This window comes from Pseudophryne corroboree, chromosome 6 (assembly GCF_028390025.1).
Source record: "Pseudophryne corroboree isolate aPseCor3 chromosome 6, aPseCor3.hap2, whole genome shotgun sequence".
NCBI classification, from domain to species: Eukaryota; Metazoa; Chordata; class Amphibia; order Anura; family Myobatrachidae; genus Pseudophryne; species Pseudophryne corroboree.
In genome coordinates this window covers 829,561,268-829,633,356 of record NC_086449.1, presented here as the reverse complement: position 1 = coordinate 829,633,356, position 72,089 = coordinate 829,561,268, and the positions used below count along the sequence as shown (strand labels likewise).

At 48.0% G+C, this 72,089-nt stretch overlaps 2 protein-coding genes across 2 annotated transcripts; both read right to left on the bottom strand.

Annotated features, from left to right (window-relative positions):
• Nucleotides 1-19,331: 19,331 nt before the first annotated feature.
• LOC134933844 (E3 ubiquitin/ISG15 ligase TRIM25-like) lies at nt 19,332-25,832 on the bottom strand. The gene has a single exon (XM_063929353.1). The coding sequence runs from the start codon at nt 25,827-25,829 to the stop codon at nt 24,243-24,245; it is 1,587 nt and encodes a 528-aa protein (XP_063785423.1). The 5' UTR covers nt 25,830-25,832; the 3' UTR covers nt 19,332-24,242.
• Nucleotides 25,833-54,545: 28,713 nt separating this feature from the next.
• Nucleotides 54,546-56,249, bottom strand: LOC134933842 (E3 ubiquitin-protein ligase TRIM39-like). The gene has a single exon (XM_063929352.1). The coding sequence runs from the start codon at nt 56,220-56,222 to the stop codon at nt 54,546-54,548; it is 1,677 nt and encodes a 558-aa protein (XP_063785422.1). The 5' UTR covers nt 56,223-56,249.
• Between the last annotated feature and the right edge of the window lie 15,840 nt (nt 56,250-72,089).

The following is a 72,089-nucleotide window of genomic DNA, read 5'->3' as shown; positions in this document are numbered from 1 at the left end:
GAAAGTGATAGGGGTACCCATTTTACAGGTGAAATCTTTCAGGTTATGTGCAAACTGATGGGAATTAATAGCAAGCTACACACTCTGTACCGACCACAGGTGAGTGTGAAGGTAGAGAGAATGAACAGCACTATTAAGAACAAGCTGAGCAAAGTGATGGCTGAGACTGGATTACTGTGGCCAGAAGCTTTGCCACTAGTGTTGTACAGCATCAGAACCACTCCCAGGTCTCCACTTAACTTATCACCCTTTGAAATTCTTTTTGGTCGACAACCTCATGTAATGATAGACCCCCAGGATGATTTGAAATGCAATAATGAAGTGACTGTGAAATATTTGGTTGGGATGAGCCAGCAGCTGAGAAATCAACAAAGGAATCTAAAGCTGGTGATTCCTGACCTACCGAACAGTAATTGTCATGACATTGAGCCTGGGGATTATGTGATGATTAAAAATTTTCTACGCTCAGGTTGCCTCATAGACAGGTGGGAAGGACCGTACCAAGTCTTGTTAACCAGCACGACAGCACTAAAGGTCACCGAAAGAGAGACTTGGGTCCACTCGTCCCACTGCAAGAAGGTCGCTGACCCGGAGAGAACTCGTGACAAAGTAGTTTGGTAACTGTGTGTTCCAAGTGAACTGTGTGTTCCAAGTGAACTGTGTGTTCAAAGAGCAAGGCAAAGAGAACCTTGTATCACTAGAGTGTTTGTTCCGGGAAAGTTGAGAGGCAGGACTGTTGAAGGGCACCTGAGCACGGAGAGCAACAAGATCAAGGGCGGTTGTTGTACCATTTTCTTTTTTCACCCCCCCTGCATTTTCCTTCCTTTTCTCCTCCTTATTTTTCTTCTTTCCCTAATGAAATGGATCTATCACAAGAGACTGCGTTTCGGGTTCTGCTAGTAATTCTGTTTTTGATCAGGACAATTTGTCTTGGTGAGGGTCCCAGAGAGGTCGAGCAGGGATCTGGAATGGGTTCTGATGGCAAGTATGAATTTGTAGGATCTCAGGAGCAGCACATCACTCTAGTAAAGGCTGGTATCAGTAAGCGCTCTGGTAGTCATGGATCTCGGAGGCAATGTGAGGGGTTATTGTCTGATGAATATTGTATTTGTAGGAATTGTGAGAATATAGTCGAGGATGGGTGCATCCAGAGATGTCAGTCCAACCTTAATATCGACATGGACCGCCATCCGTTGAGTGATTACCACTCACTAGTGGGTAAGGTCTTAAACCAGACAGAATCGGGCGTGGCCTGGAGGCTGAACTGTGAGGAAGCACGGACAGGGAGCTCCTCTGTACTTGTGGAAATTAAACCCCTGTATTCGCTTCCCTGCCCCTTAAGTGCTCTCTAAAGTCAGCCCCTGTGACGGTGGGAACCCCCCATTGCGGTGGTCTAGAGCTGCGGAATCGGGGAGCCGGTATACTGGCTCCCGCGGATTGCGGCCTAGCCACCACTCTGAAGCCGGGGCCTCAATTTTAAACATCACGCTGCGGGCCGTGCGGCGCACCGATTCCCGAAGCGTACCCAGGAGCCCCTGCTTGGATCCCCTGGTACTGGACCCCCTCTCCGGGCTGCAGAGATCTGCTGCGCTGCGGGGGAAAGGGACAACGGATGGAGCGCGAACACTGAACGCCTGGAGCTCCCGGGGCGGCGGCCATCTTAGGTCTCGGGACCCACGGAGCAGCGCGCAGGACGTGAAGCCCGGCGACGTCTGACTAGGTGAGCGGCTTCCCTGGCCTGATCCCCTCCACCGCAGCCCGCATTCACCATCGGCGGACGGCCGCAACAGGTGGCCCTAAGTGAGACGCCGGGGGGGACACAATACTACCACATTAGCAGCCTTACCCTGGGGCTGGCGTCTGGAGCTGCACTATATTTACTAACCCAGATTACTTGCCTGAGTCTCCCTGTGCCAACCCGGAGGCAGCGTGGGGGCCCTGAAGCCCTGAAACCACGGCTCTCTGTAGCCCATTGCTGTGAATCTGCTGACTGGGCCATTCGTAGCCGTGCTCCTAGGGATAGCTCCGCATTACAATACATATCTGCACACCTGAGACTAAGGAGCTGATCTTTACGGCTGATAACTCCCGGATAGGGGCGAAAATTGCTGCTTGATCTAGTGCAATTGCCCTGCCCGTGCGGCGCTGAGATGTGATTTTTTCGCTCATAATGTCCTCCTAATACCTCCCCGCAACCATTTTAGCTAATACATACCTACACCGGGTCATTATACTGCTGGATTGAAGAAAGCTGTACCCCCCCCTATACCGCATTCGTCAATTCTCTGTGAAAACTGAAGCCATGCCTCCAAAGAAGCATAAAGCCTCCAAACAGGTCAATCAAGTCGCCTTTTTTAAACCCTCTCCTTTCCGTAACAAACCCCCAGAAGCTGGAACCCCTGTGGTGGGCCCCTCTCCTCAGACCAAGCGGTCCTCTCTTTTGTCCTCTGAGCCCCCTTCCAGTGACGCATCCTCTTCAACGCGCCTCGAGGACGGTGAAGCCTTAACAGTCGGCAGTATGAAGCTTTTGCTACATCAGTTTAAGGACGACGTGACATCTGAGTTCAGAGCCATGTTGAAATCCTGCCAGAGCTCCATTGATGACCTGGGTGAGAGGACAGACCAGTTGGAAACTAAGATGAGCGAGGCAGTCGGCTCACATAATTCGCTGATAGACTCCCATGATACCCTGGAGGGTGAAGTGAATTTCTTGCGCGATAAAGTGGCGGATTTGGAAGATCGCTCGCGCAGGAACAATCTGAAACTCAGAGGGGTCCCCGACTCGATCTCTAATAGCAGTCTCCACGATTATACTATGGAGATCTTCAAAAAACTGTTGCCTACCGCCAGCTCCTCAGATCTTTTATTGGATCGAATTCATCGAATCCCTAAGGCCAGAGGTGCCCCAGAGGGATCGTCTAGAGATGTTCTGATGCGGGTTCACTTCTTTCATATTAAAGATTCTTTGCTTAAGGCGGCTAGACCACCCTCTGATACGGCAGAAGCCTTGGGAAATCTTCAACTATATGGAGACTTGTCGCAGTACACTCTCAATAAACCAGACAGAATGCTGGGTGTGCTCACAGGTACCTCAAGGTCAGAGCAAGTCAGGATTAGTACCGTACCCTTTAGCAATAGATGAGGTACTCGAATTACAGGGTGGGAGACCGGTGGACAAGAAATTCAATATCTCTAGGCCCCCTAGCTTGAAGCTCCACCAGTATCATGTAGACAGGTCCTTATTGTGTTTTAATATTTCCAATTACCGAAAACCAGGAAATTGGGAAGTGACGTGGAATAACCAGACAATTACCTTTTCACACAGAGCTGATAAGATACCTATTGACTCTGAACTTGTACGCCAGATAGCCAACAGTGGGAGGTATTTTCGGTATAGGTATATACGTGGAAGCAAGACCATGTGGGTTGGAAAAGTATCGTCAGGGTATTGTGCCCATATCATCCAGCCCGATACTTGTACTGAGCAAATGAGAGAACTAGGGATCGGTTTCTTTACATGGAAAGTTTGCAATATGGTGATGTTACATTTTGTCCCCTATGTTCTCCCAGATGATGCCTATTTTATATGTGGGAGGAAAGCGTACAAGTGGCTTGCCCCGAGCTCTGAGGGATTGTGTTATACTGGGAGAGTACTACCAGAGGTCATGACCATAACCCACGATAGAATGAAAGACGTTCACTGCAGCGCTCAGACTCCTTATACTCATACTCACTATGAACACATCATCAAGAGACACCTCATAGATAGGACAGAGCACGCAGCCTCTGATTTGATCCACGAATCCACCGGGATTCAGTTCCTTCTCGCATTAGACATCACCCGTACTGCCAGAGGAACTATAAATTATAGGTATATCCATGCGCTAGCGAACTTGATTGATAATATCATGTAATGTATGATGACACCTTCAGGTATACGGGAAGGTAGTTACAAGCCTACAAGAAGGAACTGATCCAGCACAGGATGGTCCTTAATTATGTTACAGCTGTGACAGGTGGGTACTGTGTTACTCTGGCAACTCAATATGGTGTGAAGTGCTGTACATATATTCCGAACAACACTGACGACCCCACGGAGATCATCGGTCAGAAGATGGACGAGATCTTACAGTTGAAGTGGGAGTTCAGAGGAAGCACAACCTTACCTTAGCGACTGTGGGTAATGAACTGACCGGCTGGGTCTCATGGTTGAACCCACGCTAATGGTTCTCAGGATTAGGAGAGTGGGCACAGAGTGTCATTATGAGTGTGGGAAAGTTTCTCCTTTGTATCCTGGGAGTCATCATAATTATTGGTTTGATATTTAGGTGTGTTCAAATTCTAACGCGGCGCAAGCGCAGCACAAATTTGATGAGTGTAAGGAGCGAGGGCGCTGTTATAGCAGCAGATTTAATTTATGATTCCTCAATAGAGACAGCGTTATGATAAGGATTGCAAGTGAATTTCATGGCCTGTTTCTTTCACCCATTTTTCTTTGTCTCCCCCTCTGCCCAGATACACCCAACCGAAAAAGACATCAGCCCTACCCAAAGTGTTTATGTGAATGTATTTTTTATTTTATTTTTTCAAATAACTTTTTATTGAGTCATCATGTAAGTCACAAAAAGCACATAAATCATAAGGTTATAATACACAAACATTAAGATCAAGTAGTATACATCAACAGTGTCTACATTAATCATCGGTTAAGACATTATTCTTCCAAAAAGAGAGGTTTACAGTAATCATGCTAGTGTTATCATACATGATATAAGCAACCCAGAAGGAGGCCGCCACAGCCATCCACTCCTAGACCAGGGATACCGGTTGTTCCTGTGTGGCCAGTCTAGTTAGGTACCACGTGGTGTTTTTGAGGCTGTTATGAATGTTTAGGCGTGTGGTAAGGGGCAGGGTGGGGATGTAGGATTCCCACAGGTGAAAGAATCGTTCCACTTGTTTACCCCTGTCTACAATGGCCTCCACCCAGTCCATCCTAAATATATGATGTAACTTGTTTAGGAATAGTGGTATCTGTGGCGGTGTACTATCTATCCAACCCTGTAGTATAGTCTTTTTCCCCGCAGCGCTTAGGGCTATCAGTAGTTTTTTACATTCCGATGGCATGCGGAGGGCAGGATCAATAATGCCCAAGACTGCCCATTCAGGGGTGAAGGGCACGTGGGTAATTAGATTTGCCTCCGCATATCTCCTAACCAGGTGCCAGAAGTATTGCACAATCGGGCATGTCCACAAACAGTGAAAAGTGTCTGCTTCACTCTGATGACATTTTGGACAAGAGTGCGAGTCAGTTGCTCCCATGTGGAAGCGCCGTAGTGGGGATAAGTAGGTGTTATGATATACATTAAGAAACAACTCAGTGTACATGCTTGCCGGGAGGACCTTTCTGGAGTAAAGTAGCGATTTTTCCATAGTTGGTATGGTCAGATCAGGAAAGTGAGCCAACCAAGAGGACATGCCACCCCTCACAGTAGCATGATCTAATATTTTTCTTAAGAAAGTGTAGTGGATAGAAATGGCCTTATATCTCGGTACCGGATGTGTTAAGAGGCTATCCAGGGAGTTGGTCCAGTCCCCATCCGCAAAATGTGCGAGGACATGTCTGACATAGAATTGTGTCTGTAGATATGGAAGGGAAGATGAGACAATCACCTCATGCCTCGCTGAGACCTCTGAGAGGGTGAGCGGGCGGCGGTCTCCCACTGCCACTAGTGAGCGAATTGATGTTATGCCCTCCTCCCTCCAAGTCTGGAAGGGGTGAGCAGCCATGCCGTCTAAGAAGTCTGGGTTTTTAATAAGGGGTAGATGTAAGGAGTAGTATGGATTTAGTTTTGCATTGTGTCGCAGTATGTGCCACATCTTCCTGGTAGACCATAGAAGAGGGTTAGACCGAATGTGTTCAGGTATTTCCCAGTCATGCTGATGGAGGAAACATGTCAAGGCTACAGTCGGAAGGAAGCTTTGTTCGAGGGATGTATTTGTGTAAATAGAGCTGTTTTGCAACCAGTCCCTCAAGTGTCTTAAAAGAGCAGCGTGGTTATAAACCACCACATCTGGGAAATTAATACCCCCATTGGATTTAGGCTGAGTAAGCTTACGTAGCGCGATACGAGCTCGGCCCCCCTTCCATATGAAGGTTCTAATAAGTTTATTAATCTGCTGTGAGTCCTGCTTCGTTAACAGTATGGGAAGTGTTTGCAAGGGGTATAGTAGGCGAGGTATTGCCACCATTTTCAGAAGATTGGCCCTACCAAGGTATGACAGTGGAAGGCGTTCCCATCTCTTGACATCATCGGTCAAGGTGTGTAATACCTTATGTACGTTGATTTTATAGAGTTCTGAAATATAACGTGGGACACTAATACCCAAGTATGTGATATATGTGGACACCCAATGAAAGGGGAAACGTGTGGCCCAAGTTGGACATGTTACAGCGCCGCACAACAGCAGGGCCTTCGATTTGTCCATATTAATGCTAAAACCCGATATGCGGCCAAATGAAGTAATCCTGTCCATGATCTGAGCTAGGGAACATTCGGGGTCCGAAATATAAAGGAGGATGTCGTCAGCGAAGGCTGATAGTTTAATTTCCTGACTACCCACTTTTATCCCTCTAAAAACAGACCAGTCCTGCAATGTTCTAAGCAGTGGGTCAAGGGCCAAGTTAAATAGGAGGGGCGATAAAGGGCATCCCTGACGGGTTCCCCTTTCCAAGAAAAAACGTTGTCCTCTGATCCCGTTAATTAGGAGCGAGGCGGATGGAGTGCTGTAGATATATCGTATATAGTTAATAAAACTCACATCAAACCCCCTTTTCTCCAACACAGTAAATAAGTGTGGCCATAGTACCATGTCGAAAGCCTTATTGGCGTCGAGGCTAAGAAGCATGTTAGAGTCTGTGCAGGGAGACTGGGATGCCGCCACCGCCGCCAGTGCCGTGCGGATCGCCTTAACCGCATGTCTGCCAGTCACAAAACCCATTTGTGTCTTGGTGAGAATATCAGGAAGGATGGATTGGAGTCTCGTTGCCATAATCTTAGGCTAAAAGTTTGTAATCTACATTTAGGAGACTAATTGGTCTGTAGGAGGAGAGGAAATTTGGGTCCCTGTCAGGTTTAGGGATAAGTGTAATAAAAGCTTCATTAAAAAGCGGGGACGGGGAACTCCGTTCGTGTATTGCATGAAACAGTTCCAATAAAGAGGGGACAATTTGGGCCTGTAACATGCGGTAATAATCACCCGACAAACCATCTGGGCCCGGGGACTTACCATGGGGCAAATTAGTGATGGCGGCGTTAACTTCATCCGCCGTTATTGGACCCATAAGGACTTCTCTCTGGTCTCTGGTCAGAGGGGGCAGCACGTCATTCGTGAGCAACTGTGTTTGTGTTGCAGTGTCTATTTGTGTCGATTGGAACAAGGACTGAAAGTAGGAATGGAATTGCTCTACTATTTCCTGCGACTTTGTGATAACCCGACCGGTCCTGGGGTGATGTATGGTAGTTATAACATGACGTTTTTGGGGAGGTCTAGAGATGACCGCCAATAATCTACCAGCCTTATTGCCCCATCTGTAGAATTTCTTTTTGGTGTAGTCTAAGGAATGTTTCGCTTGGGTGGCTAAGTAGGTTTCAAGTAGGCGCCTGGCCTGTTTGTATTCGTTAAGAGTAGCCTCTGTAGGGTTAGCAGTATATGTTTGGAAGGTCCTGGACATAGTAGCTTTTAACGTTGTGTATTCCAATTTAGAGTCTCTTTTCTTCCGAGAGACATAACTAATAATATGACCCCTCATCACTGCCTTTGAGGCATTCCAGAAAATCTCGGGCTTGTCCCAATATTCTATGTTGTCATCAACGTAATTGGTCCAATGATAGGTTAGGTATGATTTAAAATCCTCTGAATTTGCCAAATATTGCGGGAACCGCCAAGTACGATTTGTCGGGTGCATATGGGGATGGGCCAGCGCTAACGTGACGGGGGCATGATCAGAGATCAATATATCGAATATGTCTACCAGTGGCGCACGCAGGGGGGGTTTCCGAGTACCTGGAAACCCCCCTGGCCGCCGATCTAACGTGCAGCTGACCGATTTTTATTATTATTATCGTGGGTCCTGGAGAGTAGAGACCCACCTGCAGTCCTGAGGACCAGTGATCGCAGCACGCACAGAAGAAGTAGGCCACCGGGAGTGTGAGATCGGGAGCCGGATGAGCTGAGCCTGCAGAGTCAAAAGGACCAGCGACCACAGAAAGGACCCCTTTCCGGAGGATAGTTGCCCGCAGCACTGCCTGACTGGACGGAGCACCTGGAAGAGCCGCCGCTGGTAGAGGGATGTCAGCACCGTGGCGGAGGGACAGCAGCCGCATAACAGACTTAGGGGAAGACGGCTATCCTGACACGGAAAGTGGAGGAGCAGTGCTGGCCAGTGACTGAAATCACAGGCACCGCAGAAGACACCCCACCTACCCGGAGAAGGACCCTAGAAGGACATCCTGCTGCTGCTGTGCGGAGGACGGCGCTGACACGAGCCCAGAGCGTAGAGGAAGACCCCGGCAGGGGACAGACTTAGGGGAAGACGGCTATCCTGACATGGAAAGTGGAGGAGCAGTGCTGGCCGGTGACTGAAATCACAGGCACCGCAGAAGACACCCCACCTACCCGGAGAAGGACCCTAGAAGGACATCCTGCTGCTGCTGTGCGGAGGACGGCGCTGACACGAGCCCAGAGCGTAGAGGAAGACCCCGGCAGAGGACCAAGAGACGACACCTGTATGCGGAGCACAGAATCGGACCTTTGTCGGCGAGACCTGTGACAAAGTGCACAGCTTGGTGCGGTGCTCAGCATCCCGGGCAGTGCTGAAGACCAACAGCCGGTCCTAGGTGGCAGAAGAGCCCCAGCTTGGGGTGAGCCCTTCCGCTGCCAATATTGCCCTTTTAACCCCTTCCGCTGCAATACTCTGCCTGAGTAAAGTAATGGGGTAGGCTCACCTGTGTTGTTTTTCCTCGCTGCCTCAGTGTAGTTAATGAGGGGGTAGGAACAAAGTGCTTTGCATTGTGCTAAAGTTTAAAGGGGTAGGATCCCCTGTTGTTATCCTCTTCCCATTATTTAATTTATAAAGGGGGAATGTTCCCCTTATCCTGGTGAGTGCAGGGAACAACGGCTCCTCGGGTCCTCCCGCTTTAGGTAAGGTATCTGTCCAGCCGTGCAGTGGTGCTTTTCCTTTCTCCGGGAACCCCCTTTTCCGCATTTTTGTCTCTCTTTTAAGGATCCTCAGTCACTTTGGGACCTCCTCTGCTCCCTCGGCTTCTCACTACCACTGGCTACAGGGTCCTCAGCGACAGGCCGCCCTCTGGTCACTCTGCACTACAACATGGGTACGGATGATAATGATGGTGTCTGTGCTTTCTGTTTACGAGGGGGGGGGGGGGGGGGTGGGGGTCAGTAACTGTGCTCTTTTTCTTTGGTTCTGTAAACAATTATTTGGAAACCCCTATTTCAAAATCCTGCGTTGTCTACCCCCGCGATCTGGGATACTAAGTCATCAGCTATTAAAAACCTGTCAATACGAGACAAGGTTCCATGTGCTAGCGACAAATGGGTATGTGTCCTGTCAGTCGGGTGCAGCAATCTCCATGGGTCAGAGAGGTCTAGTGAGTCTCGAAAGGCCAATAGATGCCTGCTCTGGGAGTCAGTAGTTCTCGGCACACTTGGTGATCTGTCAACTGTGGGGTCGTCCACCATGTTATAGTCCCCCCCCACTATCAAGGAGTAGTTAGTTCTGCTTAAAAGAATGTGGGCAATGTCCTGAATAAATGTATGTGTATTGACATTGGGGACGTATAAATTGACAAGTGTGTATTTGGTATGAAAAAGCTCTATGTCCATAATGATATACCTGCCTTCGGGATCTATGATTTCTGACAGGATAGTAACAGGTAGGTTTTTCTGAAAAAGTATCGCTACCCCTCTGGACTTTGTTCGAAAGGGGGCAGTTATACAGGGGCCAAGCCATGGTGCCTTCAGGACATTTTCCTCCCCCACCAGCCAGTGGGTCTCCTGTAAGAAAATAACATCTGGGTGGAAACGTTTGAGGTGTGCGGTCACACGTCGTCGCTTGATTGGGGAGTTGAGTCCCCCTACATTCCAGGAAATTAATTGTATCGGTTTCGGGGGTAGTACCTCATCTGAGGAAGGGACTACAGATGGCATGGCTACCCAATCCCCTCAGGGCAATGTGAAACTTGACTGGTAATCAATAAATTCAGGCGGACAGCGGCGGCCCCCCTCCCACACCAAGGTCGCCAGAACATCAGCAATTTCAACCATACAAACACCAGCATGACATAAAATCTATAAAACAGTCTTAATGTGTGAAACAACAATATTGAACCATGATGACTCGTAACTCCTTTTTCCAGCATTTTCTCAACTTCCAAAACCGTAGTGGGCACCAACTGGGTCCAGTGGTGCGCACACAAAAATTCAACAAAATAAGTATTAAATTATTAAGGTGAACACTTATAGAATAGTACTATATTATCTATAAACTGAATACTACACCAATCAATGGCTAGCACATATCCGTCCGAGGCGGGAGTTCCCGATACAATCGACCCGTTGTTCCCTCCCGACCAACACCCTATCCATTAGGCGATTTTGATGGGGATTTATGAGTCAGAAAACGAGATCTCGCCACTTCCGGGTCCGTGTAAAACATCTGATTACCGTTCTCTGTGACCCGTAATTTAGCTGGATACAACAGAGCAAACCTGATGTTTTTACTGTGTAAATAGGAACAAACTTCAGAGAATTCCTTTAGTTTCTGAGCCACTGCAACTGAGAAGTCTTGGAATATCAAGATTTTATGACCTTTGACCAACAGTTCTCTAGTTTTACGGTAGGCCGAGAGAACCTGTTCTTTGGCTCTATAATCAAGGTAGCGAGCAATGACCGGGCGCGAGCGCTGCCGCGCTCCGTCCTGCATCGCACCCAACCTATGGACTCTTTCGAGATGTGGGATTTCCATATCGTCTATAATTCCCAACGAGTTTGGGAGGTCTACAGAGAGATATGAGGAGAGGGCCTGGCCCATCAAGGACTCCGGAACACCTATAAATCTGAGGTTATACCTACGAGATCTATTCTCCAGGTCCTCGACTTTATCCTGCAGTTGCTGTATATGGGTATGCTGGGAAGCTATCCCCGCCTGACAGGATTGGACCAGGTCCTCAGTGTCTCCCAGTCTCGTTTCCAACGCGGTAAGACGCGTTGCATGAGAGTCTATGCGAGCCAGGCCCGATTCTAAGCGGGCCTGAAGGTCGTCAAATCGCCTATCAAGTAAGGGCATGAGAAAATCAGAGATCTCTTTAGCCGTTAGAGGAGGGGTTTTGTCACTGGGCAAATTAGGTGGTTCCGACCCGTGTCCAACCGGGGAGGGTGGACCTGATTTAGGGAGGGGCTCTTTCCCCTTTCCCCCCTTATAGGAAGTGTTGGACTGTTTCGGGGGCATGGTCTTGTCGAGGTATTTGTCCATACCCCAGAGGGTGAAAAATGGGGCAATCAACGTCACCTCTAAGTACTGTTTCCCCTAATATGGACAGTGGAAAAGATACAGAAGCAGTTACATATAGAGCTCGGGCGGAGGTGCTAGGCCAAGCCTATTATCTAAAGCAAACCGCAACCCGCATGGAAGACCCCGACTTGGGTGCAAACCTATATCTTGAAAACAATTTGAGATGTCAAGCTATACAGAATGGAAATATTGAATAAAAATAACAAACGTCACATTTGGGCCACAGCGGGCAAAGAGGAGAAGAAAACTATCTCACACAGAATACTTTGAAGCAGAAAAATAACAAACGTCATATAGAAGTTCCCATATGGGAAGAACAGAGAAATAACGCATAGAATTCCTGGTATGTGCAAGCTAACAAACGTCACATTAAGCTCTCCGCAGGAGGAGGAAGGAGAATATATCACGCAGAATCCTCAGCGTGAGAAAAAACAATAAACATTACATAAAAATTCCCAGCAGGAGAAAAACAAAAAATATCACATTCAATAGTGTAAGAAATTCAACTAAAAGCAATATTCTATATATCCATAAACCATATGTTATGTCAAGCAATACAGAATAGAGAATCTAGCAAAATAACAAGCGTCACAGAAGATTCTCCGCAGAGGGGAAAAAAAAAAAAATAAGATAAAATACGACATTCAATAAAATATGAAAAATAACAAACAGCACAAATAAATTCCAAAAGGAACCAGTGGACAGCGGGGTAAAATTAGGATGCGTAATGAGTCAAAGACTGCAAATAAGGTCTGTGGCCGGCAGTCAAGTTGGCCAAATGGAAAGTTCTCTTCTGAGAGTAGGATTTGACGGAGCAGTACCAGCCGATACCACGTAGTGTCCCATGATACGGGAGGCCTCCCAGCAGGAGTAAATAGAGGCAATGTTCCCAGCCTAATACCGGTATTGAGGTCACCGGAGGTGTATGAAGGACGGGGTAGGGAAAGAAAAAAGAAAAAATAAAAATAAATAAATAAATAAAAAAGAAAAAGAAAAAAGAAAAAAAAGAAAGGGGGAGGGGGGAGTGGGTAGAGAAGGTCTGAGGGAAAGGGCAGAACACAAGGTGGGAAGGGAAAAGGGTGTTAGTAGGGGCAAAAACAAATACCGGGTGAGTAGGAGATGATGTCTAGAGAGAGCATGGCAGACAGCCCACAACGACCAGAAGGGAGTATCCAAATTTCCTCTAGGGATGCTGCCGGCCGGGATCACTTCTTATGGCAGCCACCCACATCGATTTTGCACGAGCACTCCCGCCCAGAAGGCTACAAACGTCCAGTGAATTGTCCAGGACAGGTCTCAGATGGTGATTCCCGCTGCAGCCGCAAAGGGTCTCTTTAGCTCCACGTCAGGCCACAGGATCGGCAGCTGGGACACCTGGATCCGACGATGAATGGGTGCCCCGTCAGTCTGTCCACTTCAGGTCCGCCTCGGCAGCAGTGTGAGGCAGCAGGGCATCAGGCATATCAGCCGGGTCGTGTCTGCAATACTTGACAGAGATCACCTGTTCAGTAGGAGAGTCAGGCGTCTGCAGGCGGCCGCGGCAACTGAGGGCACACTCAGACAGCCAGACAGCTTGGCGGCACGTCCAGGGAGGTCAGTGTTCCGTCTTCACTTGCCAGAACCACCCCGGCTTAACCCACGGGAAACAGAGGAGATGACCAGCCCGAAGCAGCGATATACCGCCGGAGTTAGCAACGCGCCTATGCGCCGGCCACTGTGTCCCCGGTGGGAGAGGGACTTGCTGTTAGCGCGGCTGGATGAAAGCACAGCAGGGAGATTGCGGGTGCCGGGATCCCCACGTTGCACTGTCCCCGCCCTTCTCCACTCCCGCAGCCCGCAGCCAGGAACTCGTCAGGGGAAGCCAGGTAAGAGTAACAATCAAAGAAAAGGTATCGCCTGCACTCCACAGAGGGTGAGTTGGGAATGGCGTCTTAGGCTGTCACACAGGCCATCCATTTCGAAGGCCTGACCCCGGTGTAGGAAGATCGCTCCTGGGCAAAAGTGGCATCTATCTCCTCCTCTCAGCGTGATCTTTCCCATTAATCAACTATCCAAACTGGAAAGTGAAATTAGGAGGAGGATGAGGGTAGATTGGAAAGTTGCCACTGGGAGCTCAATTAAAATGCGGCCATGCTGGATGCCCCGCCCACCGGAAGTCTCTGAATGTATTTTTATAAATGTGTCTTCTATTCATCTCTGCAACCTCCAGTTAATGGCACACATAGTCGACAGGTGTTATACACATATAGTAGCATTCACATATGTTCCCCCTCCATGTATCATCAACTAAATGTGCTCCCCATTTGTTGGAATAAGAAGCCGAAAAGAGCTCGGTAGTGTTTGTTTGCCCATTTACAGACCCTTAGGGGGGTCATTCCGAGTTGTTCGCTCGCAAGCTGCTTTTAGCAGCTTTGCACACGCTAAGCCGCCGCCTACTGGGAGTGAATCTTAGCTTATCAAAATTGCGAACGAAAGATTAGCAGAATTGCGAATAGACACTTCTTAGCAGTTTCTGAGTAGCTCCAGACTTAATCGGCATCTGCGATCAGTTCAGTCAGTTTCGTCCCAGGTTTGACGTCACAAACACACCCAGCGTTCGCCCAGACACTCCTCCGTTTCTCCAGCCACTCCCGCATTTTTCCCACAAACGGTAGCGTTTTTTCGCACACACCCATAAAACGGCCAGTTTCCGCCCAGAAACACCCACTTCCTGTCAATCACATTACGATCACCAGAACGAAGAAAAAACCTTGTAAATGCCATGAGTAAAATACCTAACTGCATAGCAAATTTACTTGGCGCAGTCGCACTGCGGACATTGCGCATGCGCATTAGCGACTAATCGCTCCGTTGCGAGAAAAAAATAACGAGCGAACAACTCGGAATGACCCCCTTAATACGGGATGAGAAGGATTTAATGTATACTTCGCAATACCTCGAAGCTTATTTAGAACATATACGGCACGATGATACATGCCCCTCAGACATTGATTCATACATACATGCTTTTTACTATCCCACTAGGTCATACATTTCTCACCTACAACTCTTCCCCGATCATCCAAGCTTCTGTATATATTGTATAGATATTTTTCTGTTTATTTATTAGTTAGTGGTAGTTATTGATGACTGCCAAAGGGTGGACTGTCGAAGTCGAAAAATATTGCAGTACACACATCATGTACAAACTACACACAGATGGCCTCCGTGCGCGTACTTGTTCTGCCGTGCGTGCGCATATTCGCAATTTGCGTATGGTCGCTCCCACGGTCCTGCGTATTAGCGCGTGGTATGAGTAATTACGGTAGTGTTTGTAATCGCATGGAAAAGCCATAAACACACATTACATATTTAATCCAAATAGTGCACAATGTACACATAGTCTCCCTGCACCACACCAGCAAATTACACTAGTTTAAATGGTATCAGAACAAAGGGATTCACCTTTACAGGATAGGAGGGGACAGAACTAGGTTATAAGGTGGTGTTTGGTATCCAGCTGTAGGGTATATTAAGGGCAATATTCCGGTGTTGGTTTGCAGAAGATCGCACGCTCCTGCGAATAGTTATGCGCAGAAGCAGAATACAAATATTAACTGTATGTACTGTGCTCTTGATATGCGGCGGGAACCCAGAGGAGAACATCTGCAACTGCACCTGGAACAGACATCGCCCACCTATTGAAACCGACCTATGACCTCTCCTGTACTGTAAATGACCATCCCTGTGTCCAATGGACAAAGAGATTACAATCTCCATTGTGTTAGGTTTTGGACAAATGTATAAAAAGCCAGCTGCAGGCCAGGTCACTATCACAGACTCTGAAGGTCATCTACCCTGATGACTGAGGACCGGGCCGGGAAGCGCAGGCGAAACCAAAGCGTATGTACCATTGACTGTAGCCATTTTTCTATTGTATTGTATTGTTGTTATTGTAACCCCCTTTCAGCAATTATATGTTGGTGTGTCGGAACCCAGCATCTTAAATACAATCTGGTGTCGTGTCTCTTTTCCCTGCTAAGGTTATAAGTGTATTTCAGTCACACGTGTAGCTATAGAGTGCTCACAGCGTGTCTTTAGCTGTGTACGCACTGCGTGTACTTTGTACGGCCAGCGCAGCGTTTGTACGCAAAGTACGTACACGGTACGGGGCTTTGTACGCTAATGGTGTAAAAAGTACGTAGGCTAAGGTTGATCACAAACGGCCGCAGCAGCTCTATTTTAAAGTGTATTTAATGTGTTTTCAAAGTGTTGCTTTTAGTCCTGTATGTAAATCGGCGTTTACATGCCGGAAGTCAGGATTCCAGTGGTCAGATTACCGACTGCAGCATCCTGATGGTGAGAATCCCAACAGAGGGGAAGGTAAGTATATTTCCGTTCCCCCAATGGCCCCCTAACCCTCCCTTCCAGCAGCCTATATCTACCCCCCACAGCCTAACTCTAACCCTCCCTGGTGGTGCTTAAATGTAACCCCCCTCACTGCATCCTAAACCTAACCCTTCCCCCCGCAGCTTAACCCTCCACTAGGGGGGGGGGCCTAAACCTAACTCTCCCCCTAACCTTGACCCCCACCCTGCAGACTGAACTTAACCCCCCCTCCCTCGCAGCCAAAACCTAACCCTCCCCCCCTGCAACTTAACCCTCCCCGGAGGGTGCCTGAACCTAACCCCCCCCTTCCTGCAGCATAAACCTAACCCTCCCCCACAGCCTTAACCTCTCCCCCCCCCTCCCATGCAGCTTACCTCTTAGACGGGCCGGCACACACTCGTTCAGGATTCCGGCGCCGGGATGTGACACTAGTCGGGATGACGGTGTGACAAACAACAATTAAACTATCATCATTTTATAGTGTAACTGTTGTCTGTCAGCCAGCGTAATGCAGCGTAATGCGGTATATACAGTCTATGGATTTATGGTATACATGTTTGGAACTTTCACTGCACTTTTGCTAAATGTTCATCCTGTTTATATTATTTGGTACCAGGCAGAGCTACATCTATGTACTGTTGAGCACTGCTAGTGGCTCGCCTGTGTGTAAATCTGAGGTGCTTCGCATAATTTCCATCAAAAATATGAGCCCACCAACCGCGACCTGGTGACCTCATCTGGTGGGCCCTAACACCAAGGGTCAAGACAAGGTCATGTGACCCCCCCAGGCCAGCACAAGCCAACTGCCCCAAGGCATCACACTAATGAGAGGTTTAAGTGTCAGAAAATGACATTACTAAGAAGCAGCAACTACGTGATGAGAGTGTTACATGGGTGAGAGGTATTTAAGTGTTAAAAGTGTTACATTGGTAAAAAAAAACAACAACAACAGTTAGGTGCTAAAAAAGTGCTAGAGTATAGGGGGGCACACACGTACAGATTTCTCCCAGAGATGTGTGCTGAACGAGGGGAAAAAAACAAAGCACTCACTTCACACAGCGGTGAAGTGAGCGATCTGACTAGATTGTGCCTGCATGCGGGCCTATATAGAGTCAGCGATAGCTTAGATTGCTTAGAATTTAAGCACACATCTCTACGTGTGTACCCCCCTCAAGTGTTACAATATGATGTCCCAAAGCAGCCAGGCCACACCAACCCAGGGGGCCTCACGCCCCAAGCTCATCCCTAAAACTGATAAAGTGTATACATTTATTCAGGACTTACCATTCATATGGGCGCTATTCAATTCTTTCCACCCCCTTCCACACCCGTTCTGTTTCTGCTGACGGGTGTGGTATCATCATTTCAGCTCGCTACCCCTGGGGTAGCGAGGGCTCCCAACCTGATTACTATAGGTGCAATATGTGCGATAACGGGGATCACTTTAGAAAGGAGATTGGGCATGATATATCATTTGAATACCACCCATAGTGCTTTTCCAACATACTCTCTGTAATTGCCAGAGATCTATGCTAATTATATCTCTGGCAATTATATGCTAATCCAAGCTAGAGGAGTCTCCATTTCAATATACACGATAGAGAATATGGGGGGGCTTGGACTGCACATCCTAATTCAAAATATAATGAGAAGTGCTACCATGCTGAGACCTGTAGTTCCACATAGAAAAATAGAAAATGCAGGTGCACACTCTAAATCAGTTGTTCCCAAACTGTTTTGAATCACGATGCCCTAGAGTAACTTAAATTTGTCCTGAACCACCAATCCAAGGCACCGCTGCAAGTGTCCCGAGGCACCCCTGCAAGTGTCCCAGGATGCCACGGCACACCGTTTGAGAACACTGCTCTAAATACTTAGCACTGCTAATCAGAAAAATTATAATAGACCCTGCTGTATAACATAGAGTAAATTTGAGGTGCGTAGCATAATTTTGGCCACAAACATGGGTCCACCGACTGCAGAAAGGAGTACTCATCTAGTGGGACCCCCCAGGCCAGCACAAGCCAACTGCCCCCCAGGGCATCACACTAGTGAGAGGTTTAAGTGGCACAGGGCCCCCTTGGCGGAGTGGCCTGGCTACTTTGGGGTATCATATTGTATCACTTAGTTTAGCACTTTTTTAGCAACTGATTGTTTCTTTAACAATGTCAAACACTTTAACACTCTAATTACCTCTCCGATATGTAACCTCTATGTAACACATTGCTGCTGCTTCTTATTAATGTAACACTTTCCAAAACTTAAACCTCTCATTAGTATGATGCCTTGAGGTGGTTGGCTAGTGTTGGCCTTGGGGGGGTCCCATGCCCTGGACTTGAATCTTGGTGTTAGGGACCCCCCCCCCCCCCCCCCCCCCCAGATAAGGTCACCCTTTCGCAGTTGGTGGGCCCATATTTTTGGGTAAAATTATGCTATGCACCTCAAGTTTATTATAATTATTTGGATTAGCAGTGCTAAGTTTTTAGAGTGTGCACCTGCACTTTCTCTTTTTTTTCATGTGGAACTACAAGTCTCAGCATGGTAGCACCTCTCATTATGTTTAGAATTAGGGTGTGCACAGGGCCGGTTCCGGGGCTTCTGGCGCCCCGGGCGGCATTAGGGGGCGTGGCTTCGTACAGGGGGCGTGGTCATTTACGCCCCCTGTAAAGACTGAATTGATGTGCGGTGCGCGATGACGTCATCGCGCACCGCACAGTAAAGGACCTCTCCACGAAGGGAAACTAGATGCGTACGCGTCTAGTTTCTCTTCCCAGCGGCAGCGGCCAGCAGGGGGGCAGCGGGGGGCACACAGCAGCAGCGGATCTTGCCCTGGTGCGGCGCCCTCCGGATGGCGCCCTGCGCCCTCCGGAAGGCGGCGCCCCAGGCAAAAGTCCTGCTTGCCCGTGGCAAGATCCGCTACTGGGTGTGCAGTCCAAGGCACCCTCCATATAACATACTGACCCCTGCCTGTGTTCTCTTCATTTCTAACGCCATCAACCTCCCCTGGCTATCCTGACTGACACTGTCTCTCCGGCATCTCTCTTCTTGTCTCATAGCCTCAGTCCCGACCGCCATCATGGTCCCTTTGCACCTTCCGTGCCTTTATTCCTGAACCCCCCCCCCCCCAATGTGGCATGTCTGTGTCCTGGTTCAGAAATGTAGATTTTGGGGAGGTGTGCACTATTGTCGCTATACGTCTATATGATCTATACGTACATTCATTTCTGCACGTTAATGAAGAGCCTCCCATGCACGTATCATGTATGTAGTGACACCATCCAGCACCGTGTACATATCATCCTCTCAATGCGTGTTACAGTGCAGTGATACTGCAAGGTGTGAGGACTCAGTAAGCGGGGACTGACACAGGCCGTACTTACACAACGCAGTGGTTTATTGCGGATAAGAATAGAAACATAGAATGTACGCACTAGCATCACAGTATAATATCAGAAACTATAAGAAGATCTTTTTTTTTTAACAGCAAATAACTATTAGAGGATCTCCATATAAAAAGCAAAATGAAAGGAATACTATGACATAAGGCTATATATATGTATATGTATCACTCTAGTAGTTACTCATATTCACCGACCACATCTATCAACCCCCAATCAGCTCTCGGTCGGGGGACTCCGTGGTGAGGGGTCTCTGGTGGATGGATCCGGCACAGTATTCACTGTCTGAGATTCCGTCTGGGTGCGGATATTTCCCCATCTTATCACCCCAAAATAAACCGTATATATACAGCCAATGAGTACAGAATAATAATACACACTACACATATCCAGGGATATACGCCTGATTATGATTGATGAAATGCAACACTTCTATGTAACATGTTTCACTCACACGTGTAATAAGTTGTCCCCACTCATGTTACTCTCTAAAGGTATTAATAGATGAACAATAGTCAGGGATATTTTCGCTAAAGGACGACGTGGAACTTGCAGGTCTAAAACACACATGTACTAACATTTACAAAACAAAATCATCTATTAGTGAATGTTTGTCTGAGCCCCTGAAATCCAACATCGGTGCAGATAGTTTTTCATCAATTTTCAACAATAAAAATTGACCTTTTACTAAATAAACCTCTTATGCGTTACTCTCTCCCCTATTTTCCATATACCAGTCACAGTCTCTCCCCAGCCAGACACTGTCCCTCTGTCTCATGCTGTCTCTCCCCTATTCCCCATATACCAGTCACAGTCTCTCCTCAGCCAGTCACTGTCCCTCTGTCTCATGCTGTCTCTCCCCTATTCTCCATATACCAGTCACAGTCTCTCCTCAGCCAGTCACTGTCCCTCTGTCTCATGCTGTCTCTCCCCTATTACCCATATACCCGTCACAGTCTATCCCCAGCCAGTCACTGTCCCTCTGTCTCATGCTGTCTCTCCCCTGCCAGTCACTGTCCCTCTGTCTCATGCTGTCTCTCCCCTATTCCCCATATACCAGTCACAGTCTATCCCCAGCCAGACACTGTCCCTCTGTCTCATGCTGTCTTTCCCCTATTCTCCATATACCCGTCACAGTCTATCCCCAGCCAGTCACTGTCCCTCTGTCTCATGCTGTCTCTCCCCTATTCCCCATATACCAGTCACAGACTATCTCCAGCCAGTCACTGTCCCTCTGTCTCATGCTGTCTCTTCCCTATTCCCCATATACCCGTCACAGTCTCTCCTCAGCCAGTCACTGTCCCTCTGTCTCATGCTGTCTCTCTCCTGCCAGTCACTGTCCCTCTGTCTCATGCTGTCTCTCCCCTATTCCCCATACACCAGTCACAGTCTATCCCCAGCCAGTCACTGTCCCTCTGTCTCATGCTGTCTCTCCCCTATTCCCCATATACCAGTCACAGTCTATCCCCAGCCAGACACTGTCCCTCTGTCTCATGCTGTCTCTCCCCTATTCCCCATATACCCGTCACAGTCTCTCCCCAGCCAGACACTGTCCCTCTGTCTCATGCTGTCTCTCCCCTATTCCCCATATACCAGTCACAGTCTATCCCCAGCCAGACACTGTCCCTCTGTCTCATGCTGTCTCTCCCCTGCCAGTCACTGTCCCTCTGTCTCATGCTGTCTCTTCCCTATTCCCCATATACCCGTCACAGTCTCTCCTCAGCCAGTCACTGTCCCTCTGTCTCATGCTGTCTCTCTCCTGCCAGTCACTGTCCCTCTGTCTCATGCTGTCTCTCCCCTATTCCCCATACACCAGTCACAGTCTATCCCCAGCCAGTCACTGTCCCTCTGTCTCATGCTGTCTCTCCCCTATTCCCCATATACCAGTCACAGTCTATCCCCAGCCAGACACTGTCCCTCTGTCTCATGCTGTCTCTCCCCTATTCCCCATATACCCGTCACAGTCTCTCCCCAGCCAGACACTGTCCCTCTGTCTCATGCTGTCTCTCCCCTATTCCCCATATACCAGTCACAGTCTATCCCCAGCCAGACACTGTCCCTCTGTCTCATGCTGTCTCTCCCCTGCCAGTCACTGTCCCTCTGTCTCATGCTGTCTCTCCCCTATTCCCCATATACCCGTCACAGTCTCTCCTCAGCCAGTCACTGTCCCTCTGTCTCATGCTGTCTCTCCCCTGCCAGTCACTGTCCCTCTGTCTCATGCTGTCTCTCCCCTATTCCCCATACACCAGTCACAGTCTATCCCCAGCCAGTCACTGTCCCTCTGTCTCATGCTGTCTCTCCCCTGCCAGTCACTGTCCCTCTGTCTCATGCTGTCTCTCCCCTATTCCCCATATACCAGTCACAGTCTCTCCCCAGCCAGACACTGTCCCTCTGTCTCATGCTGTCTCTCCCCTATTCCCCATATACCAGTCACAGTCTATCCCCAGCCAGACACTGTCCCTCTGTCTCATGCTGTCTCTCCCCTGCCAGTCACTGTCCCTCTGTCTCATGCTGTCTCTCCCCTATTCCCCATATACCAGTCACAGACTATCTCCAGCCAGTCACTGTCCCTCTGTCTCATGCTGTCTCTTCCCTATTCCCCATATACCCATCACAGTCTCTCCTCAGCCAGTCACTGTCCCTCTGTCTCATGTTGTCTCTCCCCTGCCAGTCACTGTCCCTCTGTCTCATGCTGTCTCTCCCCTATTCCCCATATACCAGTCACAGTCTATCCCCAGCCAGTCACTGTCCCTCTGTCTCATACTGTCTCTCCCCTGCCAGTCACTGTCCCTCTGTCTCATGCTGTCTCTCCCCTATTCCCCATATACCCGTCACAGTCTCTCCCCAGCCAGTCACTGTCCCTCTGTCTCATACTGTCTCTCCCCTGCCAGTCACTGTCCCTCTGTCTCATGCTGTCTCTCCCCTATTCCCCATATACGAGTCACAGTCTATCCCCAGCCAGACACTGTCCCTCTGTCTCATGCTGTCTCTCCCCTATTCCCCATATACCCGTCACAGTCTATCCCCAGCCAGACACTGTCCCTCAGTCTCATACTGTCTCTCCCCTATTCCCCATATACCAGTCACAGTCTATCCCCAGCCAGACACTGTCCCTCAGTCTCATACTGTCTCTCCCCTCTTCCCCATATACCAGTCACAGTCTCTCCCCAGCCAGACACTGTCCCTCTGTCTCATGCTGTCTCTCCCCTATTCCCTATATACCCGTCACAGTCTCTCCCCAGCCAGACACTGTCCCTCTGTCTCATGCTGTCTCTCCCCTATTCCCCATATACCCGTCACAGTCTCTCCCCAGCCAGACACTGTCCCTCTGTCTCATGCTGTCTCTCCCCTATTCCCCATATACCCGTCACAGTCTCTCCCCAGCCAGACACTGTCCCTCTGTCTCATGCTGTCTCTCCCCTGCCAGTCACTGTCCCTCAGTCTCATGCTGTCTCTCCCCTATTCCCCATATACCCGTCACAGTCTCTCCCCAGCCAGACACTGTCCCTCTGTCTCATGCTGTCTCTCCCCTATTCCCCATATACCCGTCACAGTCTCTCCCCAGCCAGACACTGTCCCTCTGTCTCATGCTGTCTCTCCCCTATTCCCCATATACCCGTCACAGTCTATCCCCAGCCACACTCTCCCTCTATCTCATGCTGTCTCTCCCCTGCCAGTCACTGTCCCTCTGTCTCATACAGTCTCTCCCCTGCCAGTCACTGTCCCTCTGTCTCATGCTGTCTATCCCCAGCCAGACACTGTCCCTCTGTCTCATGCTGTCTCTTCCCTATTCCCCATATACCCGTCAGTCTCTCCCCAGCCAGTCACTGTCCCTCTGTCTCATGCTGTCTCTCCCCTATTCCCCATATACCAGTCACAGTCTATCCCCAGCCAGTCACTGTCCCTCTGTCTCATGCTGTCTCTCCCCTATTCCCCATATACCAGTCACAGTCTTATTTAGTGTTGTCCTATAACCATGGGCCTAATTCAGACATGATTGTAGATGTGATAAATTTAGCACATCTACAATCAGTATCACAGACATGCGGGGGGACGCCCAGCACAGGGATACTCTGCCCATCATGTCTGACTCTATCCCGCTGCACAGGTACATAAGCATGGCACGGCGGCAATGCTTTTGTATCTGAGGAGTAGCTCCCTACAGCGCAGCTCCTTGGCACTGATTGACATTTAGAGGCAGCCGCTGGGCGGGAGGGGGCGGGCCGGCGGCATTAGTCCAACGTTTTGGGGGTGCAGTCCGGGCAACACAGGCCCAGCGGCCACCTCTGCCTGTCAATCAATGAATCTCTGGCATGCGCCAGCACACTGCGGACCGCCAACCAGGGAAGCTCATCGATGGTACAAACCAACATAGTTTTCCCATCGCTGTTGTTTTCCCCATCATTGTGAAACACGGATGGCACATTAGTCATTTTGGACAACATTCCATTCACCACACGCATACATTGCAGCCAATAAGAGCAAGCTGACTAGAGTAATAGAGCATACACTGACTGACAGTTATTGCAGCCAATCACAGCTCACCTTGAGTCAGAGATGGAGAAACCCCACAGAAATATATATTTATAATTAGGCTTGCCATAATATCCCTTTATTCCAGGACACATATGAATTACACAGGTTCTGTGGCTGACTGCATTTCCCCTGATTTTAATCAGCCACAGAATCTGTATAAATACATATGTCCCGGAATAAAGGGATATTATGGCAAGCCTCCTTATGATGAAGATTTCTTATTTACCAGTAAGGAAACCAATCAGTCACACTGGTCATCTGGTAACACAGGAGGTGGTGATAGACTCAGCGCACGCTACATACACATCTGTCACATTCCCCTCACTGTCACCAGTCTCTGGAGGGATTTCTTATGATTCCGTCTCCTTGCTCATAACTGCCCCAGATATCTTGATACAACCATTCTCTACGCATAACACAGCATGGAGGGGCTCAGTGAAGCTGGCAGTGTAGGTGTGTAAGTGTCTGATGGGGTCACCCAGAGAATAAAAGGATAACAGTCCTGCCTCATAATCCAGATATACCCTTACTCGAACCCAGGGAATATTGTCAGGTAACTGGATCACTTTCCTGCCATGTATCACTGAGTACTGATTCTTATACCTACACAGACACCAGGACTTGTCATTACTTCCAATGTGTGACTGACGTCCTCTCCTGCCTATACTGGGGTAACACATCCCCAACCTCCACCCACCTGAATGAATGATTTCAACTTCCCAGTAATGTTGGCCTGAGGAAAAACTCCCAGTGCTTAATACCTGATTATAATCAAATCTCTCTGGTGTTTCTGGATGATTTTGGTCTATGTATGACCTGGATGCAGTTTTCCTGTCATCTGATATATGTATATAATTTCCAGCTGTGGTTACATCTAGTAATATGTCTGCAGGTCCCTGCACATAGAAAGATACATTTATATCTGTTATTATATCAGCTAATCCTGTATGTATTGTCTCTGAGATGAGACCCACATCCAGATCTCCAATATCATGGACCTGGTTATCATGTCTGTCTGTGTCTTCAGTATCATACAAGTCACCTGTGTCTGGTTCCTGTAAGACAGTCACTGGATCAGACATGTTACACAGCTCCTCAATGTGACGCATCTTCCCGGACAGCTCGTCCTTCTTTATTTCCAGCTGCTGGATCAGATCAGAGACTGAGATAGAAACGCGCTGTTCCTGCCTGAAGATCTCACTCAGGACTCTTTTCTCCAGGTCATCCAGCTGTCTCCTGATGTCTCTAAACAGGGCAGTGACTCTCTCTGTTACACCAGCTGCTTTTATTTTACCTTCTTTCCGGCGCTCCTGCAGACTCTGCACTCTTATCTCAGTCTCCTCTCTCTTTGTGGTCAGATTCTGCAGAACATTTCTCAGTTTCTCCTTCTTCTTCTCAGTAGCCTCATCCAGCGACTCCATCTGATGTCCTCTGTGTTCCCCAATCAGACAGCAGGACACACAGATACAGGCAGCGTCCTCAGTGCAGTAATACTCCAGGATCTTCTTATGGATGGAGCATTTCCTGTTCCCCAGGGCAGTGGTGGGATCACATAAGACGTGCTCTGGTGACTTGCTGTGTACTCTCAGGTGTTTATCACACAGAGAAGCCTCACACAGCAGACAGGATTTAGCAGCAGGTATAAGAGAGTCCACACAGTAAGTGCAGAAGATCCCAGTCTCCTCCTGACCATTCCGAGTAGCCTGGAAACTCCCCACTATGTTGCACAGCGTTATGTTCCTCTGCAGTGCAGGTCGTTTCTTGAATGTTGCTCTGCAGTCAGGACAGTTATAAACTCCAGCCCCCTCCTGTGTATCCAGCACACGATCAATACAGACCCGGCAGAAGTTGTGGCCACATCTCAGGTTTACAGGATCTGTATAAATGCTCAGGCAGATGGAACAGTCCAGCTCCTGTCTCACATCAGCAGACGCCATCGCTGCAGCAGGAGAGAGAAATGAAAGTGAAAGTCTCTGACACATGGAAACCAGTCATGTTACATTCTGCACACAGGGGGAGGCTGAGCTGTGAGTCAGATCATATCTACTGGGTCACATACTATAGCTAATGCATAAAGAGAAATTCATGGAAAATTTACTTATGTTTAAAATAAATGTTATTTATTAAGAAAAACAATTGTGACTTTTTTACATGTTGCAGGTATTTACTTAAATCTTTCTTTAAAAATACAGCTACAATAGATAGCTAAGTATGATTTTATTAGTAATAAAAATAATGTGTATGAATAACCAATAACCAACCACACAGTATTCATTATCTTAGAACTACCAGCCATGTGTTTGATCAATGTATGTGTCAGACAACGCTGGTTGTAACGCATGCGATCCTTACCATCACATTGTACATCTACCACTAAATATGAAAGGTGCTGTGACTGTCGCTATGGGTTACGGCAATTCCTCAAAGTCACGTGTCATGACTGTAGGCATTCTGTATACCCTGGGTAAGCTGTGCTCACAGTCGTATGAGTAATAACCCGGCCGCGACCATGATGGGAATTATTATATTTATCCCGATGGTGAGAATCCAGACAGGGGGAAGTTACGTATACTTACCTTTACCCAGTGGCCCCCTAACCATTCCAGCAGCCTACCCTGCCCTTCCAGCAGCCTACATATAACCCCCACCCCCCCTCCGCAGCCTAACCCTCCCCGGTGGTGCCTAAACCTGACCTTACCTTCCAGCAACTACATCTAACATCTCCTCCCCGCAGCCTAAACCTGACCCTCTCCCTAACCTTGACCCCCAACCCACAGGCTAAACCTAACACCCCCTCCCCGCACTGCCTCCCTTGTAATCAATGATTAAAATAATACAAAAAGATACATATGACACATATTCAGTGTCATATGTATCTTCTTTATATTATTCTAATCATTTTAGATTATTAAACTAGTTTGGGAGGCACTGATAGCTAGTGCCTCCCGCTGACAGTGGGAATGGGGACAGAGCGGTGGGTGGAGCCAAACATTGGCAGTAAAATCCCATTTAAAAAACCACTGAAAGCGGCACTTCTACAAGTGCCTTGCTGGCAGGGAAAGCACGCCTCTGCCAGCGAGGCAGGTGTGATTGGACAGCGGATCCAGTGCTGGATCCGCTGGTCCAATCAGACAGCGGGACAAGGAAGGTACTCAGAGCTCTCCCTTCCGTCACTGAGCACCCGGTGACAGCATCCGCCTCCTCGCCTCTCCCGAAGCTTCTCTCTGTTTACCACCTGCACACCCCGGCTGAGTTGCGGCTCCCGGCAGTGGCAAGCTTTGTCATATCCCCATGCTGCGAACTCCACCGGCCGCTCCGCTCGTTAGCAGTACTCAATACCAGGTACGTGCAGTCTCTCTCTCTCTCTCTCTCTCTGTGGATCCTGTGGATTACTTCCTTTGTAAGTATCATTTTCACTTTTACAGGTACCCCTATTGGATTCTACATGGACAAGTGGACGTGACCGGCGTGGGATGTAGGTAAGTATGTGTGAGTGTATAAGTGTGTTTTAATAAATTTTTACTTTCAAGGTGTGTGTGTTGTGCTTTTCTTTGGATATTTTTTGTTGTTGTAGAACTACAGGTTCCAGCGGGCCCGTTATTTCCCCGCATGCTGGTACTTGATGTTCTCCAAGTACCAGCAAGTGGGGGAGGCTTGCTGGGCCTTGTAGTTCCACAACAAAAACAATATTCTTTTTTTTACACACTTATGGCTATCAGCCCGGCATCCACCTCCCAGGGTTGTTGGGGACAGCCTCGGGCTACACACCTGGCCCTTGGGAGCCTGGAGGGGGGGAGCCCTTGATTTAAGGGGTCCCCACTCCTCCAGGGAACCCCGGCCAGGGGTGACTAGTTGGTGGGGGTAATGCCACGGCCGCAGGGACCTACATGAATGTGTCCCCCGGCTGTGGCATTATGTCCCTGGCTAGTGGAGCCCAGTGCTGGTTTAAAAATACGGGGGACCCCTGCATCTTTTGTCCCCCGTATTTTTGGAACCAGAACCGGACTAAGATCCCGGTGCAGGTAGTCTAAATACGGGGAACCCCTGTCCAATTTCTCCCCCAGTATTTAAACAACCAGGATCGGCTCAAAGAGCCTGAGGCTGGTTATACTTATGAGGGGGGACCTCACACATTTTCTTTTTTAACCCATTCAGACCCTTCTCCATTAAGTTAATGGAAGCCCTGGACAACAAAATTGCATTCATGTCCTCCTCCCATTCCCTTCCTAGTACCAAACACTAATTTTATTTATTTTTTCTATAAAAATGTACAATATATCACAAGTATGATGAGCAGGCAGGCAGCGGGCATTGGCGCATCGGAGAGAGATGCAAATTAGTGGCGGAGGGCTGGGTCAGTTGATGGTGGGGGAGTTTGTAAGCCATTGGTGGTGGCAGTGGGCATCGGCTCAGAGACAGTAGCGGGCATTGGCTCGGCGGCGGTAGGGGTCACCGGGCAGGATTTGGCGAACATTATGGCCGTAGTGCCTCACCAGCCACTGACCTCACCGCATGCCACTGCTCCCCTGCAGCTTAACCCTCCATGGGGGTGCCTAAACCTAACCCTCCCCCTAACCTTGACCCTCACCCCACAGGCTGAACCTAATCCCCCTCCCCGCAGCCTAAACCTAACCCTCACTGCAGCTTAACCCTCCACGGCAGGTGCCTAAACCTAACCCTCCCCCTAACCTTGACCCCCACCCTGCAGGCTGAACCTAACCCCCCCTCTCTGCAGCCTCCTTCTAAAGTGATCCCTGTTATCACACATAATATGCCCATAGTAATCAGGTTGGGCGCCCTCGCTACGCCACGGGTAGCAAGCTGAAATTATGGTACCACACCCATCAGCAGAAACGGGTGTGGAAGGGGTTAGGGTTAGGATTAACCCTAACCCTAATACAAATTGGCTATCATCATTTTATAGTGCACACTCTAAATCAGTGGTTCCCAAACTGTTTTGAATCACGACACCCTAGTACAGAGATTTTCAACGTTTTAAAACTTGTTTTAAAACTCGCGGCATACTGAACAAGATGTAAATATTGCCAAGGCACATTCAAATATAATGGTGATGCATGGAGCAGTTGCGTGTCCTAGGATGTCATGTTGCAGCTTCTCCACAGGTAACACCTGAGCCACATCTGAGAAAGCCAGAAGAGCGCAACACTGCCCGGGACCAAAATTAGACCTGGCTCTGCAGCCACTAAACCCACCAGTATTGCTCGTTCCAGGGCCTCAGTAGCGGCAAAACACTGACGGGCCTGGCTCTGCTTCTATGGCGGCACACCTGGAGACTGCTCAGGGCACACTAGTGTGCCACGGCACGGTTGTTGAAAAACACTGCTCTAGAGTATCAGAATTTTTTTCATGCCACCCCTAGGCCAAAAGTTTCTTATTGAGACACTTAGAAAGAAATATTAAATTAAGTAAATTGTGTTTATATGTCATCCTTAGGGTCAGTTATTGTTAGCAGTAGGACGCGCCGGCTCCCGGCTGTTGCTAGGCAACGGGGCCGGCGAGCTACTTCCGCCTCTGGTTCCCCGGCTGGTTGCACGGCAACCAGGGATGCCAGGCGGCCGCCTTGCACAGCGGTCCCGGCGGCGGCTAAACGGCCAGGACGCTGTGCACCGCGTGCCTAGAAGCAGCTGCCACAATCAAGACCTGGGGGCTGGGCTACCTGATTGGTCTGTCAGGCTTTTTAATGGAGTCAGACCAAGGTAGCCTCGCCGGTGATAGCTTCTGGTGGAGCTGCTTCTTTCCCTGGAGAGTCTCTATTCGGTGACCCTGTTATCCTGAGATCCAGTAGTCCCGAGTCCCGGTGTCCGGAACCTGTCTATTGGAATCTTTCCAGCTTTCCAGTTCCTGTTCACCTGCATGCACTGATATTGGTGTTGTGAGTAGCAGCTTTGCCGCACCTTGCGGCCTTGGCTGCGTTGTTCTCTTTCTTTGCTTTTACATTTGTTGCGGAGGTTTCCGCCATCATTGTCCTCGCCAAAATACAATGTGTCGTGTTTGGCGTCCGAACTGTCAAAGTCAGAAAAATATCATGATGCACACTGCCATATTTGCACCTCATGCGTGTCCCCACTGCGCGTGCATGAGCCCTTCCGTGCGTGCATATACTCGCTGTCACGTGCACTTGCGCGCGCACGGTATGCGCATTTACGGTAGAGTTTGTGTGCGTCTGGCGGGCGACTCGATCGTTACATATTTTAGTCATATAATGTATTTTGTAGATTATGGTCCCTTTGATAGAATCTGAAAGTTTAGTTAATGTAGCATGTTCATGGACAAAGAGATCCCTCTTTGTTTGATACAAAGGGTCAGACAGGGGTTACACAGTGGTGTTTAGTATCCATCGGAAGAGTATTTAATTAGCCATATTCCGGTGTTGGTTAGAAACAGATTAATCGCTCGTGCGAATAGTTATGACCATAAGAAGTTTATGGACATATACTATGTTTGCACTTTATTACCCATGCGGCGGGAAACCTGAGATTCCCTCCCACCTGAGCAGTTTGAAATAGTCACAGCCCACCTGTATGAACCAACCTATGACCTTTTGTTATAATGCGGAGACGAATTCCTATGTCCAATGAACAATGAGATTATAGGTCCCTTTGTAGTATACTGTATGCAGGGTATATAAGATCAGCCATCCTGGGCAGCTCAGTCTCTCTCACTCCACAAACTGTTTTCAACTTGATTAACTGGGAGCTTGGTACCAGGAATATGCGCAGCGATCGTTCCCAGTGTGTGTAAGTAATTCTCTGTAATGATTCTCGCTCCTTGATTGTATTGGCCAAATTCTCTCTCTCTGTTTTAGTATAAGATTGTAACGTTATTGTATATTTCTGTCTAGATATGCTGTTAGTATTATATGTTAGTATGTAGAGTATAAGCTGTAACTGTGTACCCCTTTTGATATATCTAAATTCTTGTTAGTAAAGGTGTTAGAACCTCAGCAGGGTGTCTGTGTCTCTCTAGCCAGTACAAAGGGTTCAGTGTATCTCAATTACAAACAGCCTTGCTTAAATATCCAGGTCAAGCAGTGGTATATCATTACAGTGTTACAATACTAAAGGTATACAGTATAATCATATTATGTGGTTAAAGTTTATAAAGGTTACTATATGTGTGTATGCTCGCTGTGGGTATTTCCGTACACCCAGCATAGCGTGTGTACTTAATTTGCGTACCACGTGCGAGGTCTTCATACGCAAATAGCGTACGGAGTGCGTAGCATGTGCACATGGTTTAGCAGCCATTACGGCTACACGGTATTAATGTATAGCTAATGTTAAAAGGTAGATACTTGACTCTATCAATTGCGGGCTCATCCGTCCTCCACATATCCGCACTAACGAAAACAGACGTTATCTGTCAGCAAGGGCGGGAAGGCAGTAGTGCTGGCTAGATAAGCATCTGTTTCGCTACGTTGTAGGAGTGCTGGTGGAATCCGGAACCAGAGGTAGGAACATTAAGCTATTGTCTTTGTAAATCTGGTTTTTATTTCTATTTGGTGCCAACTACACACGCAGATTGGATGGTTTGTCTGTTTAAATAGGTTTCAAATTATTTTTAATCGCTCTGCATAGCGTGATAACCAAAAGGGGCTGGCATGATGATTTTCTTTGTGACAAAAAAAAAAAAAAAAGAACAGCATGGTCTGTCCACCATTTTGTGTAACCCTCATGGAGGTGGAAAGGGGGAGGAGCAACGCCCATTTTGGGAAGGTCACATTTTTATTTTTTTCCCACTAAGCAGCTGATTTTCAGTTGACTCAGGAAATAATCAGCCATCCATTGTCAAAAACAAATAGTCATTTAATGAGTTTTTTTATGCATTTATTTAATCTATATCATAGTCAATCATAAGTGGTTCAGATACAGTTTAATAAAAGTTAATAATAAATTAAATATTTGATTTAGGAAATACACAAAAAAAACGTAGTGGTTTTTTTTTGTTGTTTTGTTTCGTCACTGTCTCTCTTCAAGAGCTTTAACTCTGCTGGGTGTAGGATAACCATTGAAGTGCAAATTAACCTTTGGGTTTTTTTTTTTTTCTCTCCCAGCAGTGAAAGAAATTGCCTTTACAGAATTAGTTAAAAAGCAAATCATATGCAAATTAGAAGCACTGAATAAGGTCTCACATAAGAAATAGTGATTGGTACATATATGTAATATCTATATGCATGTGCTTACATCAATGTATGTTATTAGATTAATCTAGAATTGCATTTTCATCTGTGTATTTTCACATCTCACTCTCCTGGTTGCCATTTCACAATTGATAACATGCTAAGAAAGATTTGTTGCTATTGGTAGTTAAAGAGTAAAAATAATACATTAAGGGGTAATTTGTAAAACACGCACACAGCTTTGCCTAAAGACATAAGGAAAGACCTGTGTGGTGCTCGGTAGATGATTACAGTTAAAGATCATCTACATTGATATAAACGTGTTAATTGTATTTCTGTGGACATATCCGGCTGGCATACACGTGTCTCTAACAAAAGGGTGAGACTAGTGTACGCAAAACAAGGGCCGACGCACGGAGCGTATATTACGCAACGGAGCGTCTGGGTACGCCCACATAATACAAATCACACGATAGTATTATTTTAAATAGGTGAAAAGGAAGTAACGCGAGAATAGCGCAAGTCAATTTTAGTGTCCAAAATTTTAAGCTAATAGATCCTTCTCCAATTTGCGACTCATCTGGTCTAGACTGTGTTACTGAATGAAAGGAATTTCTGCGCAGAAATAAAAGTAAAGTGTTCATGTGGTGAGTGTGTGTATATATATAAGTTTCTACAATTTTTGGGTTGAACCACAGGAAGTCGAGTTCTCGTGAGGTACATACATGTAAGTGACATGCATGGTGGCTTGGGAGGCATCCCTTGTTAAACATACAAAGAGCATTAGAGTATAGCAGACCAGGAGGTCTACTGTAGAACAGACCAGGAGGTCCAGACAGACCAGGAGGTCTCGGTACAGCAGACTAAGAAGCCTGCTATAGATAAAAGGAGCACAACACCAGGAAGGGTTGGTGCGGAACCCATATAGGCCATTAAAGCTCAGACTGAAGGAATTCGCAGCCGTAACTTTCGATTCCACTGGTCGCTCAGCACATAAGATTAGTTGCTTATGTGCAGAACGATTGTACCGCACGTAATTGTGTGCATTAGTTAGTAATTTGACGCAGTACCATTTGCGTACGCCAGAGAGGTCATAAACGCTATTTGTACATTCTAACGTGATTTGTGTAATTTTTTTTATTTTAAGGGAGGTTCGCTGGTCACTCAGGAACTATCCAACAACCAATAGTTACTGGAAAGGGTTAAGTGCTCTTCGGATCACACTCGCATGTTCCAGTAAATAGAGGTTCAGGTCGCAGGGGCCCTAGGTCGAGTACGCCAGCGCTAAGGCAGTGTGTGGGTGTATTGGTCGGCGTGGGCGAGTGAGTGGAGTACTCGGTAAACTGCCACCGTCGGCCTACCCCGGACATCTTGGTTTTGTAAGGGTTCGCTGAAGACCCTGATTTGAAGGTCAGAGGTAGTGAAAGCAACACCTGCAAAGATGGGGGCCAGTTGTTCAGATAGGGGGCGATCAACCTTGGTTCGGGTTGATTCAGTAAACCGGCCAATCGGGTCGGCAAGGTATGTAATGTGTGAAAAATACGGTTCACACACGGAGGTGTTATGCGATGAATGGGAAAGAATGACTGTGCATGACGGGGAGAAGTTCCCCCGGGTAGGCAGCTTTAGCCCAGATGTGTTACAAAACCTAAGGAGAAGGATATGTCTCATTAAATCAGCAAAGAGACGGATCAAACATTATGGGGTATATGCAATTCACGGCGAATCGCGGCAATTTTTCGCCGTTTTTTAATTCGACTAAATTCGCCAGGTGAATTCCGGAAGGTGGCTTCCGGAATTCACCATATTCAATGAAAAACGGATTCGCCAGAATCGCGGGCGAAAATCGGCCGATTTGGCGGATTTTGCTGCGATTTTAAAAAACGGGAAAAAACGGGAAAAACCCGGAAAAAAAAAATGGCGTGGGGTCCCCCCTCCAAAGCATAACCAGCCTCGGGCTCATCGAGCTGGTCCTGGTCCTAAAAATCCGGGGAAAAATTGGCCAGGGATCCCCCGTATTTTTAAAACCAGCACCGGGCTCTGCGCCTGGTGCTGGTGCCAAAAATACGGGGGACAAAAAGAGTAGGGGTCCCCCGTATTTTTAACACCAGCATCGGGCTCCACTAGCTGGACAGATAATGCCACAGCCGGGGGTCACTTTTATGCCGTGCCCTGCGGCCGTGGCATTAAATATCCAACTAGTCACCCCTGGCCGGGGTACCCTGGGGGAGTGGGGACCCCTTCAATCAAGGGGTCCCCCCCCAGCCACCCAAGGGCCAGGGGTGAAGCCCGAGGCTGTCCCCCCCATCCAATGGGCTGCGGATGGGGGGGGGGGGGCTGATAGCCTTTTGTGATAATAAAAAGATATTGTTTTTTTCCAGTAGTACTACAAGTCCCAGCAAGCCTCCCCCGCAAGCTGGTACTTGGAGAACCACAAGTACCAGCATGCGGGAGAAAAACGGGCCCGCTGGTACCTGTAGTACTACTGGGAAAAAAATACCCAAATAAAAACAGGACACAGACACCTTGATAGTAAAACTTTATTTCATACGCCGACACACACATACTTACCTATGTTGACACGCCGACTGCCACAGTCTCCGACGATCCGAGGGTACCTGTGAAAAAATTATACTCACCTTCCAGCGTCCAGAGGTACATCCAGGTCCAGAGATAATCCACGTACTTGGCAAAAAAAAAAAACCGAACACCGATCCATACCGGACTGAAAGGGGTCCAATGCTTTCACATCAGACCCCTTTCTCCCGAATCCCGGGACATCACGTGACTCCTGTCACTGAAGTCCCTTCAGCCAATCAGGAAGCGCTACTTCCGTGGCGCTCACCTGATTGGCTGTGCACTGTCTGAGCTGTGACAGCGCATCGCAAAGCCGCTCCATTACTTTCAATGGTGGGAACTTTGCGGGTAGCGGTGGGGTCACCCGCCGGTCAGCCGCTGACCGGCGGGTGACCTCACCGCTAGCCGCTAAGTTCCCACCATTGAATATAATGGACTGGGCTGTGCGATGCGCTGTCTGCTCAGACGCGCAGAGCCAATCAGATGAGCGCAACGAAGTTGCGCTTCCTGATTGGCTATAGAGACCTTTCTGTGACAGCTGTCACTGACAGGTCTCTCTGCATTCGGGGATAGGGGTCTCATGTGTCAGCATGGGACCCCTTTCAGTCCGTTTGGTCGGGTATTTGCGTTTTGTTTTTTTCTACAAGTACGTGGATGTATCTCTGGACCATGGCTGAGGTGAGTGTATTGATCTTTTTTTTCAGGTACCCCTGGATTCTACATGGAGAAGAGGACCGATGTCGGCGTGTGAACATAGGTAAGTATGTGTGTGTCGACGTAAGAAATAAAGTTTTACTTTCACGGTGTGTGTGTCCTGTTTTTATTTGGGTATTTTTTTCCCAGTAGTACTACAGGTACCAGCGGGCCCGTTTTTCTCCCGCATGCTGGTACTTGTGGTTCTCCAAGTACCAGCTTGCGGGGGAGGCTTGCTGGGACTTGTAGTACTACTGGAAAAAACAATATCTTTTTATTATCACAAAAGGCTATCAGCCCCCCCATCCGCAGCCCATTGGATGGGGGGGGACAGCCTCGGGCTTCACCCCTGGCCCTTGGGTGGCTGGGGGGGGACCCCTTGATTGAAGGGGTCCCCACTCCCCCAGGGTACCCCGGCCAGGGGTGACTAGTTGGATATTTAATGCCACGGCCGCAGGGCACGGCATAAAAGTGACCCCCGGCTGTGGCATTATCTGTCCAGCTAGTGGAGCCCGATGCTGGTGTTAAAAATACGGGGGACCCCTACTCTTTTTGTCCCCCGTATTTTTGGCACCAGCACCAGGCGCAGAGCCTGGTGCTGGTTTTAAAAATACGGGGGATCCCCTGTCAATTTTTCCCCCGCATTTTTAGAACCAGGACCAGCTCGAAGAGCCCGAGGCTGGTTATGCTTTGGAGGGGGGACCCCACGCCATTTTTTTTTTCGGATTTTACCGTTCCAGCAATAAAAAATAAATAAAAAAAAATAATATTTTAAAAAAATTATAAATAATATTTGTGCCTCCAAAAAAAAAAAAAAAAAAAAACCTAATCCCTTCTAATATAAATAGATCTGCTATTCCCAAGAAAAAAACACAAAAAAAAAACATGTTTAAATTTTTTTTATTTGTTTTCACCCTCCAAAGTGTGGCGGATTGAAAATGACGAATTTGCTGTCTAAAAGCACTGCTGTCGAATTTCCAAACTTGAATTGAATATGCTTTGGTCGAATTGCAGCACTTGTATCATTGCAGAAAAGTCAAATTTGCAAAAATTCGAATTTCAAAAAGTCGAATTTTAAAAGTCCGTTTTTTGGTCGGAAAGCACTGAATTGCATAGGCGAATTTTTTTTTTGGTCGAAAATGACCCGAAATTCGACAATTTCGGGAATTCGACCGCAATTGCATATACCCCTATGACTATTTAAAATTGTGGCAACAGGAAAGTGAAATGCAAAGAAATTTAACTTACATATCTGACTCTCATCTTGGGAAGAGAGACATGGCAATGGAGAGGATTGTTACAGAGAATGGCACACTGGTGTATGATAAAAATGCACTTAGCAACTGTATTATAGATGATAAGAATAATTGTAATAAACGTAACGATGATAATTGTAATACTGTTAAATGTACAACTATTAACCCATGCAAGTTGCACCCCATGTTAAACTTCCCTCAGGACTACAAGCAAGAAAGTGAGCCCAGCACGATGTCGGCACCTTTTCCAGCAGCCATCCCACAAGACATCCAGGTGGACGCGACCAAATCGGTAAAGGCAGTAATCAAACCCCCTAACGGAGGGTCAGGTGAGGTCGTGTCCACAGGTACGTACGGTGTTATATATCACGCACAAACAAATGTACCTCATATTGTAAGACCAACACAAGATGATGTAATTGAATTTAGTCCTGTCAGGGTGATCGCAGTCCCCAATGGGAAGACTGACGATCAGGGAATCATTCCCGTCAAGGACAGTGCAATGCGCCGTCCCTGGTCCCGGACCGAATTGAGATCAATTATGTCTGAATTTCCTGATCCTAGGAAAAATCTAGTCGCATGTCAAAGGTTTATTAAAGAACTAGGAAACTCCACAGAACCCACCAACAAAGATTGGCGGACAATGCTGAGGGCATGTTTGCCCTCCAGTGTTGACTCTGCGAAATTTATTACTTATTGTCAATTAGACACAGAAGTACCTCAAACGGAGGAACACAATCAGGAATGTATTAAGCAGATCAACCGACAGTTGGGAGTATATTTCCCTGCCGTTGTCAAGTGGAACGAAATTTTCCCCATAAGACAAAACGAAGGGGAAAGTATTTCTAATTATTTCAATCGAGCACTGCAAGTAATGGCTAGAAACACTGGGATCACGGACATCAAGACAAATGTAAATCATAGAGAAGTAGCAGTATCTGTGTTAATGAATGGTTTAAAGGAGGTATTGAGAACAAGGGTACAGACCACCAACCCAAACTGGAGAAATATCTCGGTGGCCGCATTAAGAGAGGCCGCTATGGATCATGATCAGAATATCACCAGACACAGGGAGTCACAAACTGATAAGTTAATGGCCATAAGTATACAGGCACTAACCACAAGACCACTCCAGCATAAGCCCCAAACCCCTGCGAGAAATTCAAATGTGGTAGTCTGTTACAATTGTCATAAAGAGGGACACTTTGCAAGAGATTGTAGATCAAGAAGTAGACCAAATTCATATAAACCCCCTAGACAAAGATATGAGCAAAGTTATGACACACCAAATTGTAATCAGGGATCACATAGGAAGGAGTTTGGGCCGCACCTGTAACATGCAATCAGGAAAGGTGATCATTAGGACTGATGGTAAGCCTGAGGTTATTGTTAACAAATTGGGAGGTCATTCCTTGAGGACACAGGAATGACCGGGTAAAATTTGTAATGTATCTGTGAAATGTTTTCTTTTTCCCCATCTCTGACGGTCATCGGCAGGACTCAAACATTGCATAGCTACTTGGTCTTTGCAGAAGTCTACCAAACCCCAGCATGACCTACCCGCATCAATGTATCCTGGCCAGATACAAAGGGTGGAGTATGGAGGTGCTGGTGGGAGGGACTGCGCAAGGATACCATTGGACATGTAGATATGACAGCCTGATGATGAACGGCAGATCTGACAATGTTTTTTTTCTCTCCTGAAAAATGTTTGAAAAGTTTTTTTTCCCTGTTGTTGTTTATTGTTGGTTTATGTAATATATATATATATATATATATATGAATTGTTCTCTCTCTCTTTTGTTTTTTTTTTGTTTTCTCTCTTCTCACTCATGTTTTCATGTTTTAAAGATGGTATGTCACACATCAGTTAGACAAATGGTGATGCATGATTTTTGCTCTTTACAGAAAGATCGCTGGTTTGGAAGGAATATTGTATCACCGGAGTGTTCGTTTGGAAGACTGAGAGACAGCACCTTTGAGATGACAGCAGAACAAGAAGAACAACAAGACTAGAGAACTAATTATCGTAACAAGTTTCTCTCCCCCTCAAACTGTTTTCCTGTACCCCCATTACAAATTTCTCCTTTCTCCTCCTGTAAGATGGACTCGCCTCAAGAGACTGTGATCCGTGTTTTCATGTTGACCCTGATGTTGACCAGAGCAGTCTGTTTCGGTGAGAGTACCAGTGAGGTCGAGAAAGGATCCAGAATGGATTTCTGATGACTGAGACGGAGGTGTAAATTTCCAATAACAACACAATCACCGAGCAAAGGCGAGTATCAGAAAACGATCTGGTAGCATTGACCATAGAAGGAATTGTGAAGGATTGTTAGCTGAAGAAAATTGCATCTGTAGGCATTGTGATAACTTAGTTGAGGATGGGTGCATCAAGAAATGTCAGTCCAATTTTAACATTAACATGGACCGGCATCCATTGGGTGACTATCACTCATTAGTGGGTAAGGTGTTAAACCAAACAGACTGTTGGGTATGCTCTCAAGTACCTCAAGGTCACAGCAAGTCAGGACTAGTACCATTTCCTTTAACGATAGGGGAGGTACTTGAGTTAAGTGGTGGGAGGCCGGTGGACAAGAGGTTTAATATCTCTAGTCCCCCTAGTTTGAAGCTCCACCAATACCATGTGGATAGGTCCTTAGTGTGTTTTAACATCTCCAATCCCCGAAAGCCGGGAAATTGGGAGGTGTCATGGAATAACAAAACCATGACCTTTTCATATAGAGCCGATAGAATGCCTACAGATACAGAACTTATACGCCATATAGCCGGTAGTGGAAAATATTTCCGATATAGGTATACCCTAGGAAGTAGGACCATGAGAGTTGGAGAAGTATCACCAGGATACTGTGCACATATCATACAGCCAGATACGTGTACTAGACAGATGGGAGAATTAGGGTTAGGAGGGTTCACATGGAAGATGTGTAACATGGTTCTAACATATTCAGTCCCATATGTTCTCCCCGATGATGCATATTTCATATGCGGGAGAAAGGCGTATAAGTGGCTTGCCCCAAACTCAGAGGGATTATGTTATATTGGAAAAGTATTGCCTGAGATAATGACTGTATCGCATACCAAAATGAAAGATATTCACCGTGGTGCCCAAGCTCCTTACACTCACACTCATTACGAGCACGTAGTTAAAAGGCAACTGACAGAAAAGACAGAGCATCCGGCCTCTGACCTGATCCATGAATCCACCGGGATTCAGGTTCTACTCGCGTTAGACATCACTCGCACCGCCAGAGGAGTGTTGAACTATAAATATATATCTGCGCTTGCAAATTTATTAGACAATATCACTGAAATGTATGACGACACTTTTAGGTATACTGGAAGGGAGCTCCAAGCTTATAAAACAGAACTGGTTCAGCATAGGATGGTTCTTAATTATCTCACGGCAGTGACAGGTGGATATTGTGTCACACTGGCAACGCAGTACGGCGTAAAATGCTGCACTTATATTACGAATAGCACCGAGGACCCGGTCGAGGTCATAGACCAAAAGATGGACGATATTCTCCAATTAAAGTGGGAGTTCCGCAGGAGACACAATCTCACCCTTGCTGCTGTGGGTAATGAGCTGACCGGTTGGGTGTCATGGTTGAACCCGCGAAATTGGTTCTCCGGATTAGGAGAATGGGCTCAAGGAGTTATAATGGATATAGGGAAATTTCTTCTGTGTATCTTGGGTATCGTCATATTGATTGGTTTGGTATTTAGATGCGTTCGGGCTTTAACGAAGTGTAAACGAAGTACCAGGGTGATGAGTCTGAGGAGTGAGGACATTGTAATCCCAATTTGATTTATGACCCAACGGTAGAGACAATGTTGTGATGAAAATGTGATTCCACTGTCCGTTTCTTTCACCCGTTTCTCCTTTGTTTTCCTCCAAGGTAAAAAGACATTCGCTTGGAAGAAGAATTTGACAACCTTTTACACAGACAACTGATGGACTATGCCATAGACCCCCATATCCCTAGTAATTTTAACTTATGCTAGCCCAACACTTTTTGTAAGTCTATGGACATTGAAAAAGCTTTTTGCACATCGTTTATAGCAAAAGCATCGGGAGACTACAGTCACTATGTACATCAAGACAAGACACCCGACAAGACTCCAATCAACAAATGTACTTTAACCTTACATAGAATATGACTGCATTTACCATAATTGCTCTTTATCTTCATTTCTACAACCTTCAGGTAATAACACACATAGTCGATAGGGAATACAGGCACAAATATCAGCACTCACATATTCCCCCATTCATGTATCATCAACTAAAATGTGCTCCCCCATTTTGTTGCAACTAAAAGCCGAAAAGAGCTCGGTAAAGTTTGACAGCCCATCCACAGACCCTTAATACGGGATAAGAAGGAATTCAAATGTATACTTCGCAATACCTCGAAGCTTGATTTAAAACACGTACGGCACGATGATACATGACCCCCCAAACATGGATTCATACACACATGCTTCTGCTATCTCACTAGGTCATACACTTTTCCCACCTTCTTCTCTCCTCCCTTACCCAATCATAGAAATGTATTTACACATGACATATATTTTTCTCTTTTTGAAATGTTTTAGAAAGTGGCAGTTATTGGTGACTGCCAAAGGGTGGACTGTCAAATTGAGAAAAATATCATGATGCACACTGCCATATTTGCACCTCATGCGTGTCCCCGCTGCGCGTGCATGAGCCCTTCCGTGCGTGCGTATACTCGCTGTCACGTGCACTTGTGGGCGCACGGTATGCGCATTTATGGTAGAGTTTGTGTGCGTCTGGCGGGCGACTCGATCGTTACATATTTTAGTCATATAGGCCCTCATTCCGAGTCGTTCGCTCGGTAATTTTCATCGCATCGCAGTGAAATTCCGCTTAGTACGCATGCGCAATATTCGCACTGCGACTGCGCCAAGTAATTTTACAAAGAAGATAGTATTTTTACTCACGGCTTTTCCTTCGCTCCGGCGATCGTAGTGTGATTGACAGGAAATGGGTGTTACTGGGCGGAAACACTGCGTTTTAGGGGCGTGTGGATGAAAACGCTACCGTTTCCGGAAATAACGCAGGAGTGGCCGGAGAAACGGGGGAGTGTCTGGGCGAACGCTGGGTGTGTTTATGACGTCAAACCAGGAACGACAAGCACTGAACTGATCGCAGATGCCGAGTAAGTCTGGAGCTACTCTGAAACTGCTAAGTAGTTTGTAATCGCAATATTGCGAATACATCGTTCGCAATTTTAAGAAGCTAAGATACACTCCCAGTAGGCGGCGGCTTAGCGTGAGCAACTCTGCTAAATTCGCCTTGCGAGCGATCAACTCGGAATGAGGGCCATAATGTATTTTGTAGATTATGGTCCCTTTGATAGAATCTGAAAGTTTAGTTAATGTAGCATGTTCATGGACAAAGAGATCCCTCTTTGTTTGATACGAAGGGTCAGACAGGGGTTACACAGTGGTGTTTAGTATCTGTTAGGCGCCGGGGTCCGCTCGTCGGTGCGGCCCGGCGCCTAGCAACCAGGGACGCCGTACGCGTACAGCCGCCGGCTCCCTGGCAACGCTAGATGCCGGGCGCACTGAGCCGCACGGACCCTAGCAACGGGGACGCCACTGGTGGACCGCGTTCCCCGTTGCTGGGTCCATTTAAATTAGTATTGCACCTGTTTCCTGGCTGTGCAGCAAGGCAGCTGCACAGCATTTATGCAATCAGCCCTGTCAGCAGCTGATTGGAGGGCTCCAGTTTATATGCTCTTTCAGTGCCTCACACAGATGCCGGTAATAGCTTCCTGCATGCTGTCTCTGTTTGCTGAGAGTGTTTCCAGTCTTGCTGTATCCGGTCGTTCCAGTCCTCAGTTGTCCTGCACTCGGAAGTCATCATCTTGTTCCTGGAGTCCTGACTGATCACCGTATTAAACATCCAGTGGTGTTCGTGAGTCGCGGCGTTGCCGTGTGTAGCGGCTTGGCCGCTTTATTATTTATTATTTGTGTTTCGGAGCATTCTGCGGAGGATTCCGCTTCCACAGATCCACTCTGGTATCCGGCGGTGCTGGGTAGGAGTATTGGACAAGTGGATTTTGGTTGTCCTTTTCACTGGCGGTTTTTCCGCACATACTTTAGGTTTTGTTAGTTAGCTTGTTGCCCTTGGCCTGTTGTTAGTCAGAGGTCCTCTTGTCATCATCCTGCCTCGGATTTCCCTTTGTCTCTCACTAAGACCGGGGGGCACCGGAGTTGGGCAGACATAATCCGCCTTTCAAACGTGGCTGCCAGGGGCTCAAGAAACCATAGTCTCGCAAGGGATTTCCGATAGCACGGGTGAGACAATAGAGTTAGGGCGCCAGGGGCAACTAGTCTTTCCTGCTCCCGGAACCAGCATTCCCTTCCAGTACTCTGGTCATTGTCACAAGATCTCCTCCGGTCAGGAGTACTGGAATCATAACATTATTACCGGCCACAACCAAAATTTAAAATTAAACAGGGTTTAATTTTTTCCTTATTCAGTTTTGTAAGAGTTATCGGCCTCATGAATCCCACAGGTTTAGGGCCAAATCCTGGTCAGCTCCTAGTCAGTCAGATTCAAGAACTTACTCAGATGGTTCAGGATCTTTCCCTCCGGGTGAAGTCGCAGGAAGATCTTTTACGAACTTCCCCGAGGGTAGTCCCTGAACCAAAAATGCACTTGCCTGACCGTTTTTCTGGTGATAGGAAAGAGTTTTTTAATTTTAAAGAATCCTGTAAACTTTATTTTCGTTTAAGACCGATCTCCTCAGGTACTGAATCTCAGCGGGTCGGGATTATTATTTCTTTGCTCCAGGGGGATCCTCAGACCTGGGCTTTTGGTTTAAAAGCAGAGGATCCGGCGTTGTTGTCTGTAGACGCTTTTTTTGGGTCTTTAGGGCTTTTGTATGATGACCCTGATAGAGAGGCATCCGCTGAAAGTCAGTTGCGTGCTCTCAGACAGGGTAGAAATCCTGCAGAGGTTTATTGTATGGAGTTTCGCCGTTGGTCAAACGACTGTGGCTGGAATGACCCAGCCCTGCGCAGTCAGTTTCGCCTCGGCTTATCAGAGTCTATAAAAGACAGTCTCCTTCAGTATCCCGCTCCTGAGACTCTTGATAAACTCATGGAGCTTTCTATTAAGATTGATCGTCGTCTCAGAGAGCGGAGGGCTGAAAAAGGAGCACCTGTCAGGTCAACTCCATGTGTATATTCCATTCCTGAGGACATAGAGGAGCCCATGCAGATGGGTCTCTCCCGGCTGTCTCCTGAAGAAAGGGCCAGAAGGCAAAACTCTGGTCTTTGTTTGTACTGTGGGGGTAAGGGACATTTTGCTCGTAATTGTCCGAACAAGTCGGGAAACGCCTCGACCAAGTGAATTGTGAGGGGGTTCACTTAGGTCTGCAGCTTATCTCCTCGAATAACTCCCTTTTAGTCCCAGCTAAAGTTTCCTTTGGCAGCCTCAGTTCTTCGGTGTCGGCTTTTGTTGACAGTGGAGCTGCAGGGAACTTTATGGACTTAACTTGGGCTAAGACCTTAGGCATTCCTCAGTTATCTTTGGGTAGGTGTGTCACCATGCATGGTTTAGATGGGAGTCCACTGTCCAATGGGGTTATTTCCCTCCGTACACCCCCTGTACTACTTACGGTAGGAGCTCTGCATTCCGAAAAGATCGAGTTCTTCCTTACCCATTGCCCAGCAGTTCCAGTTGTTCTGGGTCACCCTTGGCTGGCTTTTCATAATCCCACCATTGATTGGCGGTCAGGGGAGATTTCACAATGGGGTACCTTCTGTGATAAGGAATGTATTACGTTTCCCGTCAGAATAGCAGCTGCCATTCCTGAACTCATTCCCGCGGAATACCAGGACTTTGTTGATGTGTTCTCCAAGGGCAATGCGGACATTCTGCCTCCCCATCGGCCTTATGATTGTGCTATTGAGCTAATTCCTGGTGCCACATTGCCAAAGGGAAGGTTATATGCTTTATCCGGGCCAGAAACTGCGGCCATGAATGAGTATGTTAAGGAGAGCCTAGGGAAAGGATTTATTAGGCCATCTAAATCCCCTTTAAGTGCAGGCTTCTTCTTTGTGGAAAAAAAAGATGGATCGCTTAGACCTTGCATTGACTTTAGAGCCCTGAATAAGATCTCAGTTAAAAATACTTATCCTCTGCCGTTGATTTCTGTCCTCTTTGATCAGCTGCGTTCGGCTGTGATTTTTTCTAAAATTGACCTAAGGGGAGCGTATAACCTCATCCGAATCAAGTCTGGAGATGAATGGAAGACGGCCTTCAGTACTCAGTCGGGTCACTACGAGTATCTGGAGTTTTCCAGGACCTCATTAACGATGTGCTCCGTGACTTCCTAGGGAAATTCGTGGTCGTTTACTTAGACGACATCCTGATTTATTCTGACTCAATTGAACAACATGTTACCCAGGTGCGTCAGGTTCTTCAAAAATTACGTGAGAATCATCTATATGCCAAGCTGGAGAAGTGTGAGTTTCATGTCACGGAGGTATCCTTTTTAGGGTACATTATTTCCCCTCGGGGATTCTTCATGGAACCTAAGAAGCTCCAGGCCATCCTTAGTTGGGCGCAACCCACCAATTTAAAAGCAATTCAGCGCTTTTTAGGGTTTGCGAATTATTATAGGAGGTTTATTCATTCTTTTTCCGACCTGGTTGCTCCCATTGTGGCACTGACTAAGAAAGGAGCGGATCCTACCAACTGGTCACGTGAAGCGGAGTTGTCCTTTCGGGCCTTGAAACAAGCTTTTGTCTCAGCTCCTGTCCTCAGACATCCCAACCCAGAATTGCCCTTCGTTGTTGAGGTTGATGCCTCGGAGGTTGGAGTGGGGGCTATCCTATCTCAAAAGGATCCGGAGTCTCTGGAACTACATCCTTGTGCCTTTATGTCCAGGAAATTCTCCTCCGCTGAATCCAACTACGACGTTGGTAACCGGGAGTTACTGGCTATTAAATGGGCTTTCGAGGAGTGGAGGCATTGGCTCGAGGGAGCAACACATACCATTTCAGTATTGACTGACCATAAAAACCTGCAGTACATCGAATCAGCTAAGCGGCTGAATGCCTGGCATGCTCGTTGGGCTTTATTCTTTACTCGTTTCAAGTTTATTATCACTTTCAGGCCAGGTTCCAAGAATACCAAGGCGGATGCCCTGTCACGCAGTTTTCTTCCGGTTCATAATAACAGTCCTGTTACTCCCATACTTCCATCTTCAGTCATTTGGGCAGGCCTCACACAAGATTTATTTACCCAGTTAAAACAGCTTCAACATCAAGCTCCTGGAAATACTCCTGCTGGTCGTCTTTACGTCCCTGAGTTTTTGAGAGCTACTGTTTTGACTGAGTTTCATGATAGCAAAGTTGCCGGGCATCCGGGGATCTCTAAGACTTTGGAGTTAGTCTCCCGCTCAGTATGGTGGCCTGGTCTTTCTAAAGACATTAAGGAGTTTGTTTTTTCTTGTCAGATCTGTGCACAGCATAAGGTTCCCCGTTCCTTGCCTATCGGGCAACTTATGCCCTTAAATGTTCCTCTCAGGCCATGGTCTCATATTTCCATGGATTTTGTGGTAGACCTCCCTCTGTCAGCCGGATTCCGAGTCATATGGGTGGTAGTGGACCGTTTTAGCAAGATGGCTCATTTCATTGCTCTTCCCCGACTGCCATCTGCCCAGGGATTGGCAGTTTTGTTTCTCCGCCATGTTTTCAGACTTCATGGGTTGCCCACTGATATTGTTTCTGATCGGGGTCCACAATTCATTGCACAATTCTGGAAGTCTTTTTGTGCTTCATTAAAGATGAAATTGTCATTAACATCCGGTTACCACCCCCAATCCAACGGGCAAACCGAGCGAGTTAACCAATCATTGAAACAGTATTTGCGTTTGTACTCAGCCAAACTCCAGAATGATTGGTCCGAGTTTCTTCCTTTGGCAGAGTTTGCTTACAATAATTCTTGTCATTCCTCCACTAATGTGTCTCCATTCTTTTCAGTTTTTGGTTTTCACCCCAGAGCTAATTCTTTTTTTCAACATTCCTCAGTTTCCTCGCTAACCTTAACCTCCCATCTCAGAGCCATTTGGAGAAAAGTGCACCTTGCTCTCAGAAAAGCGGCCTTTCGAGAGAAATTTTTTTCTGACAGGCTCCGACGGCCTTGCACTTTTAAGGTGGGAGATAGGGTATGGTTGTCGACTCGTAACATTAGACTTCGACAATCCTCAGCTAGATTGGGACCCAAATTTATTGGACCATTTCATATTATAAAAAAAATCAACACAGTTGCTTTCCGGTTACGTTTACCAAGAGCTCTCCGGATCGGAAATACGTTTAATTGCTCCCTGTTGAAACCATACGTTTCTTCCAGTAGATTTCCTCGGAAGATCTCTCAGGGAAAATCTCCAGTGGATGTACAGGGACAACAGGAGTTCCTGGTGGAGAAGGTTCTCGATTCCAAGTTGTCCCGGGGTCGGCTTTATTTTCTGGTGCACTGGAGAGGCTATGGTCCGGAGGAAAGGTCCTGGGTCCTGGATAAGGATCTTCATGCCCCGAGGCTCAAGAGGGCATTTTTTCGGGAATTTCCTCAGAAGCCTGGCTTTAGGGGTTCCTTGACCCCTCCTCAAGGGGGGGGTACTGTTAGGCGCCGGGGTCCGCTCGTCGGTGCGGCCCGGCGCCTAGCAACCAGGGACGCCGTACGCGTACAGCCGCCGGCTCCCTGGCAACGCTAGACGCCGGGCGCACTGAGCCGCACGGACCCTAGCAACGGGGACGCCACTGGCGGACCGCGTTCCCCGTTGCTGGGTCCATTTAAATTAGTATTGCACCTGTTTCCTGGCCGTGCAGCAAGGCAGCTGCACGGCATTTATGCAATCAGCCCTGTCAGCAGCTGATTGGAGGGCTCCAGTTTATATGCTCTTTCAGTGCCTCACACAGACGCCGGTAATAGCTTCCTGCATGCTGTCTCTGTTTGCTGAGAGTGTTTCCAGTCTTGCTGTATCCGGTCGTTCCAGTCCTCAGTTGTCCTGCACTCGAAAGTCATCATCTTGTTCCTGGAGTCCTGACTGATCACCGTATTAAACATCCAGTGGTGTTCGTGAGTCGCGGCGTTGCCGTGTGTAGCGGCTTGGCCGCTTTATTATTTATTATTTGTGTTTTGGAGCATTCTGCGGAGGATTCCGCTTCCACAGATCCACTCTGGTATCCGGCGGTGCTGGGTAGGAGTATTGGACAAGTGGATTTTGGTTGTCCTTTTCACTGGCGGTTTTTCCGCACATACTTTAGGTTTTGTTAGTTAGCTTGTTGCCCTTGGCCTGTTGTTAGTCAGAGGTCCTCTTGTCATCATCCTGCCTCAGATTTCCCTTTGTCTCTCACTAAGACCGGGGGGCACCGGAGTTGGGCAGACATAATCCGCCTTTCAAACGTGGCTGCCAGGGGCTCAAGAAACCATAGTCTCGCAAGGGATTTCCGATAGCACGGGTGAGACAATAGAGTTAGGGCGCCAGGGGCAACTAGTCTTTCCTGCTCCCGGAACCAGCATTCCCTTCCAGTACTCTGGTCATTGTCACAAGATCTCCTCCGGTCAGGAGTACTGGAATCATAACAGTATCCATCGGAAGAGTATTTAATTAGCCATATTCCGGTGTTGGTTAGAAACAGATTAATCGCTCGTGCGAATAGTTATGACCATAAGAAGTTTATGGACATATACTATGTTTGCACTTTATTACCCATGCGGCGGGAAACCTGAGATTCCCTCCCACCTGAGCAGTTTGAAATAGTCACAGCCCACCTGTATGAACCAGCCTATGACCTTTTGTTATAATGCGGAGACGAATTCCTATGTCCAATGAACAATGAGATTATAGGTCCCTTTGTAGTATACTGTATGCAGGGTATATAAGATCAGCCATCCTGGGCAGCTCAGTCTCTCTCACTCCACAAACTGTTTTCAACTTGATTAACTGGGAGCTTGGTACCAGGAATATGCGCAGCGATCGTTCCCAGTGTGTGTAAGTAATTCTCTGTAATGATTCTCGCTCCTTGATTGTATTGGCCAAATTCTCTCTCTCTGTTTTAGTATAAGATTGTAACGTTATTGTATATTTCTGTCTAGATATGCTGTTAGGATTATATGTTAGTATGTAGAGTATAAGATGTAACTGTGTACCCCTTTTGATATATCTAAATCCTCGTTAGTAAAGGTGTTAGAACCTCAGCAGGGTGTCTGTGTCTCTCTAGCCAGTACAAAGGGTTCAGTGTATCTCAATTACAAACAGCCTTGCTTAAATATCCAGGTCAAGCAGTGGTATATCATTACAGTGTTACAATACTAAAGGTATACAGTATAATCATATTCTGTGGTTAAAGTTTATAAAGGTTACTATATGTGTGTATGCTCGCTGTGGGTATTTCCGTACACCCAGCATAGCGTGTGTACTTAATTTGCGTACCACGTGCGAGGTCTTCATACGCAAATAGCGTACGGAGTGCGTAGCATGTGCACATGGTTTAGCAGCAATTACGGCTACACGGTATTAATGTATAGCTAATGTTAAAAGGTAGATACTTGACTATCAGAACAGTGTCTCTTTTGTTACAGGTGTCTTGGCGGCTGCACCACACATACTTTTGTTGTAGTGTACAGTAGTTTCCCCTATCTCTGTGTTTCTGTCTTAGTTAGAGGTTCCCCTTGTTCTCTCTCCGTCTCGGGTCACGCCTTGTCTCCAATTAGACCGGGGGGCATCGGAGTTGGGCAGACCTAATCCGCCCTTCAAACACGGCTGCCGTGGGCTCAAGAAAACATAGTCTTGCAGGCGTAATCCGATCACGTGTGGGAGACAACGGAGTCAGGGGTTCCATAGGGGTTGTTGCTGAACTCAGTTCTTACTGCAGCATCACGTTCCTGTACTTGGAGCTTATTCACCCTATCTCTAGAGTACCAAGTACAGTGAACGTAACAGTTGTGTGGTGAGGGACAGGATTTGCTTCTGTCTGTCCACATATGTTATGATTGGCAACCACCAGCGCTGGTTTAACCTATTAAATTGACTGTAAATAACTTGAATTTGTCCTGAACCACCAATCCAAGGCACCCCTGCAAGTGTCCCGAGGCACCCCAGGGTGCCACGGCACACAGTTTGAGAACCACTGCTCTAAGTACTTAACACTGCTCGTCAGAAAAATTATAATAGACCCTGCTATATAACATAGAGTAAATTTGAGGCGCGTAGCATAATTTTGGCCACAAACATGGGTCCACCATCTGCAGAAAGGAGTACTCATCTGGTGGGACCACCCAGGCCAGCACAAGCCAACTGCCCCCCAGGGCATCACACTAGTGAGAGGTTTAAGTGGCACAGAGCCCCCTTGGCTGGGTGGCCTGGCTACTTTGGGGTATCATATTGTATCACTTAGTTTAGCACTTTTTTTAGCAACTGTTTCTTTAACAATGTCAAACACTAAAACACTCTAATTACCTCTCCCATATGTAACCTCTCACCTATGTAACATATAGCTGCTGCTGCTTATTAATGTTACACTTTCCAAACCTTAAACCTCTCATTAGTATGATGCCTTGAGGTGGTTGGCTAGTGTTGGCCTTGGGGGGTCCCATGCCCTGGACTTGAATCTTGGTGTTAGTGGCCCTCCAGATAAGGTCACCCTTTCGCTGCAAGGTGTGAGGACTCAGTAAGCGGAGACTGACACAGGCCGTACTTACACAACGCAGTGGTTTATTGCTGATAAGAATACAAACATATAATGTACGCACTAGTATCGCAGTATAATATCAGAAACAATAAGAAAACTTTATTTTAACAGCAAATAACTATTAGAGGATCTCCATATAAAAAGCAAAATGAAAGGAATACTATGACATAAGGCTATATATATGTATATGTATCACTCTAGTAGTTACTCATCTACACCGGCCACATCTATCAACCCCCAATCAGCTCTCCGTCGGGGGACTCCGTGGTGAGGGGTCTCTCCCATACTCCCCATATACCTGTAACAGTCTTATTTAGTGTTGTCCTATAACTATGTCTCAGGTACAGTCTATCCCCTGCCAGACACTGTCACTCTGTCTCATGCTGTCTCTCCCCTGCCAGACACTGTCCCTCTGTCTCGTACTGTCTCTCCCCTGCCAGACACTGTCCCTCTGTCTCATGCTGTCTCTCCCCTGCCAGACACTGTCCCTCTGTCTCATGCTGTCTCTCACCTGCCAGACACTGTCCCTCTGTCTCGTGCTGTCTCTCCCCTGCCAGACACTGTCCCTCTGTCTCATGCTGTCTCTCCCCTATTCCCCATATACCCGTCAGTCTTATTGTGTTGTCATATAACTATGTCTCAGGCACAGAGAGAGAAAATAACAGTAATTAACCTTTGTTCATGTGCCCAGGGGCGTAGGGAGGGCGGTTCCGGTGGAGCGCAAGCTCCAGGCACCGGAAACTTCAGATGGCCCTGGGCAGCGGTGGCGCTACAGGGATCTTACCCATGCCGCACTTCCTTTGTAGCCAGCACCGGCTTTTCCCAGATGCGGCCCAGGATGGCAGCAGCAGTGAGACAGAGCAGCAGGATAGCATGGTTCTAACTGGTGGCTGCTACCTGCTTCGCTCGTCACCCGTGTGGCTGCACAGGAGGAGGCTCCGGCTCCATATGAGAGGCAGGCGGTGCTATGAGAACATAATTAAAGTGGAACTGAGGATGATGATGTGACTGGGGCATAAGTATGGTGATGGGGCAAGGGGCAGAGGATGGTGATGGGACAAGGGGCAGAGGATGGGGATGGGGCAGGGGATGGTGATGGGACAGGGGGCAGAGGATGGTGATGGGACAGAGGATGGTGATGGGGCAAAGGATGGTGATGGGACAGGGGGCAGAGGATGGTGATGGGGCAAAGGATGGTGATGGGACAGGGGGCAGAGGATGGTGATGGGGCAAGGGGCAGAGGATGATGATGGGACAGGGGGCAGAGGATTGTGATGGGGCAGAGGATGGTGATGGGGCAAGGGGCAGAGGATGATGATGGGACAGGGGGCAGAGGATGGTGATGGGGCAAGGGGCAGAGGATGGTGATGGGGCAGGTGGCTGAGTATGGTGATGGGGCAGGGGGCTGAGGATGGGGCAGGCTAAGGATAGTGATGGGGCAGGGGAAAGTGGATGTTGATGGGGCAGAGGGTGGCGATGGGTCTGAGGATGGGGCAGGCTGAGGATAGTGATGGGGAAGTGGATGGTGATGAGGCAAAGGATGGTGATGGGACAAGGGGCTGAGGATGGGGCAGGCTGAGGAAAGTAATGGGGCAAACGGAAGTGGATGTTGATGGGGCAGAGGATGGTGATGGGACAGTGGGCAGAGGATGGTGATGGGACAGGGTGCAGAGGATGGTGATGGGGCAGAGGATGGTGATGGGGCAAGGAGCTGAGGATGGGGCAGGCTAAGGATAGTGATGGGGCAGTGGACGTTGATGAGGCAGAGGATGATGATGGGGCAGAGGATGGTGATGGGACAGGGGGCTGAGGATGGGGCAGGTTGAGGATAGTGATGGGGCAGTGGATGTTGATGAAGCAGAGGATGGTAATGGGGCAAGGAGCTGAGGATGGGGCAGGTTGAGGATAGTGATGGGGCAGTGGATGTTGATGGGGCAGAGGATGGTGATGGGACAGGGGTCTGAGGATGGGGCAGGTTGAGGATAGTGATGGGGCAGTGGATGTTGATGAGGCAGAGGATGGTGATAGGGCAGAGTATGGTGATGGGGCAGGAGCCTGAGGATGGTGATGGGGCAGGGGGCTGAGGATGGGGCAGGCTGAGGATAGTGATGGGGCAGTGGATGTTGATGAGGCAGAGGATGGTGATGGGGCAAGGAGCTGAGGATGGGGCAGGTTGAGGATAGTGATGGGGCAGTGGATGTTGATGGGGCAGAGGATGGTGATGGGACAGGGGGCTAAGGATGGGGCAGGTTGAGGATAGTGATGGGGCAGTGGATGTTGATGAGGCAGAGGATGGTGATGAGGCAGAGGATGGTGATAGGGCAGAGGATGGTGATGGGGCAGGGGCCTGAGGATGGTGATGGGGCAAGGGGCTGAGGATGGGGCAGGCTGAGGAAAGTAAATGTTGATGAGGCAGAGGATGGTGATGGGACAGGGGGCAGAGGATGGTGATGGGACAGGGTGCAGAGGATGGTGATGGGGCAAGGAGCTGAGGATGGGGCAGGCTAAGGATAGTGATGGGGCAGTGGATGTTGATGGGGCAGAGGATGGTGATGGGACAGAGGATGGTGATGGGACAGGGGGCTGAGGATGGGGCAGGCTAAGGATAGTGATGAGGCAGTGGATGTTGATGAGGCAGAGGATGGTGATAGGGCAGAGTATGGTGATGGGGCAGGGGCCTGAGGATGGTGATGGGGCAGGGGGCTGAGGATGGGGCAGGCTGAGGATAGTGATGGGGCAGTGGATGTTGATGAGGCAGAGGATGGTGATGAGGCAGGGGATGGTGATAGGGCGGAGTATGTTGATGGGGCAGGGGCCTGAGGAGGGTGATGGTGATGGGGCAAGGTGCTGAGGATGGGGCAGGTTGAGTATAGTGATGGGGCAGAGGATGTTGATGAGGCAGAGGATGGTGATGAGGCAGAGGATGGTGATGGAGCTGAGGATGGTGATGGGTGATGTGGCTGAGAATGGTGACGGGGCTGTGGATGTTGATGAGGCAGAGGATGGTGATGGGGCAGAGGATGGGGCAGGCTGAGGATAGTGATGAGGCAGAGGATGGTGATGGGGCAGAGGATGGGGCAGGCTGAGGATAGTGATGAGGCAGAAGATGGTGATGGGGCAGTGGATGGTGATGAGGCAGAGGATGGTGATGAGGCAGAGGATGGTGATGGGGCAGTGGATGTTGATGAGGCAGAGGATGGAGATGAGGCAGAGGATGGTGATGGAGCTGAGGATGGTGATGGGGCAGTGGATGTTGATGAGGCAGAGGATGGTGATGGAGCTGAGGATGGTGATGGGGCAGTGGATGTTGATGAGGCAGAGGATGGTGATGAGGCAGAGGATGGTGATGGAGCTGAGGATGATGATGGGTGATGCGGCTGAGAATGGTGACGGCGCTGTGGGTGAGGTCGGTGTTTGTGTATATATGGGGGGGGCGCTGTGTTGTGAGCTTGCTCTGGGTGCCATTGCTCCATGCTATGCCTCTGCATGTGCCAATAATGAAGGTAATACAGCTAAGCAATGCGGCATACTGAGAAAAGTAGGGACGGCCTATGGTCAAGGGTTTTACGAAAATGATGGCAGAGACCTCGGCAATGTCCGTGGTTTCTTCCCCCGTCGCAGGTGGGCACGGTGCATGTATGGCCCCTTCCCTGATTGACCCTCCATGCACAGTACATAGCACCACCCTACTTAGACACTCTACCCCTTGCCTGATTGGCCCGCCAACCAGGGAAGCTCATCGATGGTACAAACCAACATAGTTTTCCCATCTCTGTTTTTTCCCCCATCATTGTAAAACACGGATGGCACATTAGTCATTTTGGACAACATTCCATTCACCACACGCATACATTGCAGCCAATAAGAGCAATCTGACTACAGTAATAGAGCATATACTAACTGACCATTATTGCAGCCAATCACAGCTCACCTTGAGTCAGAGATTGAGAAACCCCACAGAAATATATATTTATAATTAGGCTTGCCATAATATCCCTTTATTCAGGGAAACATATGAATTACACAGGTTCTGTGGCTGACTGCATTTCCCCTGGTTTTAATCAGCCACAGAATCTGTATAAATACATATGTCCCGGATTAAAGGAATATTATGGCAAGCCTCCTTATGATGAAAGTTTCTTATTTACCAGTAAGGAAACCAATCAGTCACACTGGTCATCTGGTAACACAGGAGGTGGTGATAGACTCAGCGCACGCTACATACACATCTGTCACATTCCGTCTCCTTGCTCATAACTAACTGCCCCAGATATCTTGATACAACCATTCTCTACGCATAACACAGCATGGAGGGGCTCAGTGAGGGCGGCAGTGTAGGTGTGTAAGTGTCTGGTCCGGCCACACAAAGAATAAAAGGACAGCTGTCCTGCCTCATAATCCAGATATACCCTCACTCTGTCACAGGAGATATTGTCAGGTAACTGGATCACTGTACTGTCATGTCTCACTGAGTACTGCTTATAATACTTACACACACACCAGGACTTGTTATTCTCCCCAATGTATGACTGACGTCCCCTCCTGCCTATACTGGGGTAACACATCCCCACCCTCCACCTCACTGACTTACTGACATCCACCTCCCAGTAATGTCGCCCTGAGGAGAATCCCCTGGTGCTTATTACCTGATTATACTGAAATCTCTCTGGTGTTACTGGGTGATTGTGGTTTATATATGACCATGATGCAGTTTTCCTGTTACCTGATATCTCTATATTATCACCAGCTGTGGTTACATCCAGCACTATGTCTGTAGCCTCCTGCACATAGATCCCTGTATTTATACCTGTTATTATATCAGAGTCTGTATTACCAGCTGTAGTTACATCCAGTAATAGGGCTGTATCCTCCTGCACATAGATCCCTGTATTTATCCCTGTTATTATATCAGATAATGTGTATAATGACCCTGAGATGAGACCCACATCCAGATCTCCTGCACCACGGACCTGGTTATCATGTCTGTCTGTGTCCTCAGTATCACACAAGTCCCCTGTGTCTGGTTCCTGTAAGACAGTCACTGGATCAGACATGTTACACAGCTCCTCAATGTGACGCATCTTCCCGGACAGCTCGTCCTTCTTTATTTCCAGCTGCTGGATCACATCAGAGACTGAGAGTGAAACGCGCTGTTCCTGCCTGGAGATCTCACCCAGGACTCTCTTCTCCAGGTCCTCCAGCTGTCTCCTGATGTCTCTAAACAGGGCAGTGACTGTCTCTGTTACACCTGCTGCTTTTCCCTGACCTTCTCTCCTGCGCTCTTGCAGACTCTGGATTCTTTTCTCAGTCTCCGCTCTCTTTGTGGTCAGTTTCTGCAGAACATTTCTCAGCTTCTCCTTCTTCTTCTCAAAGGCCTCATTCAGCGACTCCACCTGATGTCCTCTATGCTTCCCGGTCAGACAGCAGGCCTCACAGATACAGGCAGCATCCTCAGTGCAGTAATATTCCAAGACCATCTTATGTACAGAGCATTTCCTGTTCCCCAGGGCAGTGGTGGGATCACATAAGACGTGTTCTGCTGACTTGCTGTGTACTCTCAGGTGATTATCACACAGAGAAGCCTCACAATGCAGACAGGATTTAGCAGCAGGTACAGGAGAGTCCACACAGTAAGTGCAGAAGATCCCAGTCTTCTCCTGATCTGGTCGAGTAGACAGGAAACGTCCCACTATGTTACACAGCGTTATGTTCCTCTGCAGTGCAGGTCGTTTCTTGAATGTTGCTCTGCAGTCAGGACAGGTATAAGCTCCAGCCCCCTCCTGTGTATCCAGTGCACGATCAATACAGACCTGGCAGAAGTTGTGGCCACATCTCAGGGTTACAGGATCTGTATAAATGCTCAGGCAGATGGAACAGTCCAGCTCCTGTCTCACATCAGCAGACGCCATCACTGACAGCAGGAGAGAGAAATGGAAGTGAGAGTCTCTGACACACGGAAACCAGTCATGTTACATTCTGCACACAGGGCGAGGCTGAGCTGTGAGTCAGATCATATCTACTGGGTCACATACTATAGCTCATGCATAAAGAGAAATTAATGGAAAATGTATTTATGTTTAAAACAATAAATGTGATTTATTAAGAAAAACAATTGTTACTTTTGTACATGTTGCAGGTATTTAATTACATTTTTCTTCTTTAAATATACAGCTACAATATATAGCTTGGAACAATTTTATTAGTAATAAAAATAATTTGTATGAACAACAATACCCAACCACACAGTATTCATTATCTTAGAACTACCAGCCATGTGTTTGATCAATGTATGTGTCAGACAACGCTGGTTGTAACGCATGTGATACTTACCACCACATTGTACATCTACCCCTAAATATGAAAGGTGCTGTGGCCGTTGCCATGGGTTACAGCAATTCCTCAAAGTCACGTGTCATGACTGTAGGCATTCTGTATACCCTGGGTAAGCTGTGCTATGATGATGTGAATTATAGTTCTCCCAAAATGTATATTATATATGAATGTCTGTGATGTCTGAATTGGTAGTTTCAAAGCTGTATCTGCATTCTGTAAGCTTCTTGCTGAACCAAGTGGTGAGGTGTTACCTAAGAATCTTTTGAAGGCTGAACTTCCTTGAAAATAACGTTTGCTTTTCAAAGAAGGGGTCCCTTGTTCAAGCCCTTGGACACAGTCAAGCAGGCTGGAAGAGTGTCAGCTTAACAGTCCTCTTCATTCAGCTTTCCTACCATAAAAATATCTTTCTTCAGCAAGAGAGATCTATGAGGTTTTGTGTCCCTGGAGACATCCTAATTTACATCTACACAGGTCTTGTGAGAACAAATGAAGCGGTCCTTTTCAGCATAGAAAGGTTGGGAGCTGCTGGGAAAAGTGGTTGTGGGACTATAAGGATCCGAAGCCCACTGTGGCCGGAGGACCCATCAGCCACATGGTTAACGGTGGCCACGGCACTTAAGGAGTTAACCCTTAAAGTGCCCGGCACCATTTTAAGGACAATAGGTGCTTAGCGCCACTGTTAAATGTACTTACGCCGCTGGGCGCGGACTGTTAAAAAATATGTTTAAGGATGTGTTTTAACATGTCATATGTAGTACTCTGTGCACAGTTGTAGGATTGCATGTTTAAATGTACTTATATTTAAGATGCGGTCACCTGTATTTTAAAGGGAAAAATGCACTTTCCCCTGTCTTCCGGGAATAGGAAGTGGCATAATTGCACTCTGCTAGCAGATGGGGGGAATGACAAATCCTTTTGATGTTGGACAGTGCACAGCAGGTAAAGGCTGGGTGTGTGTTCCTTAGAGAAAGATGTTAATCACTGGGAATTTCCTTATCCCATATGTAAATTGGTATGGATTGGTATGGGTTTGGAAACGTGTATTTATGTAGCTGGTTCAATTGATATACAAATCCTGAATGGTATATGCAGGAAGGATGAGAAATATTTGTATTTTGAAGCTATGTGTTAAATGTCTCAAAGTGGAAGTGTAAACAACCAGGTGGTAAGAAACGAAGTTTAAATGACACCAAACTTTGTGTGTGACAGGAAGGAGGAAATTGCTTCATGCACTTATATCCTTTTAAAATGTAATTTATTTATATTTTGTAAGTTATCCTGATTGGATGGAAAGAACTCAGGGGGAACTACCCACCGAGATGCATTGTGGTATAACTGTATAAAAAGAGGCCTGTGAGCTTCAGAGTGTATTATACCGACTACTTTCTGCTGTAACATCTTACTGTATTGCAGTTGCCTCTAGCAATAGGGAAGATTTCTCTTTAGAACTATTGCAAATAAACATAATTTGTCTCAAGACGACCGCTTCATCTTGTGACCTGCAGGGCTAGGTGAAACCTAGCTCCGTTTTCCGGCTGTCCGGGGTGTACCCAGTGTCTCCAAGCTCCGTCATCCGCCTGCTACCGTACTGTGCTTAGGCAAGCAACATTTGGGGTTTCGGCAACACCACACAGGGGTGGTAAGACAGTGTGTTGACGCATACAGAGCAGAACCGTGGTTCCAGATGCCATGGTTACGAGGAGTCAGGTGGTGGCAGCATAGTACCCACCCACTGCACAGGGGGTAGAGTCTGTAACAGGCGGTTACTGACTGTAAGTGGAAATTCCATGTGTGGCAAGGTCAGGTGTGACCAAAATATCCACTCTGTGTACTGGGGATGGGACGTGAAAGCTGTGAGGGCTGTCATTCAGGACCGACCGGTCACAGAAATTGGTGGCATAATCCCAGGCACTTTTCTGTCACCCGATTGGAGAAGCCGAGTTACTCAGGAGAGGAGTAACTGCAGTGCAATAGAATGCACAAGATGGCGGACTTCAACGGAATGTCCAAGGAGGAGATTGTGTGTTGCCAAAGGGTGTGGAGATTCCTTCCAACACATCCAAGAGCGTCATGAAGGTGGCGCTCATGAGCTTGGAGGAGTCAAGTCGGGTGGGGGCATAGAGCGTTGAGGGCATCAGCATCTGAGAGAACAGCCCACCAGTGGACCTTCATTAGAAACCGATGAGACCCACAAGCCCCGTCCCCTCTAGCAGAAGCCATGGTTCCAAACAATACCTAGCAGGGCCAGGATCCCAACGTCCCAGGGGGCAGCATGGGTAGCCTAGCAGATCGGCTAGCAGAATTAGGGGAAAGGGCAACGGAGCAAGAGCGCTTGATCATCAAGATGTGGCATGATGAGCAGGCACCACAGGCCGTGGTACACCGGGAGCTGTTGTGCGCTGCTGCACACAGATCGGGACGTATTCAGTTTGCCAAGTTTGCAGACAGTGATGGGGATATTGATGGACATTTACAAGTTATTGTAAGGACTTGTAAACTACATGATTTACCCAAGTCAGAGTGGGTCAGACACCTTGTGCCCACTCTGCATGGAGAGGCCTTGGAGGCCTATCGAGGAGTGGCCACTGAGGACTGTGGGAATTATGACAAAGGCACAAAGGCCCTCCTCCAGCGATTCTTCATCACTCCAGAGCCATACAGGAAGAAATTCCGGGACTTGCCCAAGAATCCTAGCAGCACCCATGAGCAGTTCGCCACCCAGCTTTCGCAGTATGTGGTGAAGGATTCTGAAGCCACTACACGGGACGCACTGAATGACCTGATCTGCAGGGAGTAGTTCTACTGCAGATGTGCTCCAGAAGTGAAGGAGTGGGTGCTGGACCGGGAGCCACCCAGCTTAAAGATGGGTGCCCAGTTAGCCAACAAGTATGTGGCAATTCGGCCACATGGGCAGAAGCGCCCAACCAGCAGCCAGCCCCAAAAGACTGTACCCCCAGGGGGACACCCCTCTTCTGGTCATCTACCCCCGAAGCAAGCATCTTCCAACCCGGGTGCTCTTGGCCAGCAACAGCACCGCAGTGTCCCTGCAACTGATCAGAAACCATCGGTGCCACGACTGGAGAAGAAGTGCTGCGGGAAAATCGGACATCTGAGGATGAACTGTCCTGCATCCCAAGCACCCCAGACTCGTGCCCCAAATCCGAGTGCTGGAGCCCGGATTGCTTGCTTAACCCATGGAAATGAGCCTTCAGAGACTGTACCCCCTCCAGTCAGTCCGATGGAGTGTGGCGAGGACCAGGTGGACTCTGCGGAGAGAGTCACCTGCATGGCTAAGATGCCCCTACACAATATGTGGAGGCACCTGCAGCCGGTACACGTGGGACCCCTGCAGGGGGAAGGCCTAAGAGACTCTGGGGCCTCAATCACTGTGGTGGGCCCCGACCTTATAGATCCCGCTGCAGTATTGCAGGGTCGCACTGCCAAGGTCACCATGGCAGATGGAACGGAGAAAGCGGTTCCCACGGCAAGAGTCTACCTGAATTGGGGAGCTGGACCAGACTTACGAGAAGTTGCCATCATGGATGGTCTCTCAACTGATGTGGTCCTAGGAAATGGTCTGGGTAGTGGGATCGTCACCACTTTTGCTGGCGCCATCTCCTGGAGTCAAGTTTCGCAACCGCCATTGACCTCAACTACTCCAGCACAGCACAGCTCAGAGGAAAAAACTACAGCTGCTAGACAACTACCAGCACAGCCAACCACATCAGCAACCAGCCCAGGGGAAAAGATTACAGCGGCTTGTTCAGCACATCGACCCCGCATGCCTTTTGCCTCTGGTATGCCTATGTCCCCTAGCAACGCAGAGGATGTTGGTTCCAGCTCGTTTGATCCTGGGGGGTTGCCCAATAATGATCCTGACTCAAGTGGTTTGCAAGCTCTGGCGGTAAGTATGAGAAACCATACTGACCTTTCCATGACTGACCCCTACCAGACTGACCCTAGTAGTCCCCACCTAAATCCCCCTATAGAGTGTCTCAATTTAGGAGAGATTGAGGGCCGCAGGCAGGAGTTAAGGGAGGCTCAGCTCTCTGATCCATCCCTGGAAGGCATGAGGTGCTAAGCTGGCAGCGGCCTTGACAGGGTTGGGGCAGGAAGTGTGACTTGGCGGGAACGGTTAAGGTACAGGGTAGCCAGGAAAATAGGAGGGGATAGACCAGATAGAGGATGTGTCCAACTGGTCCTCCCAGGGAACTTTCCTGCGCAACCAGTGTCGGTTGCCAGCGAAACCCCTTTGGACAGTAACCCGGAGATAGACCGTACCCTGAAGTGCCTGTCACAGAGCTTACCCTGGTCTGGAATGTCGGATGACGCCCAGACCAACTGTAAGGCTGGTGCCATGCATTGGCAGCTGGGGCACTCCAGCGGTTGTGTTGTGTCTGGGCCTCTGGCCATAGGAGGACCTTTACAGCATATTGCTGTGGACATAGCAGGTCCCCTGCCTGTGCGCAGTAGATATTGGGTTCAAAATCACTCAGTCACGGTGGTAGATGAAAAACCAACAGTGGTTTATTAACAGAATAGGTTATAACACAGTTCAGCACACTTCTGTGATCTAATTCTACACGACAATTCCCTCCTGGAGCTCCTGACAGAACATTACTTCTTAGCCAGTCTCCTGCCTCTCTCTCACCCTCTGTCTCACGTTCCCTCTTTGCTATTATCAAGCCTTTGTCTTTCCTACAATAAGGCGACACCCCCAGACAGTTTCAGAGCAACCCTATTTTCACATGCCCAGGCATGTCCCCTAGGCCACAATAGATGTTATCTAAAGTAACCTTACTTAATCTGATTGTGTGGCCTGGAATCCATTGTGTGGGGAAGAATGAGGGGGGTGTATGGCCTGACATCTGAGACTGGCTGTATCTACACAACAGCAAACACACAGGTTATCTGATCAGTCATATTGGGAAAACATTATTTTACAAACTATAACACAATAACCATTACATTCATATATATACATTGAAAACATAACTGTACCCTTGTAACAATAACATCATACAATATAATACAATATTGCCTAACATATAACTAATAACATATTGGCAATTGATGAAGTCCATGTGTAGGACCAGGGCTAGGAAAGTAACCACGTGTCTTTTACCACTGAGCGACACGACGCGCCAGCTGTGTCATCACATGTCGTCACATTACCTTCCCCTACTTTCTCGCCCTGTGTCCTAAGTAGCTGAAGCTTGCTGAGCGCAGTGATGCTCTCCTACATCAGACAGTCTGTGCCCCGTCATAATAATGACTGGCAGGTTTCTCTTGTGGGTCTGGTGGTTTTTGTGAATAGCATTGTACAGTTTGTACGGAAACCACCTGCGTCCCAGGTCCAAAGTCTGTGGTAATTGTCATGAGGCTTGTGTGGGAATTTCTTTCCCCGGCCTGGTGGGTGTGTGGCCCACAGTGCATAACTCAATACAGTCTTACCAGGGTCCGGTGGAAACGTTATCAGCAGTCCATAGTTCTTGTATTTCCCCCCGGTGTCCCATCTAAATACATTAATCAAAGTCCCCTTTGTAGACAGCCGCCGGGTTGGGGTAACAGCATGTGCAACAGTGTAATTCAATAAGTCCAATAACTGCACCTGGGGACCTAATAATTCCCCTACACCCAACTGGGTAACCTCACATTTCAGATAGTCACAATTTTCCTCCATAAACAAAATCTGATCTCTGGGGCCCTCACTCTCCCTCCCCAACCATGTATTCCCTGGAAACCCCACTTCCATCACCTCTGGTGCATCAGGACAGTGGCTTCCCTCCCCCAAACATGAACCACAGGTATGGTAATTGTCAGGGCACAATGGGGATTCCTTCATGCCAGAAGTTTCTTCTGTGCTATCCTGGGCAAATGCTTCCTCCAGCCTGTCTAGCTGGGTAACTTGTGGGATCCTACTCTGAGTCTTGTATGCTTTGGCCTGGAGTACAATCTGCTCAGCTTCCTTGTGTGTATCCACCAACTCGACCATCGTTGTACTGGAACATGGATGTAGGTTCACCGGGACAGTGGCCTTACCTTCTCCATTCACTGCTACATGTACTGGCTGACCACCATTGTCCTGGTTAGAGTCAGTCATTTCACCTTGCACACAATGCCAGTCCAAAACACATTCAGGTGCCCTAGAGTAGAGCAACATGTTCCCTTCCAGTTCCTGAGCTGATGCTATTTTCACCAGGTCTGATCCCTGGATTTTCTCTGAGTCACAGGGAAGATTCTGGCATTCAGACTGCAGCTCCTTACCATCAAGTTCACTGAATGAGAACAGACCTCCAGAATCTTCTGGGAGAGATACAATTGCTGGAGATACACTGGGCCCTTCCTGAACATCCTTTTCTGATAAAATAACTGGGGCAGCCATGAACATAGCTTCACAATAAGCCTCCCTCAGCCGAATATGCTGATCAGCCTGAAGTGAGACACTGTCTGCACTAGCCATGCTTATAGTTGGGACATTACCACCTACTGCTGCCCTCACAGAGATCTCCTCTTCCACCTCTGCCAATGGGAAGGCATAGTGCATCTTCTCCTGGGGTGTTTGTATGACAGACCCCACTTCCTTCTCATTTTCAGTAGCCTCCCCCAAACACAACACTGTAAATGGCTCAATAGCCAGGACTGGTTGGTGCTCACCTGAAGGATTCCCTTGGAGGCTCTGTTGCTGAAGTGGTGGTCGGGTGATAGTAGCGATTTCTTCCTCAATGTCTCGCTGGCACTCTGCGATGGTTTCTATATCCTCCAAACCCGCAAATGGCCAGTTGTAACACAGCTCAGACTGGTCACCAAGTGTTTTACTGCGACATTCCCCCAGGGATAAGAGAACGGGTTGCAGACAGTGCTTCCTTGCATCCACCTGGACAAGCTCATCCTTTTCCAGTGTAACATACTGGGCAGACAGTTCTTGACGCTCTCTCACTAAGTCCTCATCTTCCGTCTCAGCAACAGGGAAGTTGTAGTGCAGTTCCTCCTGGGCTGCCTGGATTGTGCTCACTGCTGTCTTCACTTCGTGTGCTTCCTTCCGTATAGACCACTGGGCAACTTCTTCCCTTGGGTATGGGAGAAGCTGTTGCAGGTGGTGCCTTTCCGCATCCACCCTGTAACACTGGTCTCGCCATGCTGGGGTATCCAGGGGCCCCCGATCCAATGCCACTTCCTTTGGCTCTGTCCGGGAAGGCAATTTACTCTGCACTTGCTCTTCCGTCTCTGTATATTGTATCCTTTGTGTCATTTGGGCCACTGTGGCGATCACTTCCTCCCTGAATTCCTCAAACTCTGGCTCCCCCAGCAGATTCCATGTGGCTGCTTCACTTCTGCAGTGCATGAACGCATTTCCCAGATGACACAACTTGTCCTGTATGCTGGATACTCTCCACCTGCTGATTTCCCACTGAGCTTCATTCCAGTACTCCCAAATGTACTGCATTTTGGTAACTATACATAACAAATCCGGCTTCCCAGCCTGCCGATATGCTGACAAACTTCCAACCACAAGCTCTACTGCCCTGGTTCCACTACTGGTCTCCTCCGCTGAGGCCTCGACCATATCCTCCTCTTCCTCCTTATCACAAGGGTGCTCAACGTCCCATTGAGCCAGTTTTCCAATTAGGGATTCCTTGGTATCCACTGTATTAAACTCAATCCGTCTTGCTCGACAGAGGTCCTGTAGTTGATCCTTCTTGCTGTAACGGTAGCATAGCGGGGCGGAATCCATTGCCTGCTGTGGTTTATACCTTTCTGCTGGTGTCTTGAGTGATCCCACTGCTGCCGCCAACTGTGAGGATATTGGGTTCAAAATCACTCAGTCACGGTGGTAGATGAAAAACCAACAGTGGTTTATTAACAGAATAGGTTATAACACAGTTCAGCACACTTCTGTGATCTAATTCTACACGACAATTCCCTCCTGGAGCTCCTGACAGAACATTACTTCTTAGCCAGTCTCCTGCCTCTCTCTCACCCTCTGTCTCACGTTCCCTCTTTGCTATTATCAAACCTTTGTCTTTCCTACAATAAGGCGACACCCCCAGACAGTTTCAGAGCAACCCTATTTTCACATGCCCAGGCATGTCCCCTAGGCCACAATAGATGTTATCTAAAGTAACCTTACTTAATCTGATTGTGTGGCCTGGAATCCATTGTGTGGGGAAGAATGAGGGGGGTGTATGGCCTGACATCTGAGACTGGCTGTATCTACACAACAGCAAACACACAGGTTATCTGATCAGTCATATTGGGAAAACATTATTTTACAAACTATAACACAATAACCATTACATTCATATATATACATTGAAAACATAACTGTACCCTTGTAACAATAACATCATACAATATAATACAATATTGCCTAACATATAACTAATAACATATTGGCAATTGATGAAGTCCATGTGTAGGACCAGGGCTAGGAAAGTAACCACGTGTCTTTTACCACTGAGCGACACGACGCGCCAGCTGTGTCATCACATGTCGTCACATTACCTTCCCCTACTTTCTCGCCCTGTGTCCTAAGTAGCTGAAGCTTGCTGAGCGCAGTGATGCTCTCCTACATCAGACAGTCTGTGCCCCGTCATAATAATGACTGGCAGGTTTCTCTTGTGGGTCTGGTGGTTTTTGTGAATAGCATTGTACAGTTTGTACGGAAACCACCTGCGTCCCAGGTCCAAAGTCTGTGGTAATTGTCATGAGGCTTGTGTGGGAATTTCTTTCCCCGGCCTGGTGGGTGTGTGGCCCACAGTGCATAACTCAATACAGTCTTACCAGGGTCCGGTGGAAACGTTATCAGCAGTCCATAGTTCTTGTATTTCCCCCCGGTGTCCCATCTAAATACATTAATCAAAGTCCCCTTTGTAGACAGCCGCCGGGTTGGGGTAACAGCATGTGCAACAGTGTAATTCAATAAGTCCAATAACTGCACCTGGGGACCTAATAATTCCCCTACACCCAACTGGGTAACCTCACATTTCAGATAGTCACAATTTTCCTCCATAAACAAAATCTGATCTCTGGGGCCCTCACTCTCCCTCCCCAACCATGTATTCCCTGGAAACCCCACTTCCATCACCTCTGGTGCATCAGGACAGTGGCTTCCCTCCCCCAAACATGAACCACAGGTATGGTAATTGTCAGGGCACAATGGGGATTCCTTCATGCCAGAAGTTTCTTCTGTGCTATCCTGGGCAAATGCTTCCTCCAGCCTGTCTAGCTGGGTAACTTGTGGGATCCTACTCTGAGTCTTGTATGCTTTGGCCTGGAGTACAATCTGCTCAGCTTCCTTGTGTGTATCCACCAACTCGACCATCGTTGTACTGGAACATGGATGTAGGTTCACCGGGACAGTGGCCTTACCTTCTCCATTCACTGCTACATGTACTGGCTGACCACCATTGTCCTGGTTAGAGTCAGTCATTTCACCTTGCACACAATGCCAGTCCAAAACACATTCAGGTGCCCTAGAGTAGAGCAACATGTTCCCTTCCAGTTCCTGAGCTGATGCTATTTTCACCAGGTCTGATCCCTGGATTTTCTCTGAGTCACAGGGAAGATTCTGGCATTCAGACTGCAGCTCCTTACCATCAAGTTCACTGAATGAGAACAGACCTCCAGAATCTTCTGGGAGAGATACAATTGCTGGAGATACACTGGGCCCTTCCTGAACATCCTTTTCTGATAAAATAACTGGGGCAGCCATGAACATAGCTTCACAATAAGCCTCCCTCAGCCGAATATGCTGATCAGCCTGAAGTGAGACACTGTCTGCACTAGCCATGCTTATAGTTGGGACATTACCACCTACTGCTGCCCTCACAGAGATCTCCTCTTCCACCTCTGCCAATGGGAAGGCATAGTGCATCTTCTCCTGGGGTGTTTGTATGACAGACCCCACTTCCTTCTCATTTTCAGTAGCCTCCCCCAAACACAACACTGTAAATGGCTCAATAGCCAGGACTGGTTGGTGCTCACCTGAAGGATTCCCTTGGAGGCTCTGTTGCTGAAGTGGTGGTCGGGTGATAGTAGCGATTTCTTCCTCAATGTCTCGCTGGCACTCTGCGATGGTTTCTATATCCTCCAAACCCGCAAATGGCCAGTTGTAACACAGCTCAGACTGGTCACCAAGTGTTTTACTGCGACATTCCCCCAGGGATAAGAGAACGGGTTGCAGACAGTGCTTCCTTGCATCCACCTGGACAAGCTCATCCTTTTCCAGTGTAACATACTGGGCAGACAGTTCTTGACGCTCTCTCACTAAGTCCTCATCTTCCGTCTCAGCAACAGGGAAGTTGTAGTGCAGTTCCTCCTGGGCTGCCTGGATTGTGCTCACTGCTGTCTTCACTTCGTGTGCTTCCTTCCGTATAGACCACTGGGCAACTTCTTCCCTTGGGTATGGGAGAAGCTGTTGCAGGTGGTGCCTTTCCGCATCCACCCTGTAACACTGGTCTCGCCATGCTGGGGTATCCAGGGGCCCCCGATCCAATGCCACTTCCTTTGGCTCTGTCCGGGAAGGCAATTTACTCTGCACTTGCTCTTCCGTCTCTGTATATTGTATCCTTTGTGTCATTTGGGCCACTGTGGCGATCACTTCCTCCCTGAATTCCTCAAACTCTGGCTCCCCCAGCAGATTCCATGTGGCTGCTTCACTTCTGCAGTGCATGAACGCATTTCCCAGATGACACAACTTGTCCTGTATGCTGGATACTCTCCACCTGCTGATTTCCCACTGAGCTTCATTCCAGTACTCCCAAATGTACTGCATTTTGGTAACTATACATAACAAATCCGGCTTCCCAGCCTGCCGATATGCTGACAAACTTCCAACCACAAGCTCTACTGCCCTGGTTCCACTACTGGTCTCCTCCGCTGAGGCCTCGACCATATCCTCCTCTTCCTCCTTATCACAAGGGTGCTCAACGTCCCATTGAGCCAGTTTTCCAATTAGGGATTCCTTGGTATCCACTGTATTAAACTCAATCCGTCTTGCTCGACAGAGGTCCTGTAGTTGATCCTTCTTGCTGTAACGGTAGCATAGCGGGGCGGAATCCATTGCCTGCTGTGGTTTATACCTTTCTGCTGGTGTCTTGAGTGATCCCACTGCTGCCGCCAACTGTGAGGATATTGGGTTCAAAATCACTCAGTCACGGTGGTAGATGAAAAACCAACAGTGGTTTATTAACAGAATAGGTTATAACACAGTTCAGCACACTTCTGTGATCTAATTCTACACGACAATTCCCTCCTGGAGCTCCTGACAGAACATTACTTCTTAGCCAGTCTCCTGCCTCTCTCTCACCCTCTGTCTCACGTTCCCTCTTTGCTATTATCAAACCTTTGTCTTTCCTACAATAAGGCGACACCCCCAGACAGTTTCAGAGCAACCCTATTTTCACATGCCCAGGCATGTCCCCTAGGCCACAATAGATGTTATCTAAAGTAACCTTACTTAATCTGATTGTGTGGCCTGGAATCCATTGTGTGGGGAAGAATGAGGGGGGTGTATGGCCTGACATCTGAGACTGGCTGTATCTACACAACAGCAAACACACAGGTTATCTGATCAGTCATATTGGGAAAACATTATTTTACAAACTATAACACAATAACCATTACATTCATATATATACATTGAAAACATAACTGTACCCTTGTAACAATAACATCATACAATATAATACAATATTGCCTAACATATAACTAATAACATATTGGCAATTGATGAAGTCCATGTGTAGGACCAGGGCTAGGAAAGTAACCACGTGTCTTTTACCACTGAGCGACACGACGCGCCAGCTGTGTCATCACATGTCGTCACATTACCTTCCCCTACTTTCTCGCCCTGTGTCCTAAGTAGCTGAAGCTTGCTGAGCGCAGTGATGCTCTCCTACATCAGACAGTCTGTGCCCCGTCATAATAATGACTGGCAGGTTTCTCTTGTGGGTCTGGTGGTTTTTGTGAATAGCATTGTACAGTTTGTACGGAAACCACCTGCGTCCCAGGTCCAAAGTCTGTGGTAATTGTCATGAGGCTTGTGTGGGAATTTCTTTCCCCGGCCTGGTGGGTGTGTGGCCCACAGTGCATAACTCAATACAGTCTTACCAGGGTCCGGTGGAAACGTTATCAGCAGTCCATAGTTCTTGTATTTCCCCCCGGTGTCCCATCTAAATACATTAATCAAAGTCCCCTTTGTAGACAGCCGCCGGGTTGGGGTAACAGCATGTGCAACAGTGTAATTCAATAAGTCCAATAACTGCACCTGGGGACCTAATAATTCCCCTACACCCAACTGGGTAACCTCACATTTCAGATAGTCACAATTTTCCTCCATAAACAAAATCTGATCTCTGGGGCCCTCACTCTCCCTCCCCAACCATGTATTCCCTGGAAACCCCACTTCCATCACCTCTGGTGCATCAGGACAGTGGCTTCCCTCCCCCAAACATGAACCACAGGTATGGTAATTGTCAGGGCACAATGGGGATTCCTTCATGCCAGAAGTTTCTTCTGTGCTATCCTGGGCAAATGCTTCCTCCAGCCTGTCTAGCTGGGTAACTTGTGGGATCCTACTCTGAGTCTTGTATGCTTTGGCCTGGAGTACAATCTGCTCAGCTTCCTTGTGTGTATCCACCAACTCGACCATCGTTGTACTGGAACATGGATGTAGGTTCACCGGGACAGTGGCCTTACCTTCTCCATTCACTGCTACATGTACTGGCTGACCACCATTGTCCTGGTTAGAGTCAGTCATTTCACCTTGCACACAATGCCAGTCCAAAACACATTCAGGTGCCCTAGAGTAGAGCAACATGTTCCCTTCCAGTTCCTGAGCTGATGCTATTTTCACCAGGTCTGATCCCTGGATTTTCTCTGAGTCACAGGGAAGATTCTGGCATTCAGACTGCAGCTCCTTACCATCAAGTTCACTGAATGAGAACAGACCTCCAGAATCTTCTGGGAGAGATACAATTGCTGGAGATACACTGGGCCCTTCCTGAACATCCTTTTCTGATAAAATAACTGGGGCAGCCATGAACATAGCTTCACAATAAGCCTCCCTCAGCCGAATATGCTGATCAGCCTGAAGTGAGACACTGTCTGCACTAGCCATGCTTATAGTTGGGACATTACCACCTACTGCTGCCCTCACAGAGATCTCCTCTTCCACCTCTGCCAATGGGAAGGCATAGTGCATCTTCTCCTGGGGTGTTTGTATGACAGACCCCACTTCCTTCTCATTTTCAGTAGCCTCCCCCAAACACAACACTGTAAATGGCTCAATAGCCAGGACTGGTTGGTGCTCACCTGAAGGATTCCCTTGGAGGCTCTGTTGCTGAAGTGGTGGTCGGGTGATAGTAGCGATTTCTTCCTCAATGTCTCGCTGGCACTCTGCGATGGTTTCTATATCCTCCAAACCCGCAAATGGCCAGTTGTAACACAGCTCAGACTGGTCACCAAGTGTTTTACTGCGACATTCCCCCAGGGATAAGAGAACGGGTTGCAGACAGTGCTTCCTTGCATCCACCTGGACAAGCTCATCCTTTTCCAGTGTAACATACTGGGCAGACAGTTCTTGACGCTCTCTCACTAAGTCCTCATCTTCCGTCTCAGCAACAGGGAAGTTGTAGTGCAGTTCCTCCTGGGCTGCCTGGATTGTGCTCACTGCTGTCTTCACTTCGTGTGCTTCCTTCCGTATAGACCACTGGGCAACTTCTTCCCTTGGGTATGGGAGAAGCTGTTGCAGGTGGTGCCTTTCCGCATCCACCCTGTAACACTGGTCTCGCCATGCTGGGGTATCCAGGGGCCCCCGATCCAATGCCACTTCCTTTGGCTCTGTCCGGGAAGGCAATTTACTCTGCACTTGCTCTTCCGTCTCTGTATATTGTATCCTTTGTGTCATTTGGGCCACTGTGGCGATCACTTCCTCCCTGAATTCCTCAAACTCTGGCTCCCCCAGCAGATTCCATGTGGCTGCTTCACTTCTGCAGTGCATGAACGCATTTCCCAGATGACACAACTTGTCCTGTATGCTGGATACTCTCCACCTGCTGATTTCCCACTGAGCTTCATTCCAGTACTCCCAAATGTACTGCATTTTGGTAACTATACATAACAAATCCGGCTTCCCAGCCTGCCGATATGCTGACAAACTTCCAACCACAAGCTCTAGTGCCCTGGTTCCACTACTGGTCTCCTCCGCTGAGGCCTCGACCATATCCTCCTCTTCCTCCTTATCACAAGGGTGCTCAACGTCCCATTGAGCCAGTTTTCCAATTAGGGATTCCTTGGTATCCACTGTATTAAACTCAATCCGTCTTGCTCGACAGAGGTCCTGTAGTTGATCCTTCTTGCTGTAACGGTAGCATAGCGGGGCGGAATCCATTGCCTGCTGTGGTTTATACCTTTCTGCTGGTGTCTTGAGTGATCCCACTGCTGCCGCCAACTGTGAGGATATTGGGTTCAAAATCACTCAGTCACGGTGGTAGATGAAAAACCAACAGTGGTTTATTAACAGAATAGGTTATAACACAGTTCAGCACACTTCTGTGATCTAATTCTACACGACAATTCCCTCCTGGAGCTCCTGACAGAACATTACTTCTTAGCCAGTCTCCTGCCTCTCTCTCACCCTCTGTCTCACGTTCCCTCTTTGCTATTATCAAACCTTTGTCTTTCCTACAATAAGGCGACACCCCCAGACAGTTTCAGAGCAACCCTATTTTCACATGCCCAGGCATGTCCCCTAGGCCACAATAGATGTTATCTAAAGTAACCTTACTTAATCTGATTGTGTGGCCTGGAATCCATTGTGTGGGGAAGAATGAGGGGGGTGTATGGCCTGACATCTGAGACTGGCTGTATCTACACAACAGCAAACACACAGGTTATCTGATCAGTCATATTGGGAAAACATTATTTTACAAACTATAACACAATAACCATTACATTCATATATATACATTGAAAACATAACTGTACCCTTGTAACAATAACATCATACAATATAATACAATATTGCCTAACATATAACTAATAGCATATTGGCAATTGATGAAGTCCATGTGTAGGACCAGGGCTAGGAAAGTAACCACGTGTCTTTTACCACTGAGCGACACGACGCGCCAGCTGTGTCATCACATGTCGTCACAACGCCCAGACCAACTGTAAGGCTGGTGCCATGCATTGGCAGCTGGGGCACTCCAGCGGTTGTGTTGTGTCTGGGCCTCTGGCCATAGGAGGACCTTTACAGCATATTGCTGTGGACATAGCAGGTCCCCTGCCTGTGCGCAGTAGATCGGGGAAGACACGCAGCCTCCCTGTAGTGGATGACAGACAGGATCCAAAGGCTGGTGGTCTGGCTGCCATCACTGTGGCACAGGTAGCGGAAAAGGAGGAAAGAACAGACCTAGGTGAAAGGGTAGGTTTCCTAA

Coding starts and splice junctions, on each gene's coding strand:
- LOC134933844 (XM_063929353.1), bottom strand. CDS start 25,829: ATGGCGTCTGCTGATGTGAGACAGGAGCTGGACTGTTCCATCTGCCTG.
- LOC134933842 (XM_063929352.1), bottom strand. CDS start 56,222: ATGGCGTCTGCTGATGTGAGACAGGAGCTGGACTGTTCCATCTGCCTG.